The 72,089-nt window shown below is 28.7% G+C and overlaps 5 protein-coding genes across 6 annotated transcripts; 3 read left to right on the top strand and 2 right to left on the bottom strand.

Moving 5' to 3' along the window:
- Positions 1-882: 882 nt before the first annotated feature.
- On the bottom strand, positions 883-2,009 carry LOC129285501 (G-type lectin S-receptor-like serine/threonine-protein kinase At1g11410). Its single transcript, XM_054921242.1, has 2 exons — positions 1,866-2,009; positions 883-1,180 (listed from the first exon to the last, which is right to left on the bottom strand). The coding sequence occupies exons 1-2, from the start codon at positions 2,007-2,009 to the stop codon at positions 884-886; spliced, it is 441 nt and encodes a 146-aa protein (XP_054777217.1). The 3' UTR covers position 883.
- Positions 2,010-2,908: 899 nt separating this feature from the next.
- LOC129286384 (protein MNN4-like) lies at positions 2,909-3,586 on the top strand. Its single transcript, XM_054922350.1, has one exon. The coding sequence runs from the start codon at positions 2,909-2,911 to the stop codon at positions 3,584-3,586; it is 678 nt and encodes a 225-aa protein (XP_054778325.1).
- A 2,502-nt stretch (positions 3,587-6,088) lies between these two features.
- LOC129286383 (G-type lectin S-receptor-like serine/threonine-protein kinase At1g11410) lies at positions 6,089-16,541 on the bottom strand. The gene is given in 11 exon segments (XM_054922349.1): positions 6,089-6,327; positions 7,913-8,123; positions 8,288-8,454; positions 8,892-9,020; positions 9,617-9,985; positions 9,988-10,431; positions 10,768-10,863; positions 11,575-11,710; positions 11,761-11,872; positions 16,191-16,266; positions 16,355-16,541. Coding segments are annotated over 11 exon segments (2,166 nt in total).
- A 17,061-nt stretch (positions 16,542-33,602) lies between these two features.
- LOC129286941 (LRR receptor-like serine/threonine-protein kinase GSO1) lies at positions 33,603-36,780 on the top strand. Its single transcript, XM_054923048.1, has one exon. It carries the CDS (start codon positions 34,119-34,121, stop codon positions 36,627-36,629), a length of 2,511 nt encoding a protein of 836 aa, XP_054779023.1. The 5' UTR covers positions 33,603-34,118; the 3' UTR covers positions 36,630-36,780.
- Positions 36,781-54,106: 17,326 nt separating this feature from the next.
- LOC129285289 (G-type lectin S-receptor-like serine/threonine-protein kinase At1g11410) lies at positions 54,107-59,326 on the top strand. 2 transcript variants are annotated; one of them, XM_054920911.1, is made up of 7 exons: positions 54,107-55,410; positions 55,516-55,650; positions 56,924-57,099; positions 57,481-57,691; positions 58,239-58,335; positions 58,421-58,571; positions 58,847-59,326. In XM_054920911.1, the coding sequence occupies exons 1-7, from the start codon at positions 54,120-54,122 to the stop codon at positions 59,144-59,146; spliced, it is 2,361 nt and encodes a 786-aa protein (XP_054776886.1). In that variant the 5' UTR covers positions 54,107-54,119; the 3' UTR covers positions 59,147-59,326. The 2 variants fall into 2 exon arrangements, with proteins under 2 accessions (XP_054776886.1, XP_054776885.1); XM_054920910.1 differs by having other exon boundaries at positions 58,098-58,335.
- The last annotated feature ends 12,763 nt before the right edge of the window (positions 59,327-72,089 follow it).

Genomic DNA, 72,089 nt, shown 5'->3' with positions numbered 1-72,089 from the left:
CTAAAACTTTCAATTGTTAAAAAAAATAAAAGACAAAAAAAAAATTAAGTACCTTCATAACTAAAATTTAAAAAAAAATAATGAAAAAGGAAAAATTGGCCAAAAGGACCTGGTTAGAACTGAAATTGGCCCCAAGAACCAAATATATTTTAAGGACCAAGCTTACTTTTTTATTCACTTAACAATGTTGTCATTTGACCAAAATACCCATGTCTTAAAAAAAATTCAAAAATGAAAAACACCCTTTCTTTTTCCTTTATTCGCACGATTCAAAGAATCACAATAGTTGAGAGTGTATCTTCCTACAAGCTCTAGAGTAGCTTGCAAGATTGTAGACACCAAGGGTATGCTTGCATTTGTGAGACTGGAACTTGTAATTACTCATAGTTATTTCTGTCATGAAGAGGAAGAAGATGTATATAGTGTGGAGAGACATTATTCTTCTCAAGTTGTTTCTGTATGTGATTATTGACTAGGCACTTCATTTTGCTACCTTATATGACATCTCTTACCAAAGATATATAAGGTTTTAAGGGTCTAGCTATTAGCGTTTGCTTCATTTTGCCACTTTCAATACAATATTTAAAAAGGATTGCAAGACTGAATAGATAATTAATTATAGGCTTCCTCTATGGGAATAAGTGCTGGTTTAAGTAATAAGAATACAATGGGGTATGAATAAAAATGCAAAATCTAACCCTTTTTAGTATATCAGAAAAAAGACATTGAATTAAAAAGAAAATCATATGAAGATATAATTTGCTGAAATTACGTGCCTAACATGTCCCCTATTGAACGTTTGATTATGATGCCTGCATATTCAGTGTCTAACAAGCATACTATATGAGAGAGTACATTTAACTCATACAAACATATGTCAAGGTCAACGAGCGCTTATTGTAGTGCTAGTAATTTCATTCATTGAAGATTCTCCAGATGATTCTGAATCCAAATTGTTAGCAGAGTTGAATAGGAATGCTGGTTTTTTGGGAGTGGGAAGACTGACTTCATTGCCAAGCATGAAAATAACTTCCAACATGGATGGCCGATCGAAGGCATTTTCTTGCACACATAAAAGCCCAATTAGGATATGCCTAAGTACAACATCAATAGGATATGATTCACCAAGTGTTGAGTCCACAATGTCCAAGGCCTTCCCTTCTCTCCATAAATCCCATACCCACAAATTAATTCCACATCACATGATCATCATCAACTCAAGCAGAAATATGCCATTGAAAGGGAAAAGTACAAGGGAAGAAAATAGGGAGGAGGAAAAATTAGAAGGAAAAATTAATAATGAATTATATTAACTTTCCCAAAACAAAAATACTTTTAGAGCCTGTAGAAAATTTGATTTAATACTTCAAGCTAAAGTGGAAAAAAGAAAATTTCATTTAATACACCACATACATTTTTTATGAAAATTATATATCTATATAAATTATTTAAAAGATAACCTAATTATATAAATCTTGAATTATGAATATTATGTAATTAATTGTAAATTTATATAAACTTTTAATAAAAATATAAAAGTTCTTAATTTTGCTTTTAAAAGGAAAAATTTAGAAATTTTAACCTTGAGGGATTAAAACATTGAATGGATTAAAATATAAAGGTTCAATTAAATCAAAATAAATTATAATAACCTAATTCAAAATTGAAAAAAATTACAACGGCTGGCAGATACATTTTTCCAATTAAAAATTACTATTTTTGGAAGTTTCTTCCTCCTAGTTTTTCTCCTTCTCTATTTTTCACTGCATCCAAATAAAGGGTTAAGGTTAAATATGAAGGAATATGAAAAATAACCAAATCATTCGGTTTATATTTCATATCCTTATAATGATTTTTGGTCTTACATGTCCAATTAAGTTTAGGGATACCCTTCCTTTGTCACGATCTGTGTTTCTCTTGCCACTAGTAATCTCTAACAATATAATACCAAAGCTAAAAACATCTGATTTTGTTGAATATTGCCCTTCCATTGCATATTCAGGGGACATATTGTGAACACCGTATTTTGTTCAGGCATTTTTTTAATTTAATAATAAATAATCAAAAAATAAAAAATATAAAAATAAAATTTAATCCTTTTTTAGGATTATATTTTCAAAAAAAATATTGCTTAATTTTTTTAAAAAAAATCTCTCTCAAATTATCCCAACCATTCAAAGATATTGAAAATTATTTTTTTTTAGACTTAGATATCTTTAAATTTCTCTCCTTAAATCTTTTTGTTCTCCATTTAAATATATATATATATATATATATTAAAATTAAATTTTCCTTTCCTTCCTTTAATCTAATTAAAAAAAAACATTAAAAAGAATGGTAAAAATGCTGGACATGCACGTACGGAGCATGAGAAGCTACGCAGAGCAAGAAAAGCCCAGATGCAGACCAGAAAAAAAACTAAAACACAGACACGAAAACACTTTGAGTCAGACGCATGCATGCACAGCAAAAAAAAAAAGCGCAGAAGGAGCAGCGAGCAACCAACATACGTACACTTTTTCGACTAGCAGAAAAAAGGAAACAGAACCAAAAATGCAGCATGCAGAGTAGACAAAATAGCAGAGAAAGCAGACGTTACAGCAAGGAAAAAGTGAGATGAAACATAGCACAAACGCAGCACCCACACGCCAGCTGAAACGAGCACAGAAAAATGCAAAAAAAGGCAAAACACATAGCCACACGAAAATGAATAATGCAGAGCAGTAAAGGGAGAAGAAAAGAGCATGAAAAACGGCAGAAAATGGAGGAATGAGAGAGCATAAAAAGAGAGCGAGAAAACAGAGCAGGGGGAGGAGAAACTGAAAACAAAAAACAGAGACAGAGGAGAGAGTCCGAGAGAGAACGAAGAAGAAAGGGACGGAGACAGAAAATGAAAGAAAAACAGAGCATGGAGAGAAGGAGAAACAGGAACGTTTCAGTGAGAGAGAAGAGGGAGGAGAGACGAAAAAGAGAGAGCCATAAACGTGAGAGAGAGGCGAGACCGAGGAAGAGTCCGAGAGAGGAGGAAAAGGAAAGAGGAGGGACGTTACGGCAGACGCAGGACACTGGAGGAAGAAGAGAAAAAAACTGGAGGAGGAGAGACGAGAAACACGACAGAAAAACCAAACGAGAGGAAAGCGGAGGAAACGAGGGAGAGAGCATGAAAAAAAGAGAGACAGCCATGCAACACGTCAAAACAGAGCACGAACGGCTCTATTGGCACGGGTTCACGCGGCTCTGGAATTTGCGGGAGTTGTTTACAGCTTCAGCTTCAAACTCAACCATGGGAAAGAAACAACAGGATATCTCCAGAGCCAGCGAGCCTATAACCGAGGAAGACCCAGTCTACCGGGCGACCAAAGCAGAGAAGAAGAAGAAAAGAAGAAGAGCAACAGAAAGTGGGTATTGCAAGGAAATAGGAGTGACTGAGTCAGTAGTCTCAGCTACTGGAAAGAAAGTTTGGATCAAGAAATATTTAGTATTCAACAATGGAGAATCTCCTCATGGCACTGAAATCAGCTGGGTCATACAAAAGTACCATCTTTGCTCTTCAGGCTCTCACAATATGTCTCGTACAAACACATAAGGAACTCCAAAACCAGTAAGTTATTTAGTTATATGTTATATATAGTTAGGCCAATCCAGTATATATTCACAATTTCTCGTGGAGATTGATTGAAAATTGATGAACTGTTTTGTCCCATTTTATGTTTGAATGAATTATTCTTGAATATGTGCATCTTTAGTGACTGTATGGTAAACATAACTATTATTTTTAAATTTTGTCATATGAGATTTTAAGAATCCCCAAAAGCACTGAGAATAACCTTATATCATGTAAATCAATAAGATTTCATAGGTATGAAGATCTGACTTGTATATTAAAGATGGGTTCTAATAGCTCATCATTGAAATTAACTCTCTTTTTATAATTTAAATCAATAAAATATTTAAGTCTTGTGTGAGATTTCAAGAATCTTCGTAGAGACTTAAATTAATCACATTATCGTGTAGGATAATAAATCCTTGCAAATATTGTTATTCACAATTTATATGGTAAATAAATAAATGAATTTTGTAAATAAAATAAAAAAAATTTATAATTATTAATTAATCAAATTAATGTATTTAAATTATAATCATATTCACCAATTATATCTTTTAATCATGTGAGATTTTTGAATCTCCGTAGACTTCTAAGATAATCGTATTATCGTATGAGTCAATAAGACTCTACAGATATAATGATTTAGTTTTAAAAATATATATATAAATTATATATTAAATTAATTAAATTAAAGATGTATTTAAATTTAATTCCTTTATTGTGTGAGATTTTAGAATCTCCGCAGATATTTAGGATAATCATATTACCGTATAAGTCAATAAGGCTTTACAGGTATGTTGATTAAAATTCTTCAAAACCTATATCTACATGCTAAAAAAATTATTATTAACACTTAAAAATATACATAAGAATCTAAATAAATAAATTAAATTGCCAAATTCTTTTATCGTGTGAGATTTTAAAATCTCCGCAAATATTTAGAGCAATTGCATTATCGTATGAACCAATTAGGTTCTGCAGGTATTGCGATTAAATCCTCAATCATAAAGAAAAATAATTTTAAACCCTTTCCTTTCTTTATTCCAAAAATTCAAAAATGGAGAAAATAATTAAAATTAAATTACCTTTTGTAATTTAAAACACACATATCAAAATTTCAGAAATGGTTTTATTTGCAAAATGGTGAATTATTTCTAATTAATTTCTCTTCAAAAATATTTTCACTACCAAACTTTCAAGCCCGAACTACGTGGACTTTGATCCCCATCACAGGGTACGTAGACCTCAAAGTCAGATTCTGAGTCAAGTCCATCCTCCCTCGTACATAAATAAACATTTCTGACATAATTCTTATCATTTTTATCAAACACATGAATACAAAAGGGATAATTAAAATAATTATAAAACCATATTAATATAGCACAACAAACTTCAGGTAACCATTCTGACGAACGGGTGTTGTGGGGTGCCTAACACCTTTCCCACACTCAACCGACTCTCGAACCTATTCTCTATTTCTGCAGACCACCCTTATCTTCCTTTTAATCGGTTTCCCAAGATTTACCTCAAAATCTTGGTGGCGACTCCTCGTTCGATCCGGTTCCCGCCGCGAAGGCCGAGACCTCGACTCGCGCACCGTCCACGTCGCATTTTTTCGGGTGTGACACATATAACCATTGTTTTTAAAACCGGACCGGACCGACCGGTCTGACCGGTGAACCGGTGACCCGGCCATGTGTCCGATCCGGTTTTTCTTTTTATTGTGATTTAAGTTAACCCGGGTTAACCCGGGTGACCCGAGATTAACCCGAATTAACCCACCCAACCCCTCGATTTAGGCGGGTTGGGTGGGTTGAAATTTAAAAAAAAAATTAATAATGATTAATTAAGATATATATTTATTTTTGATATAATAATGATTAATAATAGGTTAATAGGAGTCATAGAGTAAAAAAATTCATACTTATGTCAGATGAGGGGACGGAAGAAGCAAAAAGAAATCAAAAAGTATAAATATATATTATATTATATTATTTTTTAATTTGAATTATTTAATTAAATAATTTTTAAAATATATCACTTTTATTTATTATCTTTTATTTTAAAATAAATTTTTATTTCTATTATTTTAACTCATTGAAATTTTTTTATCATTTAGTTAACCTTATTTTTAAAAAATATAGAAATGTTGTTATACTTTATTATTATTAGAATTATTGTTATATGTTATATGAGATATTAAGACTTGGATATGTATGAACATATTGAGAATTAATACATTTTTTTATTTAAATTATATTATTTTATTATGACCGGTCTGACTCCGGTTTGACCCCCGGTTGAACCCATGACCCTTGACCCCTGAGTTTGGCCAGTTCAATGACCGGTTCGGTTTTTAGTACCTTGCATATAACCATTGCAATAATTCAAATCATTGTGGCGTAAATAATTAATTTTTTTGTATAAATAAATAAATAAATAATTCTTAATTTAAGAAGATGTAAAATAGTAATGTTCTTACTAGGTCCCAACAACTCGTCTTGTTCTTGCTTGGATTATATCCTCTCCAAATATTTTAGCCATGCTAAAATCTGAAATTTTAGGATGCATTGCAACATCTAAAAAAATATTGCTAGCTTTAAGGTCTCTATGAATTATTTTTAGCCTTGAATCTTGATGAAGATAAAGAACACCATGAGCAATTCCGAAAATAATATGAACTCGTGTATTCCAATCTAATCTTGATCTATGATTCATATCTGCAATTGAAACCACAAAAGCTTTACCTTTAAGTACCATTGAAAATTGAGAAAAGGTAATCTAGCTATGCCAAACACGCACATGTAATTAATTATTGAGATACCATAGAAATTCAAGCTAACAAAATTCAATATATTAATATATTAAATAAAATTTACAACAAACTACAATATGTTAAGCGATATTGAGCAGTATAATTCATCTTTTTTGTGACGAATGAAAAATGTCTAACCTTTTTTTAAATATATATCATATTTTTGTGTGTGGAATATATTATCAAGTTGCTTAGAAACATAACTAAACAAGCATATGTCTACCTCAAATTTCATATATCAACAAAATTCTTACATAAAATGTGTTGATTTACTTAATTTAGTTAAAGTATATATATTTATAATTGGGTTAAGAGTCAGAAATGCCCCTGAAATGCACACGAAAAGTTTTAAATGACTTTAAACTGAATTATGAATAATTTATATCTCAGCCTCAAAAAAACATCGCTCTGTACCCCTGACATTAACTCTCCCAATTCTATCGTTACGTGAGTCTCACATTTTTTTTAATATTTTTAATGAGTTCCACTATTTTTATATTTTTTATAATATTAAAACATACCCCTCTTCCCGACTCTCTCCTCTCCCCCCCCCCCACCTTTTATTCCTCTCTCTCTCTCCCCCATCTGTCTCGTTGTCTTGTCTGAGTGGTTGATGCTTTTGCAATTTCCACTCTTCTTCTCCCTCTACCCTTCATTATCCGCCAGCAACTTCTATTATGCCTCACCTAATCTAGACGTAGATCCAATCCATGCAGGTTCCCTCACATCTCCCTCATGACCTTTCGCCAACTCTCATTCCTTCCGATCATTATCGTGACAATGAAGACTCACCAACAAGAAGCTTCACCTACGTCCTTAGTCTCACCTTGTTAACTTCTTTTGTCATCTTTTGTTCTTTGGCTCTAGTTTGCCCATTGGAATTACACTGGCTTTCTGTCTCCCAGACTCTAGCAACAACTTCCTTTTTCTTCTCCCTCTCCACTTTCTCTCCCTCCCTCCCTCGTCCTGAACCATGAACAACTCGAACATTGGTAGCTTTGACAGAAAAGGTCATGAACCCATTGGAGACAACACAAGTGACCAGAGGGGCATGGCCAGTTGAGGCTGAGATCTGAAGGCGACACAGAACCCTGGAGAAGGGGTCAAAGCAAGTGGTGCTAGTGGAATTGTAGAGAGAGGGGATGTGCTGTTCGGCTGCAAAGGGAGGGAGGCCGCTAAGGATGGTCTTGTAGCTGAAGTATGGGAGGCCATCGACATTGCACTGGTTCGAGAAATCAGAGAAGGAGAGGGAGGTTGCGAGAGAGTGGGGGAGGAGAGAAGGAGATGGAGGGAGAAGAGTAAAAAATATTAAAAAATAATTATGGGGGCCGACAAACACCAACAAGCGAAAAGAAAATGGCAGGGTAAAAGGAGTGGGGATTTTTAAAGTTGACAGATAAAATTAACCACAAGTTGAATTTAGGGTCTCCAATTCTTGAAAGCAATACATGTACACTAGATTAGACAAAGAGAGAGAATTAAAGGCTCACCAAAAAGGTAGAAGTCCAAGCTTTTGTTGGGCAAATGCTCATAAATTAACATCCTTTCTTCTTTGTGAATGCAATATCCAAGCAACTTCACAAGGTTTCTGTGCTGTAATTTTGCAATTAGTTTAATTCCATTCTTGAATTCTTGAATCCCTTGTCCATGACCTTTAGATAACCTCTTCACTGCTATTTCTTGTCCATCCACTAACAAGCCCTAAAATATGAAAATTTAAATTATTCTAATTGGTGCAATTAATAATCCAATCAATAGTAGTGTAACATCATAGATATTATTACCTTCATAAAAATATATAAAATGATAATAAGATTATAGAAACTTGCATAAATGGGATTAATTATAAGCATTAATTCACTTACCTTGTATACACAACCAAACCCACCTTCACCTAACTCATTCTCATTTGAGAATTTATTTGTAGCAGTCATTATGATTTTGATGCTGAAAAATGACAAGGCTAGCTGTGCACTATTTACAGCTTGCTCCTCTCCGGAATCCATCTTTAGTTGTTGCTCTGTCATTTTATCTACAATTAGCCAATAAAAAGGCATGAAGCAATATTGATCTTTAAGAAATTTTAAACAAAAAGTATTGATAGAGAGACAAAATGTTTAGAACAACAACAACGATTTTATAGAGAGGAATCATTTTTTTTTTTAAACTTACTATATCTTTTATCACAAAATCATTTAGAATTAATATAATGAATTTCACAAAGCAAAATATCAATTTTCTTTGTTTTTTTTTTTTTGCATGCAACAACAATTTAAATCACAAAAAATGGATTTGGTGAAATTCATTAAAAATCATTAACCTATCCCCCACAAGAATACGAATTAATATTCAGTTTTAAGATAAACACAAAAACGAATTAAGTTGTCTATTAACTCCACTAAACTAATTTATAATTATCACACATTCTACTTCTTATCTTTAATTCATGACATGAAAGGAATAACGCACCTCTTTTATTCTTCTGAAACCAATACACAATGATGGCAACAAGAAGAACAATGAAAGTGATAGAAGCTGCTGTAATTCCCACCATCCTAGCCATAGCAAGCATTCCTTTTGCCTTCCTGGCGTATTTTGCTGAGAAAAAGCAGGGTGGGGGGGAAATCTTAAAAACCAACGCAACTTTCAAAATAGAGTAAAGCATTCACCAAGAAATTAAAAGAAAAGACCAACAGGCTGGATCTCATGGAAAAAAGGTTAGTCCTTCATACCATGATGAACTAAGTTTTAAATCTCCACTGAGAGAAAAATGTCCATATTTAGTGCCCAAGCGTGTTTTAAACAGTATATTGCCTCCAACAGGAGGACACCCATGTGTGATAAAAAAACTGGCTAAAGTACATTTTTATTCCTTTAACTTTATATAACATTTTATTTTAATTTCTTAATCTTATAAAGTGTCTTTTCCATTCTATAACCCAAACACTGCTAGTTTCATCAACAAAAAATTCATAATTTAAATATGAAAAAAATATTATCAAATGTTAACATAATATTTTCTAAAATAATAATGATTAGCACAAAAAATAATTTTTTGAAACTAACAGAATCAATGTTAAAAGATTGAAAATATATTTTATAAAATTAAGGGATCAAACTGAAACTGTAGAAAAAGTTAGAGGACCTTTCAACCTAAAAATATTAAAAGAAAAAAAATGGAATAATATGGTTACCTAATTCAATAGCATCAACACGGACATATAAATATTGGCCTCCCTCACTCAATACCTGTGTGTCCATTAGAGCACCATGCCATGTTAAGCACCCACATCCTAATCCATTTCTCATATCTGTAGCTGCATAAGCAGTGCAAGAACAGTTTCTCAAGCATGCTCCTTCACATTCCTCCATATTCAAACCCATTTTACAATTAGCTATAGATGTGTCAGGAATCTTGACCTTTCTTACCATCACAAATCCTTCTCCATTATTCCCACACATGGATAGTGATCCTTTCTTCCTCACACACCCCTCTGTTACAACATTGTTTTGATTCCAATCCGTTGGATTTTTCGGTTCATACCCAGGCAAGCATGAACACCAAAGTTTGACTGGTTTTGAGGATCACACTTACTGTTGGATCCGCAAGATTCATAGTAGTCACAATTCAATTCTGGTGCAGACCATTGGCGTGTCCATTCATTTAAACTATCATCCCACTTGAATAGTTGTGCTAATCCTGATCGAAGAACTACTAATCTGAAGATATTGGTCTTAGAAATAGCATTGTACATGTATCCTACTTCATCATCATTATCAGGAACAGACACGTTCAAAATGTTTGGCATGGCTCGTTTCAAAGATGGGATCCCAACTAATATTTCCCCATTGGAGGGTCCAGCTCGCCATAAAGGAAAGTTATTCTTATACAAGAAAACCTGAGATTTTCCCCTGGTACTGAATCTAACTGAGAAGCTTCCAGTTCCAGGATCTTCTTCATTCTTCCATGATTGCAAGAACCAGCTTTGACCAGTTATTTTGTTAACTCCTAGTTTGGCATATGGAAGGAGTGTATCAGTGGGATGATCAAAGCTCTCCCAGAGAAGAGTTTTAGATTCATCATTTTGAATCAAAACAAGGTTACCCAAATCTGAGAGTTGAGCGATAATGGGTTTATTATTTGGGAAGACACAGACAGAAACGTTTGTGGACCATATGGGTAAGTTTGAGGAATTTTGATGGAGAACTAGGTTTCCATTTGAGTCGATGGAGAGAACTCCAGATTTGTCAGTGATTGGATTGTCTCTGTTGGCAACCCAAACAACAGTTTGCGTTGGGAAATTATGATACCAAATTCCCACATAACGATAGTTAGATTTATTACCTGGAGTGAAGAAACCAAGAGCAAACTTTTCTTCTTTAGAAGTCAGAAGCTGACCATCTCTAATGGGTTTGTCCTTGGTTATGGCGTCAAGATCAGCTGCACAAAGCAAAAGACAGCGAAGGAGTATTATGGCAGAAAACATAAACTTCCCCTTCGCTCTCTTCATTGTCTCGTCCCATGAATCCATAGGCGGACAAGATTGCAGTTTAAAGAAGTGATTACAGTATGAGTGTGAACAACTGCACATGTATATATGTATTGGGAAACTTACTTGTAAGTCCCATGTAACACGTTAAGTTAGTCCCAAGTCCACCCGAAGACTAAAAAAAGACTAATGCCCAGTTGGTACGTGGGAAATGAATTTTAACGGAAATGAATATAAACATGAGATTTAAAAATATGTTTGGTAGATTATAGGGGAATCAATGTTAAAATATGAAAATACTAGAATACTCTCATCCAAAAAATTTGTTCCACATCCAACCAGATCTGCTTCAACCCAAATCTCCCTCTCTTTACTCTCCCTCTTTGAACCCCCGAGGGTTTCTCTCAAAACCGATCATCTTCTTAGTTCTCTCATCATTTTCCCCATCTAATTCATCGATCCTTTAAAAGGTCTTAGAATTGCGATCTCAGAATTTCCACAATGTCTGCAAATCTCACTGGCGGGGCGATAATGACCATGTGCAGAGACGATTTCTAGGCGAGAACGACTAACCACTCAAAACTAAATTTAGATGAATCAAAGCGCAAAACTGTTAGGGCACAGAGAGAGACAGAGAGCATAAGAAGAAATGTGGAACTTACAAGTACAGAATGAAAGAGTATGGCCATTGGAGAGTCGAAGAGCAGGAGCACGGCAACAACAAGACAGAGAGAAGTTGAGAGAGTTACTTAGCACACAGTAATTCCTTATTGCTATTTGCGAAGGATGAGAAACGAATCAACGGCAGGAAAGGACGGAGGAAGCCCAGCAACGGATGTTAGGAAGACCAGCTCTCTGATCCCTTCGCGGGTGACGGTGACGGAGACGATGTGAAGACCAGTTCCGTTCCGTCGAAAATGGTAGTGGCCTAGTGGGGTGGGATGTCGAAGAGCAAGGACGCTGAAAATGGGAGGGGCAAATGTGTCTAAAACTTTTATTAATGGGGCATAATTGTTAGTAAAATTCTATGGCTTTCATGGTTCACTTGATGAAACCGAGTTCAATCATTTTTGGTTAAATTTAACTTTACATGAAACTAAATTCATGAAATCAAACAATTTTTTTTTTCTAATTTCATATCCATTTCAAAATTCAAATCTCATGTTTCAAATTTCAATATATCATTGAGACTAAAGGTGAGTATCGATCAGTTCGGTTTGGTTTGATCTCAAAATATTCAGAATCGATCGATCGAATAACACTGAAAATGAAAACTGAATTGAAGCAAACAAAACAATCAAACCAAACAAGGACTAAATCAAAACTTGATAATTCGATTTGGTCGGTTAATTTGGTTTTTTTGTTTCATATTGAGCTATTGAAATTGGGCCCATTTTTTTTAAATATTAAAACAAACAACACTATAAAATTGATCGTTTTTTCTATTTATTTTTTTTTCAATATGAGCCCATTTTAATTACACCCATATGACATAAAGTCTAAATATTATAAAGGCATGGATAATCAAATAAACAACCACAAATAAACACCGATGATCAAATAATGGTCCCATAATCCAGTTGTAACACCATAATCCAGTCACAACACCTACTGATGAGAGTTACTGATCGAAATAGAGTTTCAAGTGATGTTATTATTTTTTATTCTTTATTAAAATAAAAAATAAAAATAAAATAAAATAATTTATAAATTAAATATAATTTATAATTAATAAATTATATATAATTCGGTCGGTTCGATCCATTTGATTTTAAATTTTACTAACCGAATCGAACTGATGAATCGAAATATTTAAAATAAAAAAACTGAATCGAACCGAAAAATCAAATAGACCAAATTAAATAAATAAAATTCGGTTCGGTTCGATTTTCGGTTTCGATTCAGTTTTGCTCACCCCTATGTGAGACCAAAGTGGCATGATCAATGGTTTAAGTTCATCTGCACACTACTCAGTAGAGAATGAACATCTTGATGAGATTTGGATCATTTGAAGTTTAATCCACATGTCCAAATTTAAAGTCTTCTAATTTTTATTCATATTTTTTATTTCATGTCTATTAAAATAAAAAATACAATTTTTTTCTAACAAATATTTTATAATTAATTAGGATAATACAATTTTAATTTGGATAGTCTAATTTAATTTTAATATTTTTATAATTTTTATAAATTGACTATCTAGATCATTATATTTATCATTTAAAACCAAAGCAAACATGTCAGCCAAACTGACAACCCAATAACCCGACTGTATGTTCGATTCTATTTTCTAATATGAAGTGAATTTGTCTGACTCAGGTTAATTCATATCAATCCACCCAACCCTATAAATCAAGTGGGTTGATTTTTTTATCAAATTTTGACCCCCCAAAACAACATGGTTTTAAGCAGGGTTTTAAAAATCAGACCGAACTAATCGGTTCAACTGGTTGAATCGGGAATCGGCTCTTGGTCCGATTTGGTTGACCCATAAAAATTGGTCATTATAAAACCGGTCAATAACCGATAAAACTGGATAAAAATCGGACAAGTTTTCATGAGAAAACCGAACAAAATTTAAAAATAAAAAATAAATTAAAATTAAAATACATCTTTCTTGATATTTAAATAAAAAGCTTCACTTATAATTAATATTAATTATGTAGTTATCAATAATAAATTATATTACCAAGCATCTATAATATACTTTTGAAAAAATACATATTTAAATGTATTTCTTATTTAATTATGATACATAAATTAAAAATATATTAATTTAATGTCAACTAGTTCAACCCCGGTTAGATCATGGTTCGACCAATAAACTGTAAACCAGTGTCTCGTCCGATTCAATGACCGGTTCAATTTTTAAAACTTTAGTTTTAAGGGATAGGATATAAAAAAATTTTAAAATAAAAAAAAATTGTAGAAACCCTAAATCTCTTTCTCTTTTTTGAGTTACCATTTTTAATTTCAGACACCTATTTTTTTTTTTAAAAAAAAAAGGAACCTTACTTTTGTACTCATTCTCGCCGTTCTTGATTTTCTCTTGTCTCCTTCCTTCACTGTCAAGTCTGTTAAAGTGCACCTTACCCTTCAAGGCTCATGCCCCATGAACATTGCTCAGGTGCTTGACGTTGCTGTTGTGAATTTGAGATGAGATGGATGTTCTCTTTCTTTTCTTTAGCACAGCTTCTTCCAATTCTCAAGCAAAGATGAAGAGAGAAGCAGATGAAGACCAATGCGTATTGAAAATTAAAAAATTGAGGTGATTGATGTTTGCTACACATTGAAAAAAGTGTAAAAGGAATGCAGGCTAGAAATAGGTTGGTAGGAAAAAATTATATAATGTAAATTTTATACATTTTCATTATTTTTTAACAAAATATTTATTACTTATTATATAATAAAAATATATATTATTTATTATAATAGGTCTAATTTTAATTTGACTTCGATCATATCCCTAATACTTGACCTTTAATTTCAACTGATTCGATTCAACTTTTAATGCCGTGATTTAAATGTATTTTAGATGGTCTAGGTTGAACATTAATTTTTTTATAATTTTTTATTTCAATAAATATAATATTAAAAATAAAGATAAAATATTAACTAGTACATTTTAAAAAATTAAAAAAATTGTTACTTAAAAATTTTAAATATAAATTTTTCAGAATAAATATAGATAGTCAATTTATAAATTATAAAAAATTTTAATATTAAAAATTGGATAATCCAAATTAAATATAGACTGTTCAGTTGTTAATAAACATATTTATTGATTTTTTTATATTTTTATAACCTTTTATTTTATTAAATATAAAATAAAAATGGAAATTTAAAACTTTTAGATGTATTAAAAAAATTGATGTTTACCTATCAAAAAAAGTTGACAATTGTGTAAGTTGTCAATGAAATTTTTTAAATCTAGTTAGTTTTAGATTTTCTTAAGAAAAAAATTACTTACTTTTTTGAAAAAAGTTATTTCATGAATTTTTATGATATTTGTTTAAATTTTTAAAATAATTGGAATAGAAAAAAGAGAGCATGTTTGTGATTATTTGGACAAATTATTTTGAATAGCTTTTTAAAATAATATGATGTGGAAAGAATGTTAAACAATATTGAGATACGTGAAGATTTCATAAAATTTAAATATTTTAATAATAAATTATTCTTATAAATCAGAAATCCATGTCGATACTGTAAAAATATAAAATAAATAAATAATAATAACTTTTTTTACTGTAACTAAATATAAAATATAGTTTGCTTTTTTAAAATCACTATAAAATAAATATTTATTTTATAAAATGTTTAAACTATCTAAAAATTATTTAACTTTTAAACTTTAAACAAATTAGCCCCTTAGAAGTAATTCTCCTATATATATAAATATAAATATAAATATATATATATATATATATATATTTGAGCCAAGATCCTTGTGCTCATTGTGCTTCCCAAGAATGGAGATTGCAGTTAAAGACAAAAGTGGTTGAATTGGCTCTAGGGTCCGTTTGGATTTCAGTTGGGTATAATAGATTATGAAATAATTGATTAAGTGGTAGATTTTAATCATAATTGATTATGTTATAACGTAATCTGTTTGGATACTGTTTTTTTAAAATTAATTTTAACAAAATTGAAGATGTTTGGATAATTTAATCAGAATTAATTTTAACTATATAAATTACTATATAATTTAATTTTTAAATATCAAATATTAATTTTTTGAATATACAAAGTTTAAAAAAAAAAGGGAAAAGAAGAGAGTTTAATTTTATTTTTATTAAATTATGTGCTTCTTTGTAATTTTTTCTTGGGCCATTCTTTGTAATTTTTCCCAACGCTTTTTGATAAACGTTCTGCAAAAGCTGATGGAGAGAACTTACGGAAAAACGCGCGTCCTGACCCAAATCGATTTTTGATGATTTTTGACTGTTTGGCTAACTTTTCATATTAATCGATTTTTTGCCTCAAAAATCGATTAATGAGGCAATCCAAACGGACTGCTATATGTTTGCTTCAATGTGAAAATATGAAAATTGAGCTCCATCAAATTTAGAAGCACAATGACCAGGACCAATTGTGTGATTAAATGTTTAAAACACTTATTAACAAACAGATGATAGAAAAAGTTGTATTAAGTTTCGTCTGATGCTTTAAAATATTGTGTGAAACTGCCAAATTCCACACTATAAATTCAATTTATACGGAATGAGTTAAATTTCTCGTGAAAATAATGGGTTTGCCTAAAATACTTGTGACTTACCTGAAGCTTCCTTCCATGTATGCTGGCTTGTTAGACTTTGACGAATCAGAGTCCAAGAGATGTTTCATTGCTTTAACTTTTAAGGGGCAGTATAGGCGTTCATATATTTTATTTAGAAAACAATGTTTATGAAAGAGATTTTGTTTTTAATTGGCCAAAAGTACTTCTATTCAGACATAGAAAAGGGCAAAAGCCACCACAGTAGCAGTACAAGCAAGGAAACGACAAAACTAAAGAAAAAGCAGCAAAACTAAAGAGAAAGCAAATCAGCATAAACGAGAAACGAATCAGCCTGTCCCATCGCACCAAGGCACAGTTTTGCTCTGGATCAAGGTACTGAATCAGATCCATCGTTAAACTAATTAAGGTCAGGAGACTTAGAGGTCAACACTTTAATTGGGAGTCAAAATCATCGTAATAAAATAATATAATTAAAATAAAACACATTAATTCTTAATATATTTATCTATATTTAAGATTTAATATCTCATTTAACATATAGTAATAATTCTAATAATAAAAAAACACAAGAATATTTCAAATATTATTCACCTTTATAATAAAATTAAGATATTTTAAATTATGTTACATAAAAAAATACAAAACAATAAATAAATGTCAAATAATAACAATATTAAGGTAAAAATATATAAAGTAGAGAAAATTACAGCCAATCCTCTCTTAAGAGAATTAATTACAGATGAAGACCAATGTCAAATAAATTATTGTCAAAATAAAAATATATTTTTTTTAAATAGAACTTGTTGGTCTTTATTTATAATAAATTTTTTTAAAAGAAGGCTGAATGTGATTCTCTTGTTAACACACACACACTTGTATTACACACACGCACTAACGCACAATTGCGAACATGACGAAAAGGATAGTTTATAAGTTTATGTCCATTGCCATTGCAATATTTTATGACGTTGTATTTTTAAAAATTTAGACTTCCAATCAATTTCAAGTTATTAGCATATGTATTATTATTATTTTTATTGATTAATAAAATTAACTTGTGTTTTGGCCAAAAAAAAAAAGTCTATTTCCACTCATCTATGCCTAGGTCATCATGCCCGAAAAGAAGAGTTAAATAGTGTAAGGAACACCATCTCTTTCATTGCTGCCCATCTTTTCTCTGCTTTGCAAAATTCACACCCCAAGTTGAAAAGCAATGTTTGAAGATTGAAGAGGTAAGAGGGAACAATGGAGAGAGCAAACCAAGTACCATGGAGATGACGGAAGTGAAGAGGATAAGGGCACAATTCATAACAGCGGCAGACCCACCATGACATGGCGATGGACCCATGACAAACGAGAAAGAAGCCGTTGAAATAAAGAGTCCGAGAATGTCGAGAAGTAGTTGCTAAAATGATGCCAAGGGATAGAGAAACAAAGATGAAGATGAGTGAATGAACAAGGACACAGACACCGTTGGTTAGGCTTAGGGCTTCCAACTCTATTTTATTTGTTATTTTTCTAAACCTAAAATGGCATTGTCTCGGGGAAATTTTCGGGCTTCTAGATTTTCTTTTCAATTTTTATTTTTTTTATTCTAAACCCCAAAATGTTATCATTCTGGAAATTAGAATTTTAAAAAAATATAAATCCACCCAACCCACCAGACTTATGGGGTAAGGTGAATTGATCCGAGTTAATCTTGGGTCATCTAGATTAACTCGGATTAATCATGGCCTCTTCAAATAAAAATGTTGGACCAAATAGATGACTAGCTCACCGGTTTGATTGGTTGGTTCGGTCTAATTTTAAATACAATGCTTTGGATAGAAAACAAATTAGGGACCGTAGCATCCTTAGCTAGCACAAGTGACAAAAGAGGTGATGGTGTCTCCAGCCATCCAACCGGACTCACTCCCTTAAAAGCTAGATCAGCTGCATGATTGCCTTTGCATGGTACAAAGGAGAGAAAAAACCTAGCTTGAGTTGCCATTAGATCCAGGGAATCATCAATGATACTTTTGCAAAGCCATTTTCCATTGATGATTGACTTGTTTAACATAAGAAACCAACATGAGGCAATTACACTCGAAAATCACCTTCTCATATGTGAGATCTCTGGCTAACAGAAGGGCTCTTTTTAAAGCTAGAGCCTTTAACATGAAGGCCGAGATGGATTTTGACTTTATCAACAGAGCCCCAAATGAAGTTTCCAGCATTCCCTCTACAGATCACGCCTATAGCCGCACCAATACCATTCTGATTTTAAGCTCTATCACTATTGATTTTCAGAAATCCACTAAGGGTAGGTCCAGCGTTGATCCCTCTGCCATAACGTCTCCTCAGCATCATCAGATATCACAATGACACTAGTGGGATTGGCTTCAATCTGGTTAAACACCTTATCATTCCTTGCTTTCTACACTTCCTACAGTAGCCAATATACTGTTGCAAGGTCAAAATCAATGAGAGCACTAGAGGAAGAGGTAATGCGAGACCACCAACTCCCAAAATTAGTTATATTCATCATACCAGTCTTCATTTCCAGATCGCTCTCGAACCAAACACATCTTGTCCATAGGCAGCAGAAAAACAAGTGTTCAATTGTTTCAGAATCAGCTTCACAAATTGGACATTAATTAGTGGGACCTCTATGTCTTTTATGCAAAGCAGCATTGGTAGCAATAGCATTTGAGAGGCATCTCCATAAAAAAAGTGCTTAATGTGATGTGCGGAATTAATCTACCATAAGGACTTCTAGGTGCTGTTAGTAATTATTGAGGATGAGCCTATAGCTGTTCGAACAGGTGACTTGACTCTTATGGACTTTGAATAACCGAACTTCATAGTGTAATCACCATTACTCGCATGGGACCAAAACAATTTATCTAGTTTCACTGCCGAAGGTAAAGGAATAAGCTTTATAGCAAAACTGGTCTCCTCATCAATTAAATTTGAAATTGCTGTCAAGTTCCATTGTCTATTGTCATTCAGACCTAATACAGTTAAATTTGATTTTCTTAGTTCCTCATCATCAATGTGGAGCCTATGACTAGATAAGGAAGGAATCCGTTGGTCTTTCCAAATTCGCACAAAAATACCATCACCGATACACCAACATAGATCATTTGCTAAAAAATTTCTGCCATACCTTAAGTACTCTAGTCCATAGTTCATCCAGATTGTTTATTAACTGCCAGGCAATTTTGGCAAAGAAAGAGTCATTGGAGGTAGTAAAGCCCTTGAAGCACATACCTCCTTTGCATTTCGGCCTCTTAAGATCATTCCAAGCTATCTAGTGAAGTTTGTTGTCCTCAATACCTCCTCTCTACCAGAAATTTGAAATTAGACTGTCAAAATCCTTAGAATTCTTTTCTAGGAATTTGAAACACATCATTGGAGAGGCAGGCATAACGTTTATAGCAGCTTTAATCATGACTTCACGGCCTACATGGGATAAAAAATGTCTACTCCATCCCTACACCTTCTTAAGCATTTTTTCTCTTACATATGCTAGAGCTTGGTATTTGGTTTTTCTCCATACACTAGGAATACCTAAGTAAGTTCAGGGATTAGTAGAGTCACTAATCCCTAAAATCTCGCATACAAATGCTCAAACAACAGTGAGTGTATTGGAGGAGAAAAAGACTACAGACTTATCCAGGTTTGTAGTCTGACTAGAGCCATCACAGTACTCTTTAGTTGTTCTCGCTAGCATCCTACAATTTTTAGTACCAGCATTCATGAAAAAAATAGCATCATTCGCAAAGAAACTATGAGTGGCTTCTGGGCAAGGCAAGCTCATTTTACTTCCTTTAAGCTAATTCTCCGTTTGGAACCTTACAATCATGCTAGGGAGGACTTCTGAAACCAAGATGAAGAGATAAGGAGACAAAGGATCCCCTTGATTGAAGCCCCTCCTGGTCTAATTGAAGCCACTTTGCTACATAATAAACACAAATTCAGTTGGACTGACTCCACATAGTTCATAATTAAATTAACCCACTTGCTACAGAAACCAAACTTCAACAAAACATGTCTCAGAAAATCCCATTCCATCCTATCATAAGCTTTACTCATATCCATTTTAAGCTCAAATTCATACTTCTTTCCTGTATGCTTTCTTCTCAAATATTGATAAACTTCATGAGCAACTATGATATTATCATGAATAAGTCTGCTAGGTATAAAGGCTCCTTGATTAGGGAAAACACACTTGTTAAGGTTTGGTTTCAAAGGGGTGGCCAAAATCTTTGAGATAATTTTGTAAGAGAAATTACGTAACCCTATAGGTCGGAACTGGGAAACATATTTAGGTTTATCCACCTTAGGGATAAGAGTCATATTTGTATCATTCAATATATCCACAAGTTCAATACCACTAAAAAAATTCTTAACTATTGGAAAAATACCATCCCCCAGCTTCAGCCATGAAATGTGATACAATTTACTTGAAAATCCATCAGGACTAGGTGCTTTAAATGCACCAAGGCTGAAAGTTGCTGCTCGAACCTCCTCTTTGCTTATTGGAAGTAAAAGCTTCTCATTCGTACTATCATCAATTCTACAATCTAGACAGCTCAGAACCTTATCAAACAGGCAAGGTTTAAAGGCAGTAAAAAGGTTCTCACAAACATTAGAGAAAGTGGAAGCAATATCTGCAATGTCATCTAGCCAGTGTCCCTACCCATTTCTATTCTTCAATATACTATTCCTGTGTCTCCTTGTTATGGTGGTGGAAAAATTTTGAGTTTCAATCTCTAGATTTTAACCAAGATACTCTTGAGCGCTGCCTCCAATACAACTCTTCTCCATCCACAAGGGTCTTAATATGAGCAAATAATTCATTTACTATTTTGACTTTGTTTGCTGTAAGCACTCCTTGTTTACACTCTGCCAACTGTACCCTAATGTGATCCATGAGCTTCTTACTAGTAGGGAAAACTCTTGAGCTCCATTTAGAAAGAGAGCTCTTGCATACCTGTAGTCTGGATAGAAAATCATCAATGATACAGGGATTTTGAATTTCACTAGGGCCCCAACTCTCATGAATAACTTGAAAAAATTATGGATGGGTGGTCTAAAGTTCTTCAAATTTAAAAGTACAAGGAGTTTTACCAGCCTTAAAGTTTAGGTCCATTAAAACCAGATAATGGTCTAAGCCCATTGGATCAATGAGGAAAATCTGAAGTTTGGGGAACATTTCACGTAGAAGATCATTTCCCATAGCACGGTCTATTCTTTCTCTCACCGCATCACCATCCTGTCTCCCACTACACCATGTGAATCTAGACCCGTTGAAACCAAGATAAGAAAGGGAACAATCGGCTATGAAATTTTGGAAATTCAACATCTTACTAATAGCATTCAGCCTTGCCCCTTGCTTCTCCCTTTGAGATATAATATCATTGAAGTCCCCAAGGCATTAACCAAGGACCACTAGTTCTATAGGAAATCTCTATAACTTGCCTCTAAACCACCAGGGGGCCATATATGAAAGAAGCATATTGTGATAAGTATGAGGAAAGACTTGTGTGTATAACATTCGGTGAGAACGGAAGGATATTAACAGTAATCGCATTACACCACCAGATTGCTAGACTCCCATTTCGTCCCCTTGGCTTAACAACCCAATCTTCATCAAGATCACACCGCTGTAAGCCCCAGCACAAGTTATAGAATATGAAAATATAACATTATAAGATAATTTATCTTATGAAGTTAGACTAGATCGGATCATCACTTATAAGATTAAACAACTCATGAGCAAAAGCATTCCCCTGGTTAAAGTAGTCTAGAAAGGTTTATCACCTAATGAGGTGACATGGGAACTGAAGATCATATGAAGGGGAGATATCTAGAGCTATATAAATAAGGTGTGTTTAAAAATTTCAAGGATGAAATTACTTTTAGAGGGAAGAAATGTCATGTCCAGCTTTTTGTATGCTAATTGATGGAGAATTTTAGGGATAAAGAGTTAAAAAGTGATATCAGTTAAAGATGGATGGATATGAGAAATGATTTTTGGAATATTATAATTAATCATTGAACGAAGATATTCATAAGAGATTGAATAATAAATAAGGATTATTTTTGGACAAAAAAAATGTAATTCTTCCAAATAATTACAAAATAATAATTGGGAGTCAAAATAGATTCAAGACAAGAAGAAAATTGGAATATAAAGGAAATAAATATTTATAAGAATTATGTTAATATTAGTGATTAGAAAATATCCAAAAGAATTAATTATAAGACTTAGAATATAAGGGACTTTTGAAAATATCATTTTCTTTCCACCAAGAGATTCCACAATATTAAAATGAACAAGCCCAATTTGAACCACCAGATGCAAGACTTGCTGATAGAAGAATGGGTAAGATTTGATGGGTTGGGCTTATATTTTTGTTATTTGAATGTGGGCAATGTAGAATAGAGTCAACTCAGATGAACACATGGATTACAAATGAGGTTTATTGAGCAACATTTACTCCATTCCTTCCTCGTTTTCGGATGCACATCGTGAATTGTAAGAGAGAGAAAACGTCTTCGATTCCGTTTGGATTTTATTTAAAAATAATTAATTATAAAAAATTAATTAATATATTTAATTTTTATTATAATTGATCATGTTATAATGTGATCTATTTGGAAATTATTTTTTTTAAATTAATTTGATAGAATTGAAGATGTTTAAATGATTTATTTAAAATTAATTTTAGATGTATAAATTACCATGAAGGACAATGCTTTTAAAAATTGAAATATTAATAAAATTGTAAATAATATTATTAAATTTGTTCATCTTTATTTAACAAGTAAAATATATTATTTAACTTATATACCTAATTAATTATATAAATATAAATTATAATATATTATAATATTAATATTAATAATTTAATATAAAACCTAAATGAAATAGATATATAAAGAAATAGTATAACTTAAATGAGTATAATTAAAAAAAAATAGAAATCAGGGATGGGGCGATATACACAGAAATTGGAGCCATAATTTCCAGGTAAGATTTTCACGCGTGTGGGCCGAACACTCCATTTTTCACCTAAAGAGGACGCTAAAAAGGTGACTGAGAAGAGCATACCATGATATATGTGAAATTAAGAAGGGTACAGTAGATATAATTGGGCCAGTAAATACCTCTGTCACATAATAAATGGGAGAACCAGAGGAACTGAAATTGAAAATTAAAGCTACTTTGCACAGCTTCATCCAAAACGCAATTAACATCCAAATAATCAATTGTGGATAAAATGGGTGTTTGTGTACTTTTTACTCAAACCATAGTTTTCCTTCCAATAATTGATTAAATGGATGAATCCAAACAGGCACTTCAGCTTCCATAGAGTTTGAGAGAGAGAGAGAGTGTGTGAGAGAGAGACTTTAACCCAATCATGTACCACCATTCTAGCTCAAAATCCACAGGCAAATACACAATCTGGACTTACTCAACCTGGGCTTTCATTTGAACTTACTAGTTTTTGAGATTCCAAGGTTGGAGAAGAACTTAAGATAGAAAGCCTAAGAACTCAAAAATTTGGGAAGTTTGGATTGAGGTAAATATATATTTATGAATTTCGGATGGATATGAGTTCTAGAAGATGAAATGTGAATTCAAAAGCATTGTTCATAAATTTTATTCTCAAGCTCATGAATGGGTATTTTTGAGATATAAATAATGATTGGAAGGTACCAAGTTAATAACCACTCAAGATTAGGAATAAGAAAATTAGTTGTAATTTTCCCCCTGTTAGTTTGTTAATATTTTGCTGAAAAGGGGGAGTCTCGGTTGCTATTTCTAATTGTTAAATGGAGAAGTTTTATACAAAAAGTTCATTTAGGTCATGGAGTAGCTTTTCACCGAGACTAGTTCGGAGTATGAATTGTAATTTTCCCCCTGTTATTTCGTTAATATTATCTCTGAGGGAGGGTAGCATGTTTTCCCTGGGAGAAGATGTCGTCAAAGTGGGGGAAAAAAAACTAACTGTTGAAGTGGAGAAGAAAATATTAATGGAATGGAATTTTTTGACCATGACAGCACAACAAATCTTGAAAAATTTATTTTGCATGTATGAAATTATGAATTTATCTTCGATTGTGAGAAATGATATTGTGGTGATTAGATAATTTTTTTAAGGCTTTGACATTTGTGGAAAGCCCAAAAGAGATCAATTACAAAGTTGAGATAAAAAAGTATCTTAATCAAAAGTAGCTTCTCTTTTTTTTTTTTTTAATTTTGTGATAGCATTGTTTGGTTGCATAAATGCTATTGAATTTTGATACCATGAGTTTGTAGAAAATATTGTGATAGCGTTGTTTGATACACTTAATGATTGATTTAGATGTTTACTTGCTTTTATGATACTTTGGCCATTGTATGTTTTTACTTTATGAATTTTATAAATTTATGATATAAACTTATTTATTTTGAATCAGTTGATCATTGTTGTTAGAAGCTTGAAATAGATTAATGTTAATGAGATTTTTGAAAATCTCACTCTTCTCTTTACATCACAAATCATAGATGCAGATTTATTCAAAAACTAAGGCAAGACAAAAAGACCAATAAAAATTTATTTTCTTTACCTTATTTTGAACCATATTTTGGTATATTTTAGGAATTGCAATATATATATATATAGTTCCATAATTTCATTATGAGTTATAACTATAAAAATAATTTGTAAATATCATTATAAGAAAAAACAACTTATTAGCAACGAAAAATTCTGTCCTAATAAGTAAAAATTTTGTTGCTAAGCAAATTAGTAATGGAATATTTTTATCGATAAAAATATCATCACTAATTTATTAGTGATGAAATTAGTAACAAAAATTGCAATTTCATCGCTAATTAGTGATGGAATAGTGATGTAATTTTTTCATCACTAGAAAAAGATAAGTTATTCTAATTTTGTGATGGAATGTATGTCGTCGCTAATCCATCATGAATTTTCCACAGCAAATTCCATCACAAAATTTTCTATCATAATTCTGTCGCTAATTCCATCACAAATTATTTTTAATTTTATTTTATTATTTATAATATATATTATATATAATTTATTTAATAATTTATTATGCTATAAATAAATAATTTAAAAATAAGAAATTTAAAATATTTTATTATTTTAAATTATTTTTATATTATTAATAATAATTTAAATTTCATACTTAATCTTCTTATTTAAAATAAAAATAAAATAAAAAATATTATTAAATAAAACTTTAAAATGGTATATTATATAGATAAAAATTATAATATAATATATAATGATAATATTTTTTCAATTTAATATTAAATTTATTATCAAAAATAATTTTTAAAATATAATATAATATAAATAATTATTGTATAAAAATTAATTTTACCATATTAATAAATAAATAAGTAAATTTAAATAATATATTTTAATATATGTGTGTGGGTTAAATATTATATATTTAATTTATCAATTAAGATTTTTTTTTAGCTCAATTGGCACAAGGTAGATGTAAAGATACTAAGTGTGAGTTCAAGCTTGACCAAGACATAATTGAATGTAATAATAGTTGGTATGACAGTGACAAATGACATAGCGATGAGGTGGCAGTGGCGTGGTTGTGAGGCTGTGATGCCGTGCCATTGGTCCACCTAGTGATGTGGTAATGATGTTTTGATCAATTTAAAAATAATTAAAAGTACTTATCCAAGGTACCAAGATTAGTGAAGGTATTATAGTAGCTACATAGTGATTATTACTTTGAATTTTGGGTCACTTATAGATGACATTTTGAGCTTTAAATGAAGTCTTGATCCTTTAAAATTGGAATTGTATATCATGAGAAATTATTTTCACAAGATGAGGTTTAAAATCTGGAAAATAATCCAGGACGTAACTGAACAGGTGAGGAATGAAAATTCCTCAATAAATATTAGTCAACATCTGAAGTGATGGTTTGTTGTTCCTTTCAAAAGGACTTCTAAGCTTGATTTAGAGACTTGAATCATCTTAATATGATTTTATTTGAATTAGTTATGATTTTTGTAAGTTAATGGAATAGTCTGGAAAAATGCACCATTTTCTCTTAAATTTCATTTGCATTTTCAGCTTATGGTCTTTGGTACTTGAAGATCATGAAGGTTCAAAGCGATCTTTATGAGTATTTATTGTTTTAAGGAGTTAAAATAAATGAGATCACCATCTTATGTATTTTTGAAAAATTTATGAATAAAAATTTTCTCTTGAATTTAATAAATTAAAACTCTGTTGTAAGCTATGCTTGTTTGTAAAAATCTTGAAATGAATATATACATTATTAAGAGTATGCTCAATCTTGTTATGTCTTCAAAAGCTAAGATTATTAAAGACAGCTATTTTAGTTATATGATCATTACCCTTTTATTTTTTATTTTTTCTTTGTTTGTGTTCATTCTTGTTTGTGTTTCAAGTTCTGTCATAAACTAACATGATCCTACTTTCACATTGTATCACTAATAATTAAAGTTAATATTTGTTAATAGTAGAAATCACATTACATATTTTTCAAAAGTTGAAGGAGAACAATGTATCAAAAATGAGTTTAAAATCCTAAGTGTTCATTGATTTATAATTTAAAAACAAGTTTGCCATTAAACCCTAAACTTTCAATCTCTCAAGTTTCCCTTAGTTAGTGATCTAGTTCCTCAAGTTTAAGTTTTATTAATTTGATTCCCTTACTTTTTCTTAAATTATCATATTAACCCTTTAAGATTTTAAACACAAATTGAATCTCAAATTAATCTAATTTGTAATGTACATTGATGATTTTACATGTATATATATCTAAATGAGAACAAGCTAGCCCTCATATGAATTTAACTTTACCAATATAGTCAATTATGCAGCATTTTTGTTTTCATTTTTAGGGAAATTAATCAACAAGTCCTTATAGTTCTTCTCAATTATAAATTAGGTCCCTATAATTTATTTTATTTTAATTAATGCACTGCAATCCATCAATATATTAATCCCTAAAAGTTAAAATTATTAATGAATGATTAATTTTCTCAAAACAAAAACACTTTTGAAGTTTATAAAAAATATAATAAATAATTTTGATAAAAATAAAAAATAATTTGATTTACATTTTCATTAATTTTTTACAAAAATTTTATGAGTAAAAACTATTTACAAGATAGAACCTAATTTATATAAATTTGAGTAATAAAAAATCATGTACATTATTTCTAAAGTTATGTAAACTTTTACTAAGAATATAAAATTTTTAATTTCATTTTTAATAAAAAAATTCAAGAATTTTATTTTTCAAGGATTAATAAATCTAATGGATTAAACTAAAGCTGGTAATTTGGACGGATCGAGCTTAATCAGGTCGGATTTATTTATTTGAATTGACGAAGTATCATACCCTTTTTAAAAAATCAATATAACCAAGCCCGACTATAACACCTTTGAACTTCGGCTTATTCAAGCTAGTTTAAATACTTAAAATTCTTAAAAAATATTTTTTCTTTATTGTTTGAATTAATTTAAATTTTTAAATAATTATATTAAGCATAAAATATTATTTTAAATTTAAAATAATAAAATAAAAGATAACTTATTAATTTATACTTAAGTAGCTTTGTTATTGTTTTTTTGTATTATGTATAATTTATTTATGAATGTTACTTGTAATTAATGTTTTATTTATTTAAACTATTGCTCTTTTATCATAATCATATAGAAATATTTTATATATTTTAATTAAATAAATTATTATTTTAATTATGATTAAGTTGATCTTAATTCAATTATGATTAGACTAGTAATTTAAAATTATTATCATAATTAGTTTAACTTTTTTCATAACTTTTGGGTAGATTATACTTTTATTTTTATAAAATATAAGAAAAATAGTCATCATTATATATATAAAATAAAATTATTTAATTATGAGTAAAATATTATTTTTGGAATAATTTTTCCTTAACTTTTTATATTATTAACCTTTACATACAAAGGATTTTTACTTCAATTTATTCTTAATTTTTAATCAATTTTGGCATGGACAATAACCAAGTAATTATTTAAAAATATTATTCTATTTATTTATTTATCTAGTAGATTCACGAATTAGTACATGCCCAAATTTTATTTTTAAAATTATTTTTAATTTTATTTTTACTTTAAAATTAATTATCTTATCTTATAAAAAATATAAAATTAATTTTTTATAGTACTCAAATTATGTAAAGGACTCAAAAAATTTTTTAAAAAAATTGGGTCTTAAAATTAAAAATTAATATTAAAATATCTTTTAAAATTATTTTGAGATATTTTATTGATTAAAAATAATAAAAATATGAAAATATAACTATTCTAAATTTTTTGAAAGAAAAACTATAGTATTACACTCAAATATATAGTATTTTAGTATAAAATGATATAAAATTTAAAAAGTTAATTAATATTTATCATATTTTATATATTTTTAAAAATTTATTTTTTTATTTAGGTATTCAAGCTAAATCTAAATACAATCAGGCTTGGTTTGAATTTTCTCGAGCCTATTCAGGCTACCTAAATAGGCCCGACCATTAAAAATTAATATCTTTTTTAGGTTTTGCTCTAAATTTTTTGAGCGAATTCGAGCTAATCCATTGGGCTTGGCCCAAATTATTAGCTCTAGATTAAACTATAATAGATTGATTAAAATAAAATAAACTATAGGAGCCTAATTTAAAATTAAGAGAAATTATAATGACTTGCAAACTAATTTTTCCTTTTTTTTATAATTTTTGAGTTTTTGTCTGCCTAAATAATTACTTTTTTATTATCAATTGACAAGGCTATTATCAATATTTTGTTGTACATGTTAGTAAATTTTAATAGTTTTACCCTCTCTTTAAACAATTATGGTGACCAAATAAATAACTAATTCAAATTAACTTTAGAGATCAAATTAATAATTAAAAGTAATTTGAGAGATTAAAAGTTTCATATCCTTCTACACTATATATTCCCCCCATTCAATATTATAATTTTTTTTTAAAGTATCATGTTAAAAATAAAAGGCATTTGGATCTTTCAAGGTGCAATTATAATAACATTTTTTAAAAGAATAGCTTAATTAAGGGGTGTAATTTCTAATTGAGACATTTTATAAATAGATAAAATATGGAAAGAGTGTGAAATTTTAAAGACACTTAACCAATTCATAAGAAGTATAATTCATTTAAAAGTATGTCATAACATTCAATGATGAAGTATATAACATTAACCCCCCAGGACACTTCTATTGGATAGGAAAGCATAACAAAAGATTAAAATTTTAAAAACTATATCTCAATATGGACTGAACAAACTTATTTAAGTTAAAATAGATAGAAGAGTTACCTTTTTTTTCTTTGAATTCCTCACAAGTTTTCTTCAAGTGTTTTGGATCTCAAAAACTGACAACGCAAATCTATTCTCTCTAGCGGTATCCATACAAATAGATCTCCAACTTGAATAGCATGCTAACGCTCATAACATTCGTCCATTTTCTTAAGTGTAGAATGACACTTTTGTCTAGGATGTTTCTATGGCTGTCACTGCAGTTTGCCGTAAGGACTTTTCTAACTCTCACAAACCTCATGAAGCACATCCCTAATCTATAATATTATATATAAATAAGATTTTGCCTTCCTCTTAAAGAGTCAACGAAAATATAAATTAAATTTATATCATAAATAAATTTATAATATCATATCTAATTTAAATTTATCTTATAAATTTAAAGTATAGAACTGATATGATATTCTCTCATATCATATTAATTATTAAATTTAATCTATCATATGAAATTAAATTTAAAACTAACACAATATAATATATATATATATATATATATCATGTATACATATTATATATATGTATGTATGTATGTATGTACACAAGCATATATATGTATATATATATATATACTTTGAAAATAAATATATTTCAAATATATATATATATATAGTATATTGAATTTTATATATCATATACATATCAGATACACACATGAACGTATATACATACATATAGTTTAAAAATATATAATTATATTTTAAATTTTATATTTCATATAAATATATCTATATATATTTATTAAATAAATATTTAAACTATATATATATCTATATAATTCATTCACCCTAGATAAAGCATTTCATTCATTGAATCCACACACAATTCAGATTCAATGAACTTAGACATTTTAACTTGAGTTGAACTGTTCTTATGTGCGACCCTGTAAGCTCATATAAAGTTGATAGTAGGTTAATGACGTTACTAGCCCACAAGTCACAGTAGCCTCTGGTAAAGCATTGCAACTGCCCAATTGTATATGGGGATTGATGATCTACTGTAACTTATCATATAATTGTATTACATTCATTTTGTTAAGTGATATTTCGATCAAGTGTGAGATATAGAATTGTCATTCTCCTTTACCTAACCATTGCTTTCTTAATCTCTAAGTGGATTGAATATAATAAATGGAAAAAAACCTTTTCATTATAGTATGGCTATACATTTTTTCAGTTTTACTCATCGAGGAGCCCAACAACATTTCTTAATTAATGTAAGGAGTAACTTCTATCTTGACCACTCATATTCCTCTGCATGAATATCACTAAATTCAATCATAACCTTTATGATCACCTAGTCGAAAGTGACTTTTGATTAGGTCAAAGTTCAGTAGTCATCATGTAGAAATCCATGATGATCTCAGAAGTAAATGGCTTGATGATATGATTACATATGAGATAAACTTATGACTTGTAACATACAGCTTTCTCATAACGAGTCGGTTCAGCACCTTGTACTCTTTCAAGAGTCTATGACTTTAACTTATATCTCTATAATTAATTAAAATCATATTAGTTTTGTTTCATCTATAATCCCTCATAGATGACTAATCAAGACATTTAAGAACAATCATTATAGTTCATCCAATGATATAGTTGTTATTATAAGTAAACATGCAATTAATATGATAACACAAAATTAATTAAATAAACAATATTTATAGTATATTGATTGGCTCTATGGTACAATTTCTAACAACTTCTACTAACACAAATTAACAATAACACACTTTTATATGTTGTGAGATTTTAATTAATTGGCCAACTAAATAATTGTACTTGTTATTAGGATATTTGCATGTAATGAAAAAGATAACACATTAAACCTAGAAAAACGTTTTAGGTTGGCTGAACATATAGAAACTGAACGTCAAATCATTTGATGTTGTTTCATACAAATAGGTGCTGAAGTACAACTAAATTATTGTTGGTTTTAGATGTAAGGAGATTTATTTTTGAAAATTTGGATTTGACCTAATTCCTATTTTATAATAACTAAATTATATACCCGTGGTGCACGGGAGCATTACTCCATATTATTTAAGGGAAATTTAAGAGAAGAGTGAAAGTTGGCAATTCATTAATTTTTTTTATACGACAAGTAAAATTAACTATAGCATTTAATTTCTTTAATAACTTCCATTAATTATATTTTTTATCCCTAGTATAATATTATAATTTTTAGTTATTAGAATATATAAATATAAATAATATTTTATTTTATTTTCACACAATTTGTTTTATATATAGCAAAATATTACTAACATTTTATTTTAAAAATATAAGATATCTTTAACCGCATCTTGCACCTAATAAAGTATTCAGTCATCTTTAAATTGATATCATCTTTTTATATTTACCTTTATTTAATAAAATATTTTATTTTAAAATAAATATAAAGTAATTTATTTATTACCTTGAAACACTGAAAAAATCTTATATTTTTTAACATCCAAATTCCAACTCAATGATGGAGCTACATAAATTACAATCTTACATTCCTAGTTTTAGAATTTTGAACCCTCTACACTTAATAAAAATTATTTGGGTTCAAACACTTCTTAAATAAATGATATTTTAACTCATATTCCATAAATTTAAACAAAAAAAATTATATTCATTAGACATATTATTAAATTCATCCTTTTAGGTAATATCTTTCTTTTCTTTCTTTTTTTAAATTAACTCTATATCACCTTTCTCAACACATTTTTTTGCTCAAACAAATCTTTAGTATATTTTTTCAAATAAAAATATGCATAACTTTACTCAAGTTATTATATTTTTTGTCTACTGTAATTATTTTTTAAATTAAGTTGTCTCACACCTCTTGACTTTGGATCTTGGTTCTACCATTGTTTTAATTTTTTAAAAAATGTCTTATATTTTAAATAGAAGAGTATAATTTATATCTTTTGAAAAGCTAAAACATAAAATATAATTTTAATTTTAATTTATGTTATTAAAAATTAATTTTTTGAAAGCAATTTTAATTCATAAAAGAAACTTTTGCACATATAGCCCATTTAATAGGACCAAACAAAAATAACGCTACATATAGCAATTTAACATAAATTATAAATAATATTATAATTCATAGAGTTTCTAGTACCTATTTTTTGGATTTGAGTCTAAAAACAATCTAATAACAAATAAGAAATGAAAATTAATCAAGGCAGCATATATAATTTTTAAGAACGACATCTTTTTACATGATTCAAGTCAATGACAATTTCCACTTCACCTATACTTCAGAAATTGCTGAATTAAAATGTTTGACTTCGTCAAAGAAAAGTACGGAAGCAAAGCAGGTAAATTGCAGATGGTCAAGGAGGTTAATGTGTAACTTTATTTATTTGCTTATGACATTTTGACGGATGTTCCTGAATTTCCTCGAAGAGTGCCACGACACAAGCTTCTACTCCACAAGCTTAAATTAATAACGACACATTGAAAATGGATTTATTTTTTGGGGGTCAAAAAACATTGAGCAATAAATTGTTGACAAGTTTGTTAAATTATTAATCTGCTAGGCTGAACAGTGAACATTGAGAAATTGAATGTTGACGAGTCTACTAAATTATTGAGTTTGAATCAGTCGCTATTGAAAGCGTTGCTTCAAACAAAAAGTATCAAATACGTAGTCCAGAATTATAAGAAATATGTGGTGCTAAAATTATTGGAATGAACTTCAAGATGATATATGTATGAGCATTACTTACGTTATTTTAATTGCAGTAGTTAGCCAGTCATTGCTGATAAGCATGCCCTGTATTTTGTAAGAAACCTCAGTTAGTCAATGGATATGATCCTTTTAGATTAAAAAGAATAAATAAATTAACATTGCTTATTTTCCATCCTCCACCTAATTTTCTGTTCAATATGCTTGTATCCATCGATCCAGACAAGGAGAAATGTGTGACGTTCCATGACATGTATGACAAGAAAAACATATTTTATATACATGAGTTAACCCGGCCCACAATCACGAGTGAAATAGTTAGCACATATTATTTTGTGTGTGGTTTTTCTATATGTTGTTAAAGAAAAAGCCACACTAAATCACAAGCAAACTATGGCTAGATCTTTGACCGTCCATTATTTTGCTATTCTCTTGCTGTTCGAAATTGCACAATTATGCTTGTGTGAAAATTCAAGTGCGATATGCTTAGAACAAGAGAGGCAAGCTCTTCTAAAGTTCAAAGCTACAATCATTGATCCAGCAAATAGGCTTTCTTCTTGGAATTCCAATGATTGTTGTTATTGGGATGGTGTGGCTTGTGACAATCTTACTGGCCATGTTCTCAAGCTTGACCTGAATCCATGTGATTTGTGTGATTTAGCCAACTAGTTCTTGAAGCTTCACACGTTGAACCATCTCTCATGCAACTAGAGCGCTTGAGTTACTTGGATCTGAGTCATAATCAATTTCATGCCTCTTCGATTCCTACCTTCTTTGCTTCTATGCATCAGCTAAGATATCTCTCCCTTTCTAATGCTAATTTCAGTGGGAAGATTCCTTATAGTCTCAGAAATCTCACCAACCTAATCCATCTCGATCTCAGCTACAATGATTTCATCTCAATGACATGAGTTGGGTTTCTGGGCTTCAATCACTGCAACATCTTGACCTGAGGGTCGTTGACCTCGGAAAAGCACATGATTTATTCCAGGTACTTTACATGCTTCCTTCTTTATCACATCTGTATTTAGCTCAATGTGGAATTCACACCTTGATCCCTTTTCACCACTCTCTTAATTTCTCCTATCCTCGAAAGGTTCAAGTGTTGTATCTTACAGACAATGCAATAGATAGTCATAGTCTTGATGTTGTTCAAAACATGACTTCTATTAGACTCCTTGACCTTTCTTTCAACGCTATCAATTCATTGCCCATGTGGTTGAGTAAATTTGATAGCCTTGTGGAACTAAATGTTGCTCAAAATTCACTTCTTGGCCCATTTCCTCTTGCTCTTCAAAACTTATCTTCCTTAAGAGTGCTTGACCTTTCTTCAAACAGTCTTACAAGTTCTGTTCCATCGTGGTTAAGTGAGCTAAACAACCTTCACAACCTATCTCTTGCCTCAAATAATCTCACTACTTTAGAATCTCCTCTATCATTGATTCTAAGGAACATGTGCCGTTTAAGAACTTTAGATCTCTCAAATAACAAGTTTCAAGGAGCAGCATTTGGAAGGTATGGATTATCTGGGTGCATCAAGTATGATTTAGAGCAACTTGATTTGAGCTACAACAAATTTAATGACAGTTTACCTAGCTGGTTGGGGAAACTTGAAAATCTAAGAGATCTTCATATATCAATAACCTCAATCTATGGTCCCATTCCCTTTTCCGTGGGAAGATTGTCACGCTTGACAAGACTTGATCTTGTTAACAATCGCTTGAATGGATCAATTCCCAATAGTCTGGCACAGCTTGTGAACCTAACTTACTTGCGACTTTCTGGCAATCAATTGGAAGGGGCTATCCCAAATAATCTTGCACAACTTGTGAACTTGCAATTACTTGATCTTTCAAATAATCACATCAAAGGCATCATTCCACAGAGTCTTGGTCAACTTGTACATCTGGAATACCTTGCTCTTGCCAAAAATGATTTACATGGAAACATTCCGAACACTTTCAGTCAACTTGTGAAGCTGGTTCAACTAGATCTTTCTTCAAACAATTTGACGGGAGACATTTCTAATATAAAAGAATGGCCTTCATTTGAGCAACTCAAAATCTTGAATCTCTATGGCAACCAAATTACTGGATCATTGCCTGACAGCATTTTTGATATAATGCCTAACTTGGAGTATTTGCTTCTTGGAAATAACTTTATAAATGGTTCAATACCAAACTCCTTGTGCAAGATTAACACCTTGTATCAACTTGATCTCTCGAAGAATCAATTTTCTGGAGAAATTCCAGATTGTTGGAGGGATAATCAACAATGGGATGAAATAAACTTGTCATCGAACAAACTATCAGGTGGCTTTCCAAGCACATTTTGTAACCTTTCCTCATTGTTGTGGTTGCATTTGAACAATAATAGCCTTCAAGGGAAGCTTCCTCTCTCACTGAAGAATTTAAAGCAATTGTTAATTCTGGATGTTGGTGACAATCAACTTGTCGGAAGTATACCACCATGGACTGAGAACACTTTTTCATCATTGAAAATTCTCAGACTACGACAAAATAAGTTGAGTGGAAGCATTCCTTCACAGATTTGTCAACTCACATCCCTCCAAATCCTGGACCTTGCTTGTAACAACTTGACAGGTTCAATACCTGATTGTATCAGCAATCTTAAAGGAATGACTAAACCCTACTTGTCTAATGAAGCGAGATTAAAATTTGATTTTAATGTTCTTAAAATTAACTTCGTCGACGAGTGGCTTACTAAGAATGTTGAGCAAGTTATGAAGGGCACAGTTCTTGACTATGTCAGGATCCTGAAGTTTGTAGTGAATTTGGATTTGTCTAGCAACAATTTGGTAGGATCTGTTCCTGAAGGAATAACTCAACTGATAGGATTGCTTGGCTTAAATCTCTCACACAACCATTTGAAAGGAGAGATTCCTCAAAGAATGGGAGATATTATATCACTCGAATCGTTTGATATCTCTTGGAATCACTTTTCTGGCAGGATTCCTGATAGTGTGTCTAGTCTAACATTTTTAAGCTACTTAAACATGTCGTACAACAATCTCTCAGGATCAATTCCAACAGGAAACCAGATTTCAACTTTGAATCACCAATATAATTATTCTATGTATGTCGGCAACCCTTATCTTTGTGGAGTTCCACTTCTGAACAAGTGTCCTGGTGGTAATGATGATCAAGTTCATGAAAGCAAAGACTCTGAAGACGAAAATGATTCTGAAAAAGTGTGGTTTTACTTTGTAGTAGCAGTTGGCTTTGCTACTGGCTTTTGGGTTGTCATTGGAACTTTAGTTTTGAAGAAAAGCTGGAGATATGCTTGCTTCCAAAGAGTGGATGATGTTGCAGATGAAATACATGTGACCTATGTACTTAAACTAGCAAAGCTAAGGAGAATGTGCAGAAATCGTGCTGATTGTTTGACCTTGTCATAATGTCTGGTTCCTTTATTATTTTATGTCTCTTATGTTTTAACTTGTACGTTGAAGTTGGGAAAACGTGCCTTGTTACTTAATGTAATCTTTGTTCGTCATGCATTTATATACACGTGTGCATTCTCTGTTATATATAACTGGAATTAGTTTCTTTTCTTTTTATTTTTCCAGCTTTATTTTGTTTCTCGTGATTTGAGCGCATGGACCACATATGACATTGATTATTGATCAGATTTTTCAAAGGTAACTTGTTGCAAGAATAGTTGTTATTGAAGGATTGACCTTGCTATATATGAAAACCTAATCTGATTGGATTGGTTGTAGAAGAAATGAATTCCCTCCTTGCTGGATTACGTGGCTTAAACCCTTTCTAATCATTTGAAAGGAAATTATGTTTAGAATTATTTCATTAAGATTATTTAAATAAAGATATTTAGAATATTCATTAGACTATTTAGGATTTAATTAATTTTTTTATCTTTACCTTCATTCAGGTTGTTTTAGAATATCCTATCAGCACCTTTAAAATTTGAATTAGATATAGGATTGAAATTTGAAATATTTAATTATTATTTTAATATTTAAAAGGCTCTATAAATAATTTTAGGGTTTCTCAATTATATTCAGATGTTTGATTATTAAATTAAAAAAATGCAATTAAATATTAAATAATCTAATGGATAATCTAATTAATATACTGGTTCAAATAATCCTAATAAAATTATTCTAAATATGGAATTACTCTTATCCATATTCTATCGTTTGATTTAGTACCATAGCCAAGGTCCCACACGTGGAATATTTGAAGGTAATTCCTAAATTTTACATTCATGATTTTATTTGGGTTTATACCGAGAATGCCCGTGTAGGGATTGTCGAAATCATTATGATTCGACATCAATAGGATTGTGAAGGCTATTGGCTGAACGCTTATGAAGAACATCGTTGCTACTGATATGCGTATGGCCAACAGTGTGATTATGAGGTATGTCACAAGATTGAATATAAACGTCGAATGACTAAATTTAGTCGTATGATGTGGATGAATATGAATGTAGCAAAGCTGAATTATTTGAATGATGAATGGCTAAATTTGAAGGGTGTGAGGTTGAAGCCAAAGCTAAAGAGGAACGCAGCATCACAAGAAGGGGCTCATGTATCTGAAGATGGGTTAGAGAATCGTTTAATAATCAACAAAAACAAGCAAGAAGAATTATAACTGTTGTGAGCCCAATCATAAGTTCATAACAGTGGTTTGCCCACCACAGCACCTTTACTACAATAGTACTATAGAAATGACAAAGTGAGAATGATTGGGAAGTTTTAAAATGATCAATTAATTTAAGTTAGATCTCAAATCTTAAATTTTAAGAATTTATAATTTAATTTCTCAATTTTGCTACTTCATTGTAATGAATTTATAATTTATATTCTAAATTTCAAAAGAAAAAATAAATTTTTTATTCTTCAACCATGTTGAAGTTAAAAAAAAAAGTTACAAATCCAAAACAATATAATTGTAAATTAAGAGATTGATTTACAAGATTCTAGAATTTGACATTTGAGACTTAATTTAAATTAATTAATTTTTTTGGAATTTCTTTGTCATTCTCCCAATGACAAAATCAAACAAGCTCTATATTTTTCCTTGTCAAGGAAAGAAAAATGGAATAGAGAAGAAATTGAGGAGAAAATAACTTATAAAACTCACATATTTTCATTTTCCCACTTTCCTCTTTAAAAATGGAGAGATTTTGAAAAGAAAACTCCAATTTCAAAATTACTCATGGATATATATATATTTTTCCCACCTCTTATCTCCTTCCATTTTCATCTATATATTTGGTCATTTATAGTTTAAAATTTTTAAATTATTTATATTTAATATTTTTACAAATAAAATTAAAATTAGATAAAATAATTTGCAATTATATTTTTATTCCATTAGTAATAAATAATTAAAATTATATAAATCATATTTAAAATTTTAAGCTTTATTATATCTAAATATTTTTTATAAATAATAAAATTATTATCGTTCATATAAAATAAACAATTTTTTTTTTTTTTTTTCTTAAGGACTTGGTCAGCCAAGTATATATATATAAAAAGAGAAAATCACATCTCTTTATTTTTTTTTCACTCTTTTTTTTTTCTCCTTACTTTCTCTTGTAACTGTAAAAAGTGTGGAAGGTTTTATGTTGGAAGGAGTCAAGGAGAAGGGATAAAAATTAGAACAGCGAAGTCCACGCAGTCTAAGGGAGAGAGGGTGGGGGCGATGGAGTAATAATGTAAGCAATGAAAAATTGTTGTAAAGTATAATTTATGTACCTAACCGTTTATATTTAACATATTTATGTTAAATTAAATCATAATAGATGAATCCTAATATATTAATGAAATTATTTACACGCAATAATTTAATTGAGAATAAAAATATTAAATATATTAAATTAGGTATATAATTTTTTTCAATTGTTCCAATATAGAAAGCCGCCACAACCCACGAGAGTAATAAAAGTAGTCAAACGACAACGTGTATTATTTCTCCCCCTTCTGTAGCTGTAATTAAGTCCGTTTGTTTTTCGTGTCTTCAAACCCTTCTATTCCACTTTAATTTCTTGAAAATTAGGATGTCATCTAGAGTTTAACAATTCAGACCAAACTTAATAGGCTAATATGAATCTACTTAAAAAAATTTAGGATCAAGATTAAAAAAAAGATAGTTTTTTTTTATGTTTGGTAGGCCCAAAAGAAATTTATTTTTAAAAATATATAAATTATAATTAATTATTTAAGTTTTAGGTTATTTTATACTAAAATACCATATATTTGAGTCCTATACATCATTAACATATCAAAAAATATATTTACATTTTTTATAAAATAAAATAATTAATTTTAAAGTAAAAAATTAATTAAAATAGGAAAAATGACAGAAAAATCCATTTAAATTGGGTAAATAACAAATTGATCCCATAAAATGGTATAATTTTCCTAGTGTCCTTAGCATCTTTTTTGTCATTAGAGAATCAAATGAAATGACCAAATTGCCCTCAAAGTAACCAAAAACCCAATCTTCACAGAAGAAACTTGCGAATTTTTCTGGTCCCTCTCGAGTTTTTGAGTTCTCCATTCACACCTTAATTCGTAGTATTCTTTTGGTCCCTCTCCATCTCCCTCTCCCTCTCCCTCTTCTTCTCCTTCTTCTTCTCATTCTTTTGTTCTTTTTTTTTTTCTTAGTTTCTATATGTGGGTTGTTTGTTTTATTTGGCTGCTATGAGCAGGTATACATATAAGCAAACATTCTTTCTCTGTTGCATCTGCTGTATGTGGATAAATTTTCTCTCCTTCTTGAAATTTTCTCTTCCCATATGTGATAGTTAAAGTTGATGTGGGTTATTGTGCGTAAATGATTGAGATCTTCATTTTATCTCCATGCTTAAAGCTAAAAAACGTGGGTACTGATGCTTACTTAAAGGGTACTGATAAATTATAATTTCTTGTTGTATAGTTTCAAATTTAGGGACAAAACTTATTAATATTGGAATTAAAATTGTGAATGAAGACTTGCAAATCTTTAACTCTGATGCATGTCTGGACTTGCACACCAGCACTTGCAAATAGTTAATAAATTGTTGCAAATTTAGGGACAAAAATTGTCAACCTAAGAACCAAAGTTATGAATAAAACTTGTGAATTTTCAAGTCTGATGCTTGTCTAAACTTGCACACCAAAACTTATAAATGGCTAATAAATTGTTTGAATTTAGAGACAAAAGTTGTTAACTTGAGAACTAAAGTTGTGAATGGAGACTTGCGAATTTTTAACTTTGATGCTTGCCTGGACTTGCATATTAAGACTTGCAAATAGCTAATAAATTGTTGCAAATTTAGAGATAAAACTTGTTAATATTAGAACCAAAAGTAGTAAATGGAGATTTACAAATTTTTAACTCTGATGCATGTCTGGGTAAAAGTGTCATTTCTTTTAATTTTTTAATGACAAAAAGATCCCAAGAAACTCCAAAGGAATTCTATCATTTTGTGGACCAATCTGTCATTTATCTAATTTAAATATATTTTTCTGTCATTTTTCATTAAAAATATTTTTAAAAATAAAATTTAAATATTTAAACCACCTAAAGCCTGAAGAAATTCAAGTGAAGTTTAATTATTTAGACTTTTCATAAGGTCAGGCATGTTTAAGTTCAGGTCTGTTAGGGTGGGGCCTCCGAATTCCCAACTCCATGACATCTGAGCTAATTTAACGCTGTTAATTCGGCGTACTGTTACATCTTATGTTTCATTGAGGAATGAAGCTACTTTTCCAAACTAAAAGCCATGAGCGATGCGAGGAGCTAATAATTTAAATATTAAATATGAGTCACTATGAGTTGAATTACAAAAGTTGAGTTATAAATTTAGTGAAATTGCAGGTATGAAATAATTAATTTTTGGAAGGAAAAAGAAAATGCTCAGACCATTAAAAAATATAAGATAATTTTAGTTTTTTAATGTGTAATTAATGAGTTTTTTTAAAAAACCTTTTAATAAATAAATCATTTAATTATTCACTCTCTTAAAAAATATAAAACATTTTTTATGTAATGGTTATTAAAAAAATATAAGACATTTTTAAGTTTTTAATATGTAACTAATGATTTTTTAAAAATATTTTTAATAAATAAATCACTCAACCATTTCCCTTTAATTAAGTGAAAAACTCATTAAACAAGGGCAGGTATGAAAAAAAGTGTTATTTCAAAAATAATTAATTAGCTAATTTATTAAGAATGTAATTCAGTTAAAAATGATATTTATTTTTTAACAAATGGAAGAAAAAAAAACAAACTAGTAATTAATCGAAGCAAGTTCAAAGTCATTGTATTGGTTTAAAACAAAAGGGTTAAGACATAATTTTACTTTTAAACCATTTTTAAAGGTATAATTTATCCCTAAACTAGCTAAATTTGAGTAATGTTTGCCCCTACCATTTAAAAATATCAATGTTCACTGGTAGGACTTACTTTTTATGAATTAAAGTGCAAGGTTAAAGTTAAAGCTAAAAAAGAACACAGCATTCAAGAAGGGGCTCAAATATTTAAAAATGGGGTTGGAAAATTATTTAATCAACAAAAACAAGCAAGAAGAATTATAATTGTTGTAGAGCCCAATCATAATAATAGTTTGTCCACTATAGTACTTTTACTATAATAGTACTATTACAGAAATGACAAAATTAAACAAGTTCTATATTTTTAAATGGAATGGAATGCTGAAGAAATTGAGGAGAAAACAATATATAAAATTCACATGTTTTCATCTTCGCACTTTTTTCTTTAAAATTAGAGAGATTTTGGAAAGAAAACTCTAATTTCAAAATTACCCATGGATTTTTTTTTTTCCTCGCCTCTTACCTCTTTCCATTTTCACCTATATATTTGATTATTTATAGTTTAAAATTTTTAGATTATTGTATATTTAATAATTTTATAAATAACATTAAAATTAGATAAAATAATTTGTAATTATATTTTTATTCTATCAATAATATATAATTAAATTATATGAATAATATGTTAAAATTATACAAATAATAAAATTATTATCCTCCATACGAAATAAATAACTTCTCTCTTTTCTTTTTTCTCTTAGGCTTGGCCAGCCATGCATAGTTAAAAAGAGAAAGTCACATCTCTTTATTCTTTTTTCCTCCACTCATTTTCTTTCTTTCTTAGTTTCTCTTGTAAGTGTAAAAGGTGTGGAAGGTTTTATGTTGGAAGGAGTCAAGGAGGAGGGAGAAGCAATGATTTAAAAATCAAATTAAACCGGACAGTTGGATTGGTTGAACCATCGACTGGTTAGGCTAACGATTCGATCAAGCCAAAAAAATTATTTGGAGAGTTGGGCTGGATTAGGCTGCTTTGAACCGGTGGTTGGATCAGAAATTGAAATCATGTTGGGAACCAATTCCAATTTCAAAAATTGAACTGTTCAAAAAATGCCTTTCTTTTATTTTTTTATCAATTTTTTTTAGAAAATGATTATTTTTTTATCATTTGATGTTATATTGTATCATGTAATTTATTAAGTCATTATAAATTTAAAATATTTAATTTTATTTTTAAGTTAAATAGCAATTTTATATTTACTTCTTATATTTAAATTATTATATACATATATAATTTTTTATTTTAATTATTACATTATTAATTTAACCATTAGTTCAACTTAATTGAATTATAGAAATCATAAATCGTTAAACTTTTTGATTCAATATGCGGTCCGGGTGAAAATGTTGGGGAGAAGATTAGAACAACAAAGCTGACGCGGTCTAAGGGAAATAGAATTGGGGCCGACGGAGTAATAATGTAAGCAATGGAAAATTGTTGGAGAGAATAAGTTATATATTTAATCTTATATATTTTATATATTTATATCAAATTAAATCATCATAGGTGAATCTTAGTATATTGTTAAATTAATAATAAAAAATTATTATAGATATATAATCTACAAAAAATTTATATACATTCATTTAATTAGGAATAAATATATTAAATATATAAAATTAAGTATATAAATTTTTCCAATTGTTCAATAGAAAGCCGCCACAACCCACTAGAGTAATAAAGGTAATCAAACAACAACGTGGATTTCTCCCCCTTCACTAGCTGTAAGTCCCTTTTCTTTTTCGTGTTTTCAAATCCTTCTATTCCACTTTCATTTCTTAATAATTAGGACGTCATTTAGAGGTAGTAATTCAAGTTAAATTTAACAAGCTAACCTGAGTTTACTCAACAAAATTAGGATCAAAATTAAAAAAAAAAGATGGTTTTTAAGTTCGATAGGGCCAAAAAATTTAAACTTGCATATCCGAACAAAAAATTTTATTTTTTAAAATATATATATAATAATTAAATATTAATTAATTATTTAAGGAGAAAATTAACTCAATAGCATCAAAAAAATATAACTCCCATAAATTATAAATGAGGTTTTTAAATATTTTGAAATTCATAAAATCAATTAGATATGTTTTTTCTTTTATCCTTAGAATAAATTTATTATTAAAACAAAATATATTTGATTTAACTAATTTTTAGCTAATTGGATCTTTCATTTTTATAATCAAAAATCATATTGTGCGTGCCCCCCTTTTGATTTATCATCTTTGAATATTTTCTTCATCATATTTTTGGATTTGATTTTTCTTGATCATCATATTCATCTCTTATACAGTGCTTTTTTCATCAAATTTTTTATCTAATTTTTCTGAATCACCATCTTTATCATAGAGCTTTTCCTTTTTCTCTCTCTCTCTCTCTCTCTCTCTGTTTTTCTCTATGATAAACAAATTGATAAGTTAAAATCACTGATGTGGCTTATATATTAGTGATATATAATTTTATATCATTGGTATACTATCATAAATCAACATAACCAGACAATCAAATATAAACTTATTTATAATTGATATACAATCATATATTAATAATATAGTATCACAAATCAATAACATGAAAGACATACTCATTTTTTCAAAACAGATCAAACAAAATTTCATGAAACCCTTAATTGAACTCTGACTTTTGTAATAGAGTCTGACTGAACTTCCTCACCCTGGATCTGCAGCTTTAGTGTAGCTTTTTGTAGAAGGTGCAGTTTCGAACTTCCTTACCTTGCATTCGTGATTTTTCAACCTGAATCTATAGCTTCCAGTCTGCCTTACCTTGCATTCTTGTAGTCTCTCCTAACTGAATCTCTAGCTCTGTTTATCCATTGGTGTGAGATGTTCCATTGTCTACTGTCAATTTCTTCATTGTTGTGACCGAGAGTGCAGTGTCATCTCCACATCTTCGGATGGGTGAAAGTGAAACCAATGTGAAAAGGGAAAATCAGGATAGTTTTGTCTTTTATATTAACGGTCATTATCTTAATTTAGGAAAAGGTGGGTTATTAGTTTTATTTAACCATATAATGTTGGCTAAATTTGTTAAAGCCCCTAATAATATTAATAATAATAATTTATTACAGAATAAATAATTTATAAAAAAATTCGCATATCTTGATTCAATTGAAAATAAGCACATTAAATATATAATATTAAGTATATAAGTTGTTCCCACAATTTAATAACAGTTAGACTCTTGACTTTGTTTTGAACATGAGTTATATCTTATAAATTAAATATATATTTAAATAATTTTAAAATTAAGAGTTTTATATGAAAATCCAGCATTTGAACCTTGTTGGTATAAAAGGCCACAAATAATCATGAAAAAACAAAACAATCATGTCATATCGGAACTTACATTATTCTTCTACCGATGGATCATTGACGATCGTGAGGTTGTAGTTGTCACTACCCACTTGATATGCAGTGAGTAAACAAATCGGTACATTTATTTACTTTTTTAAACATGTGATCAATGTGATAATTCAGTTTCACATGACATGATTTTTTATTTTCAACTATTACTCAATTTGCAATTATTTAAAAATTAAATTTGTGTTTGTAAATCATTTTTTGATTTTTTTTAAAACAAAATTATTATTAAATTAATCGTTTCAGAACTAACTTGTCCTTTTGACGTAAATTTTCCCTCACCTGTTGCTTTGAAGTTTCTTAGGGACAAAATTAAATGAATTAAATCGGTTTTTTAATAAAAAAAACTATGAATAGTAATAAAAATAATAAAATGCTACATCATAGGAATTATTTTTCAAAATACTACACCTAACTTTGAAGCATACAATCATATGAATGAGATATTGAAGTACAACATTGTAACAAACTTAAAAATAGATATAGACACTCATTTTCTTATACTCTTAAACCCTACTTTTATATATATAATGACGTGATGACTTCGAACTTGCTTAGGTTTTTTTTTTACTCCCTTTGTTAAAAAAATAAATATCATTTTTAAAAAATTACATATAGGTTTCGTTGAGCAAACTTATTTACAATTAAATCCACAAAATTTAGAAACTATAATTAGGTCCCTTGAGAGTTGAATGTAATTTAAAATTAAAATAAAATAATAATAATACTCCTATTAAACATATATACATGACATCAATTAAATAATTTACAATTACTTCATCAGTATTTTAAAACTATAAATTTAACTTTTTACAACTGTAAATTTATATATTTAATAATTAAATTAATTAATTTAACTATTAAATTTGTAAAATTACAATTATAAAATGTTAAAATTATAGTTATAAATTATTGATAAAATAGTTGTATACAATTAATATTAAATTTTATTAATAACACATGATTGTTTAACTATTGAATATGTGAAGTATATAAAAAGTTAAAATTACAAAGATAAATTATTAATGAAATAGTTGTAAATTAATTATTTGATTGATATAATATATATTTAATAAAGGTATTATTATCTTCATAGCCTAAATTTAAATTACACTTAAGTCTCAAAGGATTGAGATATAATTCTTGAATTTGAAGAGATTTGTTGGTAAATAAGTCTTCTTTACATGACCTATACATAATTTTTCCTACCATTTTTAGTCTAATTACATTCCTAATAAATTAGTTAATTAATTATTTTTAAAATAACACTATTTTTTCATATTTGTCCTTATTTAATGGAGTTTCTCACTTAATTAAAGGTCACTGGTTGAGTGATTTATTTACTAAGGATTTTTTTTAAAATCATTAATTACTTATTAAAAATTAAAAATATCTTATATCTTTTAATATCCAACACATTAAAAAATATCTTATATTTTTTAAGAGGGTGAATAGTTGAGTGATTTATTTATTAAAAGTTTACAAAAACTTATTAATTACACATTTAAAAACTAAAATTATCTTATATTTTTTAACAGGTTGGGTATTTGCTTTTTCCCTCCAGAAAATTAATTATTTCATACCTGAAATTTCCTAAATTTATAGCTCAACTTTTATAATTCAACTCACTGTGGCTCAATATTTCCTCCATCTCAAATTATAAGATACTTTTAGATAAAATCTCACATATCAATAAACCTTATTAAATATATTTAACAACTTTATCTCAAACAAAAATATAAACTTTTAAAAATACTCATAATTTAATACTCCCTCCGTCCTAAATTATAAGATACTTTTAGACAAAATCTCACATCAATAAATCTCATTAAATACACCTAAAAACCTTATAGTTATAAAACAAAAATATAAAATTACAAAAATATCCATCATTTAATATATTGAAAAGAGAAGAGGTGAAAATTAATTATAGAGAAAGAAAAGGTAATATTAAAATTGACACATTTAATGAAATCTTAATTCATTCAAAGTGTTTTATATTTTAGGATAAAAAATTTCTTGAAAAGTATCCTATAATTTAGGATGTAAGGAGTATATTAAAAGAAAAGAAACCGACATTAATTATACAGAGAAAAAAATAATATTAAAATTAACACATTTAATTAAATTTTAATTTATTCAAAATATCTTATATTTTAAGGTAAAAAATTTTTTAAAAATATTTTATAATTTAAAATTAAGGTGGTATTTAATATTTAAACTATTAGCTCCGCCCATCCATCATAGCCTATAGTTTTAAAAAGCAGCTTCATTCCTCAATGTAACATGCGATGTGGCAGTACGTGGATTAACGGGGTTAACTTAGCTCAGATGTCACACAGCTGGGAATTTGGACCGTCCCAAACCTCAACAGCCCCCACTTCCTAAAAAATTTAAATAATTAAGTCTGGCTTAAATTTTTTTGAAGCTTTGAGCAGTTCAAATACATGAATTTTATTTTTAAAATTAGTTTTAATTAATTTTTTACTTTAAAATTAATTATTTTATTTTATAAAAATATATATACATAAATAATGTGTATGACTCAAATATATAATATTTTAATATAAAAAGACCTAAAACTTAATTAAATCAAATATATTTTGTTTTAATAATAAATTTATTCTGAGGATAAAAAAAAAACATATCTAATTAATTTTATGAATGAGCCATATTTTAAAATATTTAAAAATCTCATTTATAATTTATGGGAGTTATATTTTTTGATACTATTGAGCTAATTTTCTTATATTATTAACACAATAAATTTCATTTGTCATAATTTAATTGGATATAAGTTTGTTAAGTATATTAGACTAAATATATAAGTCTTGCCCTTAAATTGTTTGAGAAAATCACTATCAAATCCCACCCAACAAATTTAATTACACCAATGTCCCTTGAAATGTCCAAATAACTACCAATACCAAAACTCTTGTACAATTACCAAAAAAACCCTTACATTAATTAATTTCAAAAAAACATAAATTTATCCACCATCATCAAAGGAGCTCTGACTGTCGATGTTGGATCTCCAACGTGGGATTTTTTTTGGAAGAGGTGGTCTTCCAAGGCTTGGAACCCAAGACCACATGGATCCTAAAAAGCATATGCTCTAGCAATCGATGGACGCTGGCCGAGATGCCTTTGGCAAAGGCTAGTTGAAGACTTGGTGGCCGGAGCTCTAAAGACGGTAGTGGCTAAATTATATATCTTTTTGAAATTGATTAATGTAAGAGTAGTTTTATAATTGCACAAGCATTTAGGACTTGGCAGTTATTTGAACATTTTATGGGACTTTTTTGTAATTGAGTTTGTCAGGGGGACTTGACAGTGATGTTCCCATAATTTTTTTTGATAGCCACCTGTTATTTCCCAAATTTTTTTAAGCATGTCTAAATTTATAAATGTTTGGTTTACAGGATCCTAAATGAATTTAATTATTTTCAAATAATAATAGTATTGGTATTAAATCTTAATGCACTAGTACAGGCATTATATTAGCATGCAATACGATATATGGTGGGAGAATTTCAATAAAAGACTCTTGACTGAGCTTATTTATATTTAGAGTTCTTAAATTTTTAAAATTTTACTATAATTCAGGAATACTGATTTGATATTAAATTTTTTAAAAAAATGACAAAATTATCCCTCCTTTAAATTAATATCAAAACTTTTGTACTTCACTTGTTAATTTTCCTACTTTACTTGTTCATTTACTAATTATAAAATATTGTTAATTTCTCTACTTAACTTTTTTTTAGGTATTTAAATTATCTTAAGACAACTTATTAATTTCTATATTGTATGTTGTTTATTTACTTATAAATTATTGTTAATTTCCTGCTTCACTTATTCATTGTCAAACTTTCACTTGATTTATTTCAGGAAAATAAACAAGTGAAGTAAGGTAATTAATAACATTCGGTGAGTAAATGAACAAATAAAGTAAGATAATTAATCAATGAAGTAGGAAAGTCTTGATATTAATTTAAATAAAGGGCAATTTAATCATTTTTCTCATAAATTTAATATCAAATCAACACTCTTGGACTGCAGTAAAATTTTAAAAATTTAAAAACTTTGAATGTAATTAAGTAAGGGTCTTTATTGAAATTCTCCCTATATGGTGAGTCAAATGTGAAAAATTTTAAAATACAAGATGGAAGAGATCCTACATGTATGGCAAAAAAAAAAAATAGAGAACCACATCTAAGGATCTGACAAGAAACTTATTTGCAAACAAAGACTAATAATAAATTTATTCAAGAAAAAAACAAGTCTATATTGCTATTTTAACAACACTCTATTTTGTATCGGTCCTTGTCTATGAACAAGTTTCTTACTAAATCCTTGAATGTAATTCTCCCACACAAAAAAAACAGATAGATCACACATGTATGTATGATTATGTATATATGTCATAAATTGATGCATAAAAATGGACAATAGTTAATATATTTGAATTTTAAATAAGTATTTTAAGAGTAATATAGAGATATTAATAACAAAAACTTAATTAGTTTTTGAGTTATTTAGGAACATTTTAGAGAGGAAAATAAATAAGCGTAAATAAGTAAAGGGTTAATGAGCAAAATGGACTCTGAAGTATTGCCTTAAAAACACCATGGACCTTGAACTCTTAAAATGTGCAAAATGAACCCTAAACTTTTAAATTCGTAATAAATTAAACATTATTGTTATCTTTTTATTAATGTCGTTACTGTTCACCATGGGCCCTACTTGAATGTAGATGTGGTAGTCCCTTGCTGAGTGTCATTTGTTAATTAGTACTACAGACCCTAAGCTATTAGGTGAATAGTATTCTAGATCCTGAATTTTAAAATTTCAAACAAATTACTCCCATTGTCTATATATAGAACATTGACTATGTAGACAAAATTAGCCTCAACATGGTCCATCATGGTGAATGCATCATTGGTCATGGCGAACGACCTATAATTTTATGAAATGATATTTTTGCCCCTTTTTTGCAATATTTTCCAAACAATTGATATTTTATGCTTCCATATACTCTATAACTCTAATTTAATCTTATTTTAAATAATGCTTATTTATTTAATGGTGAAAAATTATTTGAAAAGAAGTTTAAATATCACAAGATTTTATTGGATGCTAGAGTCGATAATTTCATCAATGAATTTAAAACCTAAATTAACTGATTAATTAAAATCCTCTAATATTTAAAATTCTTTTCTAATGGGATCCCAAGTTTTCACTATTAAATAAAAAATATTATTCAAAATAAGACTAAATCAAAGTTATAAAGTATACGAAAGAATGAGATACTAATCGTTTGAAAAAATATTACAAAAAATAGGGCAAAAATGTCATTTTATAAAATTATGGATCGTTTGCCACAACGAACGATGCATTCACCATGGCAAACTACACTAAGGCTAATTTAATTCACATAATAGTCAACATTTTATACATAAATAGTGGAGATACTTTGCTCGAAATTTTAAAGTTTAGGGTTCAAAATGCTATTCACGTAATAATTTAGGATCTGTGATACTAATTAACAAATGATACATTAGCAAGGGATTGCCACATCAGTATTTGATTGGGGCCATTATGAACAGTGGTGGTAAACATTAATGGTGTTAATAAAAAGATAATGATAAGGTTTAATTTGCTACAGATTTAAAAGTTTATGGTCCATTTTAAGAGTTCAGGGTTTAGGGTGCTTTTCATACAATACTTTAAAATTCATTTTGCTCATTAACCCATAAGTAAATTATCCCCTTAACTTTAGGTCTAGTAACATCATAAATCATAAACTCATTTATTGTACAAGAACCCCAAAAATTATAGAAAAGGACCAAAAAAATGTGATAATTTTTTATAATTTTTGAGAACTTTTTCTATCATTTTCTAATTAACTAATGGTTGTAGTAATGATTTCAAAACCGAATCAGACCAGACGATCGAGCCAGTCCAATTGTCAACTAGTCCAAATTTTGGTTGGTCAACATGTGAAAATCATTTTGGAGGTTGAGCCGAGTTGGGCTATTTCGAACTGGGAACCGAAAGAACCAGATCCAGTTTTCAAGAATCGGACTGTTTAAAAAAATTTCTTTTTATTTTTTTATTGAATTTTTTTTAGTAAATGACCAATTTTTTTAATCATTTGATGTTATATTGTATTATGTGACTTATTAAGTTTTGATAAACTTAAAATATTTGGTTCTATTTTTAAGTTAAGTAACAATTTTATATTTATTTCTTATATTTAGATTATTATATACATATATAATTTTGTTAATTTAATTATTATGTCACCGGTTTGATTCCAACCCGGGTGAACCATGCGAACCATAAATCACTGACCTTTTCGGTTCAATATGCAATTCAATTTTGAAAACATTAGGTTATAATTAACTTTTGTTAACAATAGGAGCTTAATTATATTGTTTTCAAAAATTGAGGGAGCAATTTGCATAATAAAAAAGTTTGGAAATTATAGTGCTATTAAACCTAAAGTTTAGAGATAATTTGTTCATTTATCCAATAAATAATAAAAGTTTTGAAGTATGTAATGCGGGAACAGAGTTGGATATTTATTTAGTGATTTTTTTACCAAAATAATTTATTTGTTCTGTTTTATACTATATCTATCTGAAATTATTTTTTTAATTTTCATCCCTTTTAGTAAAATAATTAATTTTTTAACTTTTTTATTTAATAATGATTGTGAATATGTGATGTTTTTAGCTACTTTAATTAATTAAATATTTTTAATGTTAAAAATTGTTTTAAATATGTGAATAGTATTTTTTTCATTTTTAAAAAAATGAACATAAAATTTCTATTTTCTAGCCAAACAACGTAAAATTGTTATTAACTGCAAGCCGATTTTTCCAACACAGAAGATTATAAGATTAATTTATTTTTGGTTTTTTTTGTACTTCCATATATATAGTGGCAAAAAAAAAAAAAGTACTTCTATTAACTCACGCGAGCGTGCGCGTGTGTGTGTATTCAATTAATTTTGAAAGAAAATTATTATTTGTCTCTGGTCTGGTTCTAAATATAAGACTATAACAGCTAAATATCTAATTCATATCAATTAAAAGAATTAATAAATAAGTTAGTTATTTGTAATTTATAAGTCATGATTTTCCTAAAATATATACCAAGGTACATACAATCAAACTAGTTATAAAATTGATCCAATTATTGGTTCAAAGCCCAATGGACAAAATCTTAATCAAACTATAGTCAGGTTAATCATAAATAAAACATTTTATTGAACAAGTAAAAGCATATATTGGCTAGACAATTTACTGGTTCAAATAGCCAAGGTTGACTTAGTTTTCAACATTATTCATCATACAATCAAATTATAAGAATAATGTTGGGAAAAATAATAAATATGAAAGAAAAAATATATTAAGGTCTTACATATATATTTAGGACCAAAGCAAACCTCCTATCTACTAACTAGTTTCTACATTTAATACTACATGGACATTGTGCTTTCTGTCACAAGCCATGACAAATAACGTAAAGTGAGTAGAGTATTGTTTCAATGGAAGTTTGTTAAATATATATATATATATATATATAATTAAGCAAAAGATTAAGTAAATTCAATTAAGTTGAGTAAAAAACAATTAGATAAAGTTTGATTTTGAAAATTATATTAAAACTAGTAACTAAAGAAAAGCAAATGATTTTCAAACTTCAAATACAAACTAAGACCTAGGATTGTTTATCCTCTTTGTATTTGATAACATTAAAATTACTTCTTCTCATAAATATGTTTAATGAAAATAAATGCTCTCTCAAAACATAGACAAGTATTTAGTTTAATTAATTATCCAATTTCTTATTTCAATTAATAAAACCAATTTTAAGTTCCAACTCTAATGTAACTATGCAAGGTTTTAGCAAATATATATCTATCTTACTGACAATTAAACCATCCATTGATTATTATATAAATTTTAAGTTCTTGCACTATTTTATTCAAGTTTTATACTCAAGCTAGGCGTTTCAAGCATCATTCAAGCGAGCAAATCAATTAAATGATGGCCAAATACTTAAAAGTATTAAGACAAGAATGAAATAAACATTTATATATTATTAAACACTAAAAGAAAGGAAAAAAATAATATTAATCCATACAAGAGTTTCAAATAATCCTAAGACAAAGTATTTAGCTACTTATAGTCATCCACAAATACATAAAATATTCAGACCCATATCAAATTATAAGAGAGGAAAAGGAAAAGGTGCAGAAAAAAAAATGAGCTACAAATTCTTTAAAACTTTATTCTCTTGATCCCAACTCCTTCAAATCCCAAACTCTAACACAATCAAATTCTAAATGGGTCTCAAAGTCTTTCGAATGCCTTTTATTAGGTTGAGCAAGCTTCATATATGAATCTTAGCTACTCATTTTCAGCTAAACAAAACAGAACATTTTGCTAACGATCGTGAAAGTAGCAAACAAAGTGAACTTTTGTGATGACTTTGGCCAATTTTTCATACTTCTCTCGCTTAACAAAACTAATCATTTTTATACTTAATTTCTTTATCTAAAATCCTTCCAAAAGTATCACCAAGGGCCAAGAAATGTTTTCCATCAAACCTTAAGCCATAATAACATAAATTAAACTAAAAAAATAACAAAATAAAACTAAGTGTACAAAGCCAAAGCAAGATACACATATTTTTAATTTGGGCAATTAAAAATATATATAATTGTATCAAAATATATTAATATCTAAGGAAAATACGTTGAAATGATATAAATTTTCCGAGGTTAACGATGGAGTACTCTTTATTAATGTTATTTTTTAAAAAAAAATAACTTTGTCCCCGATTTATGAGTTATTAATTTTTTAAACCTTGTGAGGCTTTGACTTTGGTGGCTAGCTTAAAGAGACCGTTTATATATGAGATCTCAATTTCAAAGTCTTCCATAGACTTGTGGTTTACCTAATGCCACAAGAAATCAACTAACCCGTGGTTTAATTGGCCCATCTAAAAATATCAATGGATGATATTTAGTAAATACTTGTCCAGTCGCTCGCCATTTCTTACAAGAATTTAATTTGGTGTCTTATATATGTGAGTGAAGTAGTGGGGTGGTCGGGTATTGGACAGAGCCTACAATTGATAATAATGTTAGCAAAAAAGGTGGTTATTTGGTCTGTCATAATTCGCAAATGCTTCTTGTTTTGTGCAGCTTTGGACACCATAACCATTAACAAACCCCTCAGAGATGGTGATCAGCTTCTGATTTCTAAAGAAAAAAAGTTTGCTCTTGGTTTCTTCACTCCAGGCAAATCCAGCAATCGCTATGTTGGAATTTGGTACTACAATTTGATAGAGCAAACTGTCGTTTGGGTTGCAAACAGAGACGATCCCATGAATAACACCTCAGGAATTCTCTCCATCAGCTCAGACGGAAACCTAATTCTCCATCACAACAACTCCGACATGCCCATCTGGTCTACGAATGTTTCTGTCACTGTTCCAAATGCTAAAGTTATGGCTCAACTCACAGATTTAGGTAATCTTGTTTTGATCCAAAATAATTCCAAAGCTGTTATCTGGCAGAGCTTTGATCATCCCACGGATACCTTACTCCCGTATGCCAAATTGGGTGCGAACAAAAGAACTGGTCAGAGCTGGTTCTTGCGATCTTGGAAGACGGAGGAGGATCCTGGAACAGGAAGCTTCTCAGTTAGGTTCAACACTAGTGGGAAAGCTCAGTTGTTCATGTACTATAAGGACACTCCAGTGTGGCGTGGTGGATCCTTCAATGGTGAAGTATTCGTTGGTATCCCGTTTATTAAACGAGCAAAGGTGAATGCTTCTAACATGACTGTCACGGACAATGATAATGAAATTAGCTACGTATATAACGCCTTTGACAAGACCCTTATTGTAAGGATGGTAGCTCTTCCGGCTGGACTCTTTCAATCTTTGACCTGGGATTCTAATAAGAAACGATGGAGGCGATACTGGTCTGCTCCAGAAGGTGATTGTGATAACTATGGATCCTGTGGCACCAATACCGACTGTGACCCTCTTGACTATGCAAAGTTCAAATGTTCTTGCCTACCTGGGTTTGAACCCAAAAATGCATCACGTTGGTATCAACATGCTGATGCAACAGAGGGTTGTATGAGGAAGAAAGGACCATCCTTATGTGGAAATGGAGAAGGTTTTGTTAGAGTTGAAAGTGTGAAGATTCCTGATACATCTGTAGTTAATGCTAATATGGAGATGGGTTTGGAAGAATGTGAAAAAGAGTGCTTGAGAAACTGTTCTTGTAGTGCCTATGCAACTGCTGATGTGAGAAATGGTGGAAGCGGATGCTTGACATGGTATGGGACTTTGATGGACACACAGATATTAAGTGAGGAAGGGCATGATTTATTTGTTCGCGTTGATGCTGTTGAGCTTGGTAATTGCAATCTTACTTCTTTCTTTTCTTCTTCAACTAATATTTTCCTTTGCGTTTCATCTACTTTGTCTTTAAGACATCTTTATTTCTTCCTACTTTTCTCAGCCAAATATGCTAAGAAACCAAAACGACCACATGTTAAGTTTGGGAAAGTGGGAATAGCAACGACCAGCGTTGGTTTGATTATTTCTCTTCTGACTGCCTTAACCGTGTATTGCATTTGGAAGAGAAAAAGAGGAGGTACCGATTTCTTTTGGTTTCTCACTGCTTTACACAGTCTATTTGTACTTTGGACGTTCTTTCACCTAATATCAATGACTTTAACTACAACCAGACGTCATTATTTTTCCAATTTATTTCGTTTTGGCTATAAGCAGCATGTGTGTGTGTGTGTGTGTGTGTGTGTGTGTGTGTGTGTGTGTGTGTTTCTCCAACAATTTTTCTTTGTCATGTGTTTCTCCAACAATTTTTCTTTGTCATGCTTTATTCGGGTCGTCTTCATTGTTTTTTCCCTCTGCCTTCACCAATGTTTTCCTTCGTCTTCTTTAAAAACAAAAAGATACATGGAGAAGATAAATATGATAACTGTCTAAAATATAACAAGGAAAAATGACAATTAGAGACCCATAAGAATGTTAATTATAATCACAGACTTTAAATTGTTGAAATCTTAATAATAGATCAGGATCTTTATACAATTATACTTGCAATTAAAAAAATATGAATAATCAGTTGGGAAATCAATGAAATGCATTTAGGATTATTGGCAACATTATTTGAAAATTTATGAGAGTTGGTTGTGAATTTTAATTTTTTATTGTCAATATATAGATAAAGCACTTAAAAAATTAATAAAATACACTTGGATCATTTGTGATTTTCTTTTTGTCAATATATAAACAAATCGCTTGAAAAATTTATAAAATATAATTTCAAATTATTTATAACATCAATTGAAAATTAACAAGTCAGTTATAAATCGTAAGTCAATTAATTGTGTTTTTTTTCTGTCAATATATATATATATATATTGCTTGGAAAATTAATAAAAGATATTTAAGATTTTTTGTAGTGTTAGTTGAAAATTTACAAAAATCAATTATAAATCTCAAACCAATCAACAAAAGATACTTTACTAAAAGTAAAAACCATAGTTTGTTATATGAATTTCAATAATTCAGGTTTATAATTATAATTAGTATTCTTATGAGGTTTTACATTGTCATTGTCCCATATGACAAATTAAATGCATGGGAGATGTGATGTATGTTCACAAGTCATGAAAAGTGGCCAGCGATGGAAAACAACGAAGGAGATATACTGTTCAAAGTTAAATCGAATTTGTTAGTGATATATGGTAAGTGAAATGTTATGTGCTCGATAATTGATTAGCTAAAATAGCAAACATGTAAGAGAAGCGTGGTCTTAAATTATCTTTTTTTTTATTTTATCTTAATATTACTTACTAGAATTTTCTGACAGTTGCTTCATCTTTTATATTTGTTTATTCCAGATGACATAACCGAACTTGAGTTAAAATTAGATTCCCCAACAGATCAAGAGGACCATGATAATAACAGGGCACAATCAGGCTTACCTTTTTTCAGCATCAAAAACATAACGACTGCAACAAACAATTTCTCCAATGAGAATCAATTAGGGAGAGGTGGATTTGGTTCCGTATACAAGGTAGGTGAAATGTTTGAGAATCTCCTTGCTATGCAACCAGAGTGAAAGCATATATAATGTGTGTGTACTTTCACATACACTTTCTTCATCATAATTTATAAGATATTTTTAGACAAAATCACACATATTATTAGGTTGTCTTAAAAACTTATTGAATATACTTTACAACCCTTCATTTAATACTCTCATTTATGAAAGAATATAGTGGGAAGGGTAATATTGCAAAACATGATTAATAAAATTTTATTTTTATCAAAGTATCTTATATTTTAATATGTTGAATCTACCTAAAAATGTTTTTAAAATTGGGATGGAGGTAGTGTGTGTTTGTGTGTGTGTGTGTTAAAGCTAAGTATAACAATTGTGCTTTGATATTTTTAGGGCTTATTAACTGGTGGACAAGTGGTAGCAGTGAAGAGACTATCTCATTGTTCTGGACAAGGGACTCGCGAGTTCATGAATGAAATTAAACTAATTGCAAAACTGCAACATAGAAATCTTGTGAAGTTGCTTGGGTATTGCATTCACGAGAAAGAAAGGATGTTGATCTATGAGTACCTTCCCAACAAAAGCTTGGACTTTTTTATCTTTGGTATGTGTTATATGTCCTCCTCTCTTTTTAAAACTCATATTGCTTTCAAATATCACACACACTATGAGTTTGCATCTATACATCACTCAATTAGAGAAGTGGAAAATTTTGTATAGGAAATTTGCCCTGAATTTCAAGTATGCATATACGATTTTCCACATATTATTGTCAAATTAAGCAAAATATTAAAATGGCTAAACTTCATGTTCAACATGCATGAATCATAACATTGATATGATTACAATAAGAATGAAGCTACTTTTTAAGATTTTATACCTAACTTTTTTTAAGAGTATAATTACAATGTGATTCTGGGAATGAAGATATGATAAGATGTGTTTATTAGTACTATATTAGTTTCCCATCGTTTTCAATATTGACAAGGAATATTCATGGTTCACTATAGATAGGATTCAAAGAATGTCATTAGATTGGGATACACGCTTTCATATCATATTTGGAATTGCTCGAGGTCTTCTTTATCTTCATCAAGATTCAAGGTTAAAAATAATCCATCGAGATCTTAAAGCTAGCAATGTCCTATTAGATGCTACAATGAATCCTAAAATCTCAGATTTTGGCATGGCAAGAATATTTGGAGAGGATCAAACCCAAGCAAAAACAAGACGAATTGCGGGGACATAGTAAGGACACATTTTTTTGCCTATTTTCTAAAATAAATTGATTGAGTTCTACAACAATGTTGTCTTATAACTTTTTTTATTGCAGTGGTTATATGTCTCCAGAATATGCAATGGGAGGACAATATTCAACAAAATCTGATGTTTTTAGTTTTGGTATTCTAATGTTAGAGATTATTAGCGGCAAGAGAAATACAGATCATGATGAAGCAAGAGCATTCCTAAATTTGATTGGACATGTAAGACTAAAGAAATCTACAAACAGCTATATCTAGCTAGCTTGTATCTTTGTAGTTTATTGCTATGTCTTAAACTTCAAGGCATGGCTTCTAAAGCTAGCATGCATCCCAAAAGAGGGGGAAAAAAAAAAGGAATCTATAAATATGAAATTTAAACACACACACACACACACATTCCATTTCCTCTCATTTTTAACTTTATAGTCTTAGAAATCCTTGATAACATCATTTTAAAGAACAATCATATATAATATGATTTTTGCATTAATTGGTAGGTATGGGAGCTGTGGAGGGAAGGAAAACCCTTGGAAATAATGGACTCAACGCTTGGTGAATCATATCCTGTTGACGTGGCCTTAAGATGTATACAGATTGGGCTCTTGTGTGTGCAAGAAATTGCCTTCCATAGGCCATCCATGTTGGAAGTTATTTTCATGCTTGGCAATGAAGTAAGCCTTCCATTACCTCAAAAGCCTGCATTCCTATTGAATTATTTTGTACAGCCTTCAGAGTCTTCAACATTTGGAAAACCTTCAATGAACAACATCACTACTACTGCAATTAGTGGTCGATAAATACGATAAGTGAGCTTGAGTGAAATGTATAATATTGTCATCAATATGTCTTCTTAGGATCTGCTTTATCCAACTTGATTGTATGTATTAATACATGTACTTGTGATGTTACTTGTGCACCTAAAAAATGTGGCTATATCTAACTCACTATATAAAATATATATGACCCATTTCTGGACTTATGAGCTCTTACATTTATTGTCCCCGGCTGCATGATTCCTGTGGGGTGGTGAATGTATTGGCATATTTTATTTGGATATTGACACTCATGTCCCAAAAAAGTGAATTTATGATTAGGTTGTCGACAAAATTTAAAAAAAAAAAACAGTTATAAATATTAATTTAGACAACTATAAATAGGAGTCTCAATTACATTTAGAATTTCAATGTCTTAATAATTGGAATACCCTTACACATATTGGGTACTTGGCCACCTGCAGGGTCTATCTTCGATGCAAAGCACTTGGCGCTCATCAAGTGCTACGCACTGTTTCTAGATTCAAATCAATTAGGAGGTCCCAGATTTTTTTTAATTTATATGTATGTTTTCATTTTATATTTATTAAAATAAAAATTTATAAAAATTTTTAATAAATAGGTTTATCATCAATCTTGGATAATACAAATTTAATTTGAGTGGTCCATTTTATAATATTAATGTTTTATAATTTTTATAAATTAATTATCTAGATGTATACTAAATAATTTAGATTTAATATTAAATTCTTTTATAATTTTTATTTGATAAATAAACTACTAAAAAAAAAGATAATCTCCTAATGTGCACTTTATAAAATATTAGAAGTTAGAAATTTTAAATATAGCCTATCCAAAGTAAATTTGGATAATCAACTTATAAAAATTATCAAAATTTTTAATATTAAATTAGACTATCTAAATTAAATCTAACCTAATTGATGATGAATATATGTATATAACTTTTTATTTTAATAAATATAACATCAAAATTAAAAATTTTAAATTTTAAATTTAAACCGTTCAAATTAAAATATAAATAGTTTAGATTTCATCATTCTAATGACTACCCAGGTTGAATGCGTCACCTTTATCTCACAGAGGCCTTTCGTACTCACAATCCTAAACTAGCCCTTGAGTTAGACTATTTCTGAAGCAAAAGGCCACATTGAAATTGTGATGGGGCTTTTGGTAACTCGTGAGATCAGGCACGCTTGTAACAGAGCTTGTTAAAGCCTGAGTCTTTGAGGATTCTTCCCAAATCTGTTTTCCATTTAGGTGCTGTAACATACAACAGTTTGGATCAATTCTCCACTAATTAGCTATCATGTCGAAACAAGTTGAGGTACTTTTACTTAATTATTCATTTTTTTATTGTCATGTTATTACTTGTGTAAATATTAGCTAGCTAGAGTTTGAGAAAGAGTTCACTTCTCCATTTATCTTAATTGAAATTTTTTATTTTTCCAATCAATTTCTAAAATGCTGTTACTAACCTAATAATAAATATATTTTCCCCAAAGTTCAGATCTTGATAATTGAATGCTATCTTAAACCAAGTAATGTTAAGAATTGAAATTTGTACATGTCTTTTTTTTTTTTTTTGGGTTCCCGTTATAACTGTCAATCTCTGGTTTCATACAAGATCTATGTAGTGAGAATGGGAAGTCACATGACTAATTCAGCCCAAGTTAGATAGTCTTAAACCAAAGTAGTTGACTTAGAATTTGAATGGAGTTGGGCCTGACACTGTATTCTAAGTACACAGCTCAAATGAGAACCAAACCATGAGACCATACAGACAGGCCCAAGGTAGACTCATCAATCCAAATCTTAATTTTCAATATTGTTAAAGTAAGTATTTGAAACAACAGGTGAGTCGAGCAATTTTTTTTTTTTTTTGGTTTCAAGTAAATTGTTATTTTTTTGGGTAAATTCATGCATTTCCTAATATTTTCTTTGGATGGAGAAAAAACATGATAGGAAAAAAAAGTAAAAAGGAAAGCAGGAGAGGATTTAACTTTTTCTCCATATGGATGATAGAAGAAAAGTGGGAGGAAGAAAAAAAAACTAGAGAGAAAATAGAATGCAAGACCTATGGTAACCAAATTTTCTCCCCGCATGTGAAAAGATTTTGAAAAAAAAAAAAACTTAAGATTCCAAATTTCCACACCCTACTCTCACCTCTCCCTCATGTCCATCCAGAAACGAATCTAATCCCTGCTGATTGTTTTTAAAAAAAAGGTTTGTACAATTTTGTTTGAGAAAGAAATGTCAAAATCAATGTTAGCCCCCAAAATTGATGTCAAAATAAATACCCACTTTATTTAAAAATATAAAACATTTTTAATTGAATTTTATTTTTTAATAAAATAGTTAATCATTTATTTTTAAACTAACTTTATTTTTTCTTATTTATCTCCATTAAATACTCTATAATAAATATAAAGTCATTATTAATAGGGATATTTAAAAAAAAGATAATGATTATACTTTAAAAGATTAAAATTATTTTATATTTTTTAATATCTAACTCTTTAAAAAAAATACTTTATGTTTTTTTTAATAAAAGGAGTATTATGATTTATGAATTTGTCCCTGCGTTCATCCCCAATCTGCCACTACTTTACGTTCATGCTTGTGTTATTGTCATCCGCAAACAAAATCATTTTCCTTTTTTATAATATTTCATAATCATATTTTTAAAAAGTCACTTTTGTTTGTTTTATAGAAAAATAATGTATGAATTATTTGGTTTTAAAATACAATAACAGGAAAATATATTTTTTTTTATAATATCGTGTATTTTGACATATAAGAATATTATAATTATTATGATATTTGATCATATTTTCTCCCGTCTATCCAAGCAAAAAATAATAATAATATTTTATTTAAAATTTTTTCTCATCTTTATTTTCAGGCACATACCCATTTTCAGGCACACGTGTTCCCAGGACGAGCTTTAGTGCCATTGTAGGACGCTGGCGACGTGCAGTAAATATTTATTTAACACTTTGTCAGTGGCTTTTGAGGGTCATTTTTATAATGTGGGACAACTATCATCATGCTTTATGGCTGTGTTGTCCATTTATTCACCCCTGCCGTGCTGCTCCTATATTGAAATATACCAACCAGATCCCATGAACTTAGACACCAAAGGAAGATTTATCAATTATTTATTTTTAACACTCCCCTTAATTTGAAATTTCTTAACAATTCCAAGGCATGATCATAGGTGCCTTTTAATTACTAAAAATGAATGAAATAAATTAAATTAAAAAAATAAAGGTAAAAATAAAATAATCGAAAGGCATGATAAATCACATTCAAGAGGCATATGTATAATTTAGTTCATGGGATTGAAAATTTTAATTCATGAGATTTTTTGAGAATATAATAATTCTTATTTTTATAGTATATATTAATAAATTTCATCATGCGTGTATCATGAAAAGAAAGGATGATTTAGTTTATTTTTGTATTAATTTTTTCAATTTATTTCTAACAATGAAACAAGCCCTTAATCTTTCAAAACCTTAGTGGCTTGGTAGAATTATCTGTAATTTCATTTGAGCCTGAGACTTCACACACTTGAGCTCCACTAAGTTGTTTGTAATGCACACTTTGATAAAATGAAATCTTGTGTTTTTATGCTTGCTTTCTTTTCATGATACACTGGATTCTTTTGCTACTGCCAATATAGACTTATCAATCCAAGTCTTAATTTTTTATCTTGGTTAGAGGAAGTTATAAGTATGTGAGTGAAGTAAATTTTTTATGTTTTACTTTTTTTATAACAAGTAAATTATTATTTAATACTCCTTCTATTTTAAATTATAAAATAACTTGAGACGATATTATATATATCAATAAAGTTTAATAATAATATTTTATAAATTTAATTATTTTTTAAAAATAAAAATATAAATTTTTAAAAATATTCTTACACTTTAATTATTATACTATAATATTATTTTAATTTTTTATTTAATTTTTAAAAATATTTTATATTTTTAAATAAAAGGAGCACTTGTAAATGAAATTTTAGGTGTACATGTAACTTTCCGCACATCTGGAAACATCTGAAAAAGCACAATTCAGACTGTTTAGAAAATGTACGTAAGCGTGGCTCACAAAGGACCACGAAAATATTAAAATAGCCAAAAAGAGTAACCTAACATACGGACTAAAGAAAAGTCAAGTCGTTGTCTTTGTCTGGGACGGTGTGGCCTGACTAGATCCAACCCTACATATTTCTTAGCGTTCATACTTTCGGCAAACTTGTTTAAATTCAATTAATTCATTTATTTTTGCAATGGTGAAGTTTTGGAGTAATAGTGGCCAAATATAAGAGGTAGAGAAAGGTGAAAAATCCTTTTAAAAGCGGAAAAACTGTTTTTAAAACTTTGTTTGGTACTTTTTATTAATAGACGTGCCAAAAACGTTAAACCTCACTTTCTTGTAAAAAAACTTCGATTTTATCAAAAGATTGTTGTAAGCATCTTGAATTGAGATCCTGTGTCACACACACACACACACATATATTTTTAAGATGTAAGTACTTGAGAATAATGAATTATATACAATGCAGGATTTTGTATAGTCTAGTGAATGATTAATCACATGAAAAATTCTCAAATAAATTTGGTATATCATATCATGATCCATCCAATAAAAAAATAATGTTTAAATGACATTAAATATAAATTAATTTTAACATTAATGATATTATAAAAAGAAAATATGAGAAATTAAATAAACATCAATGATAAAGAATAAAGTTATTAAAAATAATAACACATAAAATTATATTTAATTAAGCTATTGTAATTTTATTGAATAAATTATAAATGATACAGTGTATCAACTCTATTTAAGAATTTCTTTTATTACAATTACAATAGATGAAAATTAAAAAGCAAATAATGAATTACTCCCTTCGGTCTTATTTATGAGTAACATTTTAAAAAGTTTATTTGGTCCCATTTATAAATTATGGTATGTCTTTTTAAGTAATATTTAAAAGGTATTTTTAAAATTATCCTTTATAAAAAAATAATATGACATTATTTTTTAAATTTATTATATGAAGGTATATTTAGAATTCTACACATTTTTATTTTTTATATTAACATTAATAAAATTGATAGAAATAATTTATAAAAAAATTTAGAGGAGTATTGTGCAGGATTCTTGAATTGAAAATGCTTGAAATTTGATGCTCGAAAATTGAAATATTGATTTGATTATGTTGATTGATTGGACTTGTGTGTGTTTTTGCTGAATGATTTGCAAGTGTTATTTATAGTCAAATTCCTCATTTGCCCTTGACCTCCATTTTCCATAATTTTAAGGGCCGTGCACAATGACAGTTAAGATTTAATTATTAGTACTAATAGGTAAATATATAGTCTGAGTCGTGCCCAAGGACACTGTCCTTAAGAGTTATTCCGTCACATCGGGTTGATTGCGTGACAGCTCTTCAGGATTAAACAGACTCTTCATACTAAAAGTAAGGACACAGAATAATAGAGACTAACATAATACTCAATCAGCACAACACATAGAGGAAAAGCTTTAGAACTCTAGAGCTAAGCTCTAAATACACTACATTCCCCGGGCTATATATAGGCACAGTCTAGATAAAGCCTTAAAGCATGATTTAATTGAGAGTTTCATAAACATAATGACACATTGTTATAATGAAGATAATTGATTCCAGCATTTTGAACGTTTGCCACTTGAAGACAATTGCAAAACCGATTTCAAGCTTTAATTGGAAATAATGTCTAGTTAAAGCACATTAACAAATCCAAGGATAATGAATTTAGACTTGAAACGTGCAAAGCAAAGTTTTAGGAAAAAGCATTTACAAAAATTAATTTAATAACCTTTGAAAAAAATAAAGTTGATAAAACAACCTAGTGCCTCTTTGACTTATAAGCCCACTGCTCCTCTAAGCCCATTCACTAGCCCATTTTTATTTCTTAACATATATACACCAGGAGCTCTTCTTATATGGGCAATATGAGACTTCTTCTTTTGACATAAGCACAATAACTATAACATTAATTACTAAAAAAATATTTTTTAGTATTGATGAGAAAACTTTCCCTTTGTCCTTTCCCATTACAATAATTATTTTGCACCGAACAAAAAAGATTACATGATTATGACTGATGCTTGAAAATTCTCCTAATGCTTTTAGAAATTGTAGTTAAACTTTTCTCATGTAAGAAATAATAATAATTATAAGAATAAACTACAATGATCACCCTTTTATTTTATTTAATTTACAAAAAAAATCTCTATTTTTCTGCACTTTAGTTTAATTATTAATACAGTTAGAAATATTTTGTTAAATATTTTTAAATATTTAATTTTTTTATTTGTAATTCTCTCCTAATTTAAAAAATGTAAATAATTACATCAATGTTTAAATAAAAAATTTAAATTTTGTGTTAAATTAATAAAAATTAAAATAAATATATAGTATATTGAGTAATTTATTAAATTAAATCCTATTATTTTCTTAAGTTTTTTTAACCACGTGTTTTAGATATTATTTTAGCTAATTAATGTATTGAAATTTTAGAAAATATTACTAAAAAATATGATTATATAAATAAAAAGTAAAAAGATATATGAATGAATTTTTTCGGCGTGAATGATTCTTAAATAAAATTTATATTTAAAGAAGGAGTATTTTTGTCTTACATATATAATTTAACAGTCAACTAATGATTTGGTAGATGGGAATAAAATTTTAAAAATAAAAAATATTTGTATTTTATAACTATTTATATTAGATGAGATTTTTATAGGTTTTAAAAATAAAAGAGAAGATAATCTCTACTTTGTAAATGAGAAAATGGACTTTCAAGGAGTAAAAATTCAAAAACCAATTAAAAATAAATTTTGTAGATATTATAACATCCTAAATTTATGATTGGGCTTCAGAGTTTTAATAGATACCTTAAAGAAAACATAGTTATAAAAGTTGACCCTAATGGAATAGGACATAACAAGGAAAAAAATAAAAATTTAGGTAATTAAATTTTAACAAATATTTGAAATAACTTATAAAATAAAATAAAAGAAAATAATGATGATAAGAGAATCTTCTTAAATTTTAAAGGGAAAATCACAATAAAATTTTTTGAATTATATAAATGACATTTCAATTCCTTAAAATGGTATAATTTTCTTGAAATTTTTAAGGATTTTACTGTCATTAAAGATATAAATGACTAAATTATCATTAATTCAAACTTTTGAATTAATGTTTAATTCTTGTAATTTTAAAAAGAAAAGTTATAAATTTTAGAACAAAACTTGTAAATGACAATTGATATTTATGACACTTGAAAAATATGAAAATTTTAAATGCAAACTTGCAAATTGCTACTAAATTCTTACAATTTAAAAAAAAAAGTTGTAAATTTTAGAACAAAACTTGTGAATGATAATTAATATTTAAATTAAAGGCAATTTAATTATTTATATTAATTTCTTAATGACAAAAAAGTCCCTAGAGACATCAAGAAAATTATGACATTTTAAAAAATCAAAATATTATTTCCATAATTTAAAAAAATTTTATTACTCCCTCCATTCAAAAATATAAGATATTTTTTGAGAAATTAAATGTTAAAAATGTAAGACATTTTTAAGTCTTTTGAAGTAATTATTATTTTTTTAAAAGTACCCGTATTGATAATGACTTTATATTTATTATAAAATATTTAATAAAAATAAATATAAAAAATAGAACTAATTTAAAAATAAGTAATTATTTTATACAAGTAAAATTTAATTAAAAATACTTTATATTTTTTAACAGTATATTTTTTAAATTTTAAAATACATTAAATCTTTCTGGAGTTATGTTTAAAGACACAGGTTTGAAAACAATAATAAAAATAAATTATTTTAAAATGTAATAAATTGATAAATTAAATTCATAGCCCAGCGGAAGCCTACCTCTGTCTTCATTTATTTAATTTCATTCATCAATCTCTGCTGGCATTGCTCGCCCTTCACGGACTTTCTTGGAGGGTACCTTCTATTATTTTTCCAACCTGTCTCCCCTTCGTCCTTTTCTTGCTCTTTTTCTCGGCGTGTCCTTTTCATAAGTTAGTAGACATCAATGTGTATGCATAGAATCATACACGCGCGTAGTAAACACGCGCTATTTTACTATTCCGGTTCGTCCTTTCCTATTGATAATTCATTTTGGGAAAATCGCACTGCAGGCCCTAAAACAGTAAAAAATTTACTTTGGACCCAATATATTTTGATATTGTACTTCAAGCCTAAGGGTAATTGTTACAAATTTTCTTGGGACTAAAAGTATAATTTTATCCTTATATGATTTAAAAACTCAAATCATGTACGACACAATGTTTATAGATATACAACACGATATTCATAAATACACAATATAATATTGACATATTTATTTACATGCACAACACAATGTTCACAAATGTATAATACAATGTTCATGAATTGTAAAGACGTACAATGTCAACATATGTCTACATATAAACATTTAATTGAGAATGCATGAATATTGTATTGTGTATCCATGTATGTTATATTGTATATTGTGTGTATCATTTGTATATTTTATTAAATTTATTGATCAATTAAACATTCATAGATATTGTGTTCTGTATCGATGGACATTGTATTATGCATGATCTAAGTTTCAAATCATAAAAAGGTAAAATTGTACTTTCACTTTTAAGACAAATTGCAACAAAGACCCTTGAACCTACGGTGTAATAACAAAATTTATTAAGCCTGTAATGTAATTTTTTATTCTTTTGATGCCTGTAGAGCAATTCCTCCTTCATTTTTTCCTCACAGTTTCTTTTAAAAAGCGTTAGGTAATTTGTATTAATAAATGAAATATTTTTTTTCCTAAATTATTTTTTAGGTGACATGAACGGAGATTTTTATTTTTCTAAAATAATAGTTTAGAATAAAATATGTTATTTATTAGTACAGAGTATTTAATATTCTTACAAAAAGAGTTAAAAAAGATGAAATTAATGAATTACCTTTGAAAGGATAATTTTACTCCTCTATAAAATAGTTTCGGGTTACAAATTTTCCATACTTATTTATATAAGGTATTTGGTACTTTAGCTCTTCCAAAAAAATCTTTCCCCTCTTGCCTCACCAATTAAATATTAGGGTATACTCCTTAGTTAAAGAGATTGATATTTGACCCAAAAGAAAAAACAGAGATTGATAGAAAAATTTCCATTTATTCAAGGAGAGTGATGATTAATTGGAGTTACATTCCAACGCTTTTAGAATTGCAGTGAAACTTGTGTCATCAAAGGAATAATAGTAACAGTGATAGCAGCAATAGTGTTCAACTTGGGCTTAAAGGGTCATGATCTTTGGTTTAAAATAAACAATGATGCTTGACTAGAACAACCACTAGTAGCCTCGTGTTCATACTTTTGTTAGATTTGTTTGGATTTGAGTTGTTCAATTTCGTTATAAGGAAGTCTGAGGTTTTGTCTGAGATGAATATTATTATCACAGTTCAAATGAATGACAGGGACTCTTATTATTTAAATACATAATTGATTGTTTGAATTCCATTGCTTGTATACTCCCTCCGTTTTCAAATATATATATATATAGAGAGAGAGAGAGGAGAAAATAACTCAATCACATAATTTATGTATAATAATTACATATATGAAATTAAAAAATTGAATTAAATTATTCATATAACTAATGAAACAAATTTGTCTAAAGAAAATAAACATTAACTTTATGATACACAATTTGAAGCAAATGTGATAAATATTTTTTGAAACATGTTGTTTTGCTTATAAATGAAAACAAAGGTCTTGGTTATAAAAAAAGAATAAAATGAATTAAAAATAAAATAAAAATAAATTAAATTATATTTTTTATTTTTTAACATAATAAAAATTATAAAATTCATTAATATATATTATAAATATATAAATTTTTATACATTTTAAAAATATTATGGATCGCGGTTAAAATAAAAGAAAAGAAATTAATGATAACAAGAGAATCTTCTTAAATTTTAAAATATATCAAATTTTTTTGAAGATATGTTCAAAGATATAGCCATATAGGTGTGAAAATAATAATAACAATAATAATAAAAAATACATTATTTTAAATTTTAATAAATTTATAGCCCAGTAGAAGCCTAGCTCTCTCTTTATTTAATTTCATTCATCCGTCTTATTGCCATTGCTTGCTCTTCAAGGACTTTCTGGAAGGTGGCCTTTTTAATTTTTTTTTACGTCCTTCTCCTTCGTCCTTTTCTTTCTCTTTTTCTAGGCCGTCTCCTCTCCGCATGTTTCTAACTATCAATGTCTGTACATGAAATCACACACGCACTTCACACGCACGACACACGCACTCCTTTCCTATTCCTGTTCGTCCTTTCCTATTGATAATTCATTTTTGTAAAAAAAAATATAATAAAATTCTCTCTTTACGTAAATAATAATTTAATTTCTTAAAATATTATAATTTCATTAAAATTTTTAAAAAATTTTATCTTAATAAATTTTAAAATAAAAAAATTATTTGATTCTCATTTATAAATTGTGATTTTTTATTCAATTTTTATAATTCATTAAATAAAAATTATTATTTTTTAAATAAAAGTTGTGACTGGGCCATATCATTTTAAGAATTTATTTTTGAATAATAAAAATTACACTTAATAAATTATAATTTATCATTCAATTATTATGATTTACATAACAATATTTGTTATTCTTTGAACAAAAGTTATGATTGAGGTTTGTTTTTCAATAACATAAATTGCACTTGATAAGTTATGATTTTTTATTTAACTCTTGCGATTCACAGAATAAAAGTTATTATTCTTTAAATAAAAGTTATAATTGAGACTTATTATTTTTAATAAAGGTAAAATAATTTTTGAACTTTAAAATTTATTGACATAGAAGTACCTAAAATTCAATAAAGTTATAATATTTTAAAAAATTACATTGTCATTTATATAATTTGTGAGAATTTTATTATCATTTTCCTTTATTTTTCCTCACAATTTTCTTTAAAAAAAATATCCCACGTTGAGCCTCATAGAATAGGACACAATGAGGAGAAAAAAATAATTAAGCTAATTAAATTTGACAATATTTGAAATAACTCATAAAATAAAAGAAAAGAAAGTAATGATAATAAGAGAATCCTCTTAAATTTTAAAATATATCGAATCTTTTTGGAGATATGTTTAAAGATATAGCCATATAGGTGTGAAAATAATAACAACAATAATAATAAAAAATACATTTTTTTTAAATTTTAATAAATCTATAGCCTAGTAGAACTGTAGAAGCCTAGCTATCTATTTAATTTCATTCGTTCGTCTCCACTGCCATTGCTTGCTCTTCATTCTTCAAGGACTTCTCAGAGGTGGCCCCATTTTTATTTTATTTTTTTTAGCGTCCTTCTCGTTCGTTCTTTTCTTTTCCTTTTAATCGGCATCTCCTTTCCACATGTTTGCAACTATCAATGCCTGTACAGGAAATCACACACGCACGACACACGCACTTCTTTCCTATTTCCCTGTTCGTCCTTTCCTATTGATAATTCATTTTTGGAAAAAATATGATAAAATTTTCTTAAATTATATACATAATAATTTAATTTCTTAAACATCACAATTTCACTAAAAATCCTAAAAACATCTGTGTCAATAAATTTTAAATTAAAAAATATTTTATTTTATTGATAAGTTATGATTTCTTATTCAATTTTTATGATTCTTTGAATAAAAGTTCTTATTCCTTAAACAAAAATTGTGATTGAGCCATGTTATTTTGAGAATTTATTTTTCAATAATAGAAATTAGACTTAGTAAGTTATAATTTATCATTCAATTATTATGATTTGCATAACAAAATTTATAATTCCTTGAGCAAAAGTTGTAATTGAGATTTGTTTTTCAATAACATAAATTACACTTGATAAGTTATGATTTCTTGTTCAACTCTTGTGATTCACAGAACAAAAGTTGTTATTTTTTAAGCAAAAGTTATAATTGAGACTTGTTATTTTAAATAAGGGTAAAATAATTTTTTTATTTTAAAATTTATTGACACAAAAGTACCTAAAATTTTAGTGAAATTATAACATTTTGAGAGATCATATGATCATTTATATAATTTGGGAGAATTTTATTGTCATTTTCCTTCATTTTTTTTCTCACAATTTCCTTTAAAGAAGGCTAGGTAGCTTATATTGATAAGTAAGATATTTTTTTTCTTAAATTATTTTTAGTTGAGCAAAAATCTTCTTTTGTTATTGATCCATTAACTGAAGGAGATTTTTATTACTATAAAAAATAATTTAAAAATATCTCACTTATTAGTACAAAGGTATTTAATATTTTTAAAAAAAGAATTAAAGATAAATTAATATCAAAAATATTTCATGTCAATAAAAAAATAATAAAATTAATAAACAATTAATGAAGAGAGACTTTTACTTTTCTATAAAATGATTTAAAAGTGCTAAATACCCTATTTATTAATATTGGGTGTCCAGCACCTTAACTCTTCCAAAAAAGTCTGTTTCCGGCGGCCTCACCGATTAAATATTGAGTTATACTCCTTAGATAAAGAGATCGATAGAAAATTTTCATTTTATTCAAGGACAGTGTTGATTAATTGAAGCCATAGTCTAACGCTTTTGGAAATTGCATTGAAACTTGTCTCATCAAAGAAATAATAATAATAATAATAATAATAATAATAATATAGTAGTAGTAGTAGTAGTAGTAGTAGCGGTAGCGGTAGCGGTAGTAGTAGTAGTAGTAGCAGCAGCAGTAATAGCAAGAGTAGTAGTAGCAGTAGTAGTAGTAGTAGTAGCAGCAGCAAAACAATAACAATAGCAGGAGCAGCAGAGCAGTAGTAGTAGG

This window comes from Prosopis cineraria, unplaced genomic scaffold, assembly GCF_029017545.1.
Source record: "Prosopis cineraria cultivar Desert tree isolate PC_DT_omini unplaced genomic scaffold, ASM2901754v1 PC11, whole genome shotgun sequence".
Classification (NCBI taxonomy): domain Eukaryota; kingdom Viridiplantae; phylum Streptophyta; class Magnoliopsida; order Fabales; family Fabaceae; genus Prosopis; species Prosopis cineraria.
This window is presented reverse-complemented; position numbering and strand designations above follow the sequence as displayed.

Coding starts and splice junctions, on each gene's coding strand:
- LOC129285501 (XM_054921242.1), bottom strand. CDS start 2,009: ATGTCCCCTGAATATGCAATGGAAGGGCAATATTCAACAAAATCAGAT. Junction 1,181..1,865: donor CCCTAAACTTAATTGGACAT/GTAAGACCAAAA, acceptor ATTAATTTGTGG/GTATGGGATTTATGGAGAGA.
- LOC129286384 (XM_054922350.1), top strand. CDS start 2,909: ATGGAGAGAAGGAGAAACAGGAACGTTTCAGTGAGAGAGAAGAGGGAG.
- LOC129286941 (XM_054923048.1), top strand. CDS start 34,119: ATGAGTTGGGTTTCTGGGCTTCAATCACTGCAACATCTTGACCTGAGG.
- LOC129285289 (XM_054920910.1), top strand. CDS start 54,120: ATGTTAGCAAAAAAGGTGGTTATTTGGTCTGTCATAATTCGCAAATGC. Junction 55,411..55,515: donor CGTTGATGCTGTTGAGCTTG/GTAATTGCAATC, acceptor TACTTTTCTCAG/CCAAATATGCTAAGAAACCA. Junction 57,100..57,480: donor GATTTGGTTCCGTATACAAG/GTAGGTGAAATG, acceptor TGATATTTTTAG/GGCTTATTAACTGGTGGACA.